This window comes from Barbus barbus, assembly GCF_936440315.1.
Source record: "Barbus barbus genome assembly, chromosome: 8".
NCBI lineage: Eukaryota > Metazoa > Chordata > Actinopteri > Cypriniformes > Cyprinidae > Barbus > Barbus barbus.
This window is the reverse complement of record NC_136736.1, coordinates 28,604,858-28,676,946: the sequence shown is the minus strand read 5'-3', so window position 1 is coordinate 28,676,946 and position 72,089 is coordinate 28,604,858. Positions and strand designations below refer to the sequence as shown.

At 37.3% G+C, this 72,089-nt stretch overlaps 4 protein-coding genes across 4 annotated transcripts; 3 read left to right on the top strand and 1 right to left on the bottom strand.

Annotated features, from left to right (window-relative positions):
• The first annotated feature begins 29,377 nt into the window (after positions 1–29,377).
• LOC306873864 (eukaryotic translation initiation factor 3 subunit F-like) lies at positions 29,378–33,593 on the top strand. Its single transcript, XM_079423378.1, has 8 exons — positions 29,378–29,507; positions 29,693–29,763; positions 30,043–30,122; positions 31,501–31,638; positions 31,733–31,824; positions 31,983–32,119; positions 32,925–33,038; positions 33,482–33,593. Exons 1-8 carry the CDS (start codon positions 29,396–29,398, stop codon positions 33,557–33,559), a joined length of 822 nt encoding a protein of 273 aa, XP_079279504.1. The 5' UTR covers positions 29,378–29,395; the 3' UTR covers positions 33,560–33,593.
• A 215-nt stretch (positions 33,594–33,808) lies between these two features.
• Positions 33,809–38,957, top strand: LOC306873862 (palmitoyltransferase ZDHHC3). Its single transcript, XM_079423376.1, has 9 exons — positions 33,809–33,964; positions 34,578–34,666; positions 35,367–35,440; positions 35,607–35,719; positions 35,867–35,928; positions 36,258–36,384; positions 36,521–36,593; positions 37,253–37,397; positions 37,992–38,957. Exons 1-9 carry the CDS (start codon positions 33,840–33,842, stop codon positions 38,081–38,083), a joined length of 900 nt encoding a protein of 299 aa, XP_079279502.1. The 5' UTR covers positions 33,809–33,839; the 3' UTR covers positions 38,084–38,957.
• A 360-nt stretch (positions 38,958–39,317) lies between these two features.
• Positions 39,318–46,010, top strand: pip4p1b (phosphatidylinositol-4,5-bisphosphate 4-phosphatase 1b). Its single transcript, XM_079423380.1, has 7 exons — positions 39,318–39,576; positions 41,041–41,231; positions 41,367–41,473; positions 42,192–42,297; positions 42,409–42,461; positions 42,566–42,656; positions 42,743–46,010. Exons 1-7 carry the CDS (start codon positions 39,474–39,476, stop codon positions 42,887–42,889), a joined length of 798 nt encoding a protein of 265 aa, XP_079279506.1. The 5' UTR covers positions 39,318–39,473; the 3' UTR covers positions 42,890–46,010.
• Positions 46,011–47,096: 1,086 nt separating this feature from the next.
• On the bottom strand, positions 47,097–56,831 carry LOC306873854 (FERM domain-containing protein 7; the record flags this gene model as incomplete). Its single annotated transcript, XM_079423364.1, has 12 exons — positions 47,097–48,143; positions 48,218–48,293; positions 49,382–49,450; positions 50,544–50,707; positions 51,239–51,334; positions 51,466–51,613; positions 52,104–52,218; positions 52,335–52,432; positions 52,537–52,615; positions 53,505–53,547; positions 53,873–53,977; positions 56,703–56,831. The coding sequence occupies 12 exons, from the start codon at positions 56,829–56,831 to the stop codon at positions 47,097–47,099; spliced, it is 2,169 nt and encodes a 722-aa protein (XP_079279490.1).
• Positions 56,832–72,089: the final 15,258 nt, after the last annotated feature.

Genomic DNA, 72,089 nt, shown 5'->3' with positions numbered 1-72,089 from the left:
CTTGATGGATCAAAGTGGATTATTTACTTGCTGTGCTTCACTTTTTAGAAACTTAACCCTAGTAATGGGTTGGCATGTGCAAATATGACAACATAGATGTGTAGGTGAAAAAAAGAAAAAGTAATGAAAAAAAAAAACAGTAATGTAAATGTGCTTTCTACTGTATATTGTTGTCATCTGTAAAGCTGTCACATTTGCAATCACCATGCCAGATGAATGTAATTTCAAGAAAATCAATATTCTTCTATGTAAGAAAAATACCTGACACACATGATGTGTATATATATATATCACACAGAGTAATTAATCTGCCTTTAAAAATGTCACTTGTAGAATTACAGCCAACACATTAGAGGTGTATGATGTCATATCAACATGAAAACATCCTCTTATTCCCCCATGTTCTCCAATTTCCTGAAAGAAAATCGAATGCAAAGCTGCTTTAAAAAGCAATGACTCACACAAATTATCGGTTTGCTGATGCCTGTCCACTGTAGAACTAAATTACTCCTTTTAACCTAAATTGTCTGCAGGAAATGAGAATGCCACGTTTAATTAGTACTATGGGCTTCTGTGTGGATCCTGCTTGAATTTGGGATGAGAATTGAGAATTATTTGTAAAATATAACCACATTCAACATTCGACCAGTTCTTCAGCATATAAAAACAAACAATAATACATTAATGATGGAAGTCTAAAAGGCATAAATGTTGAAAAGCACTGTGTATATTCTTATGAAAATCATGTAACAGCCATTAATATGATATGTACCAGAAGGGACTGTTTATATTAAGAGTCACTCATAGGAATTACATCTGTAATGCATAACCAGAAATTCATCTGCTGAGAAAAATAGTTCCATAGGACACAACTTTTTGCACTAAAGTGCTTTAACATCATTAAACTCGCATTTCCGTTTTTTCACCCCTTTGAAATTACATTAAAGTGCATTTGTTTATTGCAACAAGCAATTTATCCACTACACAGAATGCAAAATCGCAGCTAGAACGTATCTGAGCAAGATTTTTGACCTAGAAGAGCTCAGGGTGGGCAGGGTTGACAGCATGACACCAGCATGACTGTATCATTTATTTAAAAATTATTGTCTGTGGCAACAGCCTGCAGATACTGAAACTTGTTTTGAACGCAGAACGTTTCTTAACAAGGGAAAGACGAGTGAGTCAGAATGCCAAATAGTCAAGTGGTGCCTAATTATTTAGTTGATTTTTTCTTTTCTTTTCCACATGCAGCACAAACACACAAAATCACCAGTCCAGTTTTTCTTCAGGGATCTCAGTTCACACATCAACTCTCACTCTGTGTGAGGGTGTTACAAAAACAGCCACTAGTGTTGATCAGTGTTGATTTATAGTTTTTAATTATTATATTTACATGAGCATGAATGCTTTTACCTGGCACATTTTGAGAAAAAACTTTCACTCTGCAAACCATTTTCAATGTAACATACAGTACTTATGAACGTATATTTGTGGATCTGTTTTTGTGAAATTTTATACTTGTTTGTATTAACAGATGTGTTTACATTTAAAAACATTAAGTACCAAAACTTTGGTTGATATGACCAAATTGTGCTGTGATACATTAAAATATTTTTTTAATGTATAATTCACATTTTATTTATATATATTTGCGATATAGAGGATGAAAGACGAAGATAATGGCTCAAAGGGTCTTTGTAAATAAACTTATTTGAATTGAATCTCACAATAAAATTGAAGCTTGATGTTTAATATGGCTGATTGTCCTTATCTCAGGATTTTGTTTTCACATGGTGCTTTACACGACAGTTCATGGCATTCTAAAATACACAGACATCAAGCAATCCCTCTCTAAGCTCCTCTTCCAGCGATTTGCATGAAACAATGGCCTTGTGAAAACGAAATGATTTGATTCAGTGAAACGATAAATCCTAGCTGTCACTCTGAGGCGCATGGGTAAGTTGACACACACCTACCCACTGACACATGCACTTTTTCTTGCTGTCTCTATCCTTATTTGCTTTTGCACTTGTATTTCATCTGGTTATTGTACCTTGACTGATCAAAAAAAAAACAAAGCAAAAATGTATTTTCAAATAAACTATGGGTCATCCATCATATCTGTTTATGTCACACACAATATGAGGATGACAGGCCTTTTTCTTTCACACTCATGGTCTTTTCACAGACACTGACTAAAGCTGTTTTCTTGATTGCTTGGTCCAAACCCAAATTCAATCGTACTCCTTCCTTTTTGGATCCGAATACGCAGTATGATTATGTCCTCAGCGTGAGCATCTCAGTATGCTAGCTGCAGATGTTTACTACTGTAACTAGACAATGACTGGAGGAGCAGGGGATATTCTGTTTTAAATTAAGTATTTGTCCCTACTGATTTATCACTTGAACTTTACACACACCGAGCATCACTTGTTTCTGTCCATTGCATTTCAATGTTTTGCAAGGATTCAAACAATATGTGAGCCGCTCTCCAAATGCAGTTTAGTCAGAGACTAGCAGCTATGCCTGGAAATAAATGAAAAGGATAGTTCACCCAAAAATGAAAATATGCTGTTAATTTACTCAACTTCAGGCCACCCAAGATATAGGCGACTTTTTTCTTCATTCGAACAGTAAAGAATTTTTTTAGCTGAATAAATGGCTCTTGGGGATTCATAAAATCCAAGTCAGAGGTCACCGTCAATTTGATAGTCAAAAAAAGCATATCAGAGAACACAAAATTAATACCTGTGGCTCCTGGCAATATTTTGAGGTCTTATGAAGTGAAAAGATCAGCCTGTGCAAGAAGCTGAACATTATTTAAAATATGATTAATTGTAATCCATAGCCTCAGGCAGAGTGAACAGTCAAGTCAAGTCAAGTCAAATCTCCTTTATTTATATAGCGCTTTTAACAATACAGATTGTGTCAACTCCAGTTACTACAGCAGTACACTGAACTGAGGAAACAGCTCTGGCTCGGACCGAGGTAAAAGTTTTATGGTTTCTCATTGTTTATGTAAAAAGGTAAGTTGATTAAGACTACTTTATATACTTTATAAAAGTAAAACATCCTTGTTTTACATCATTATTGGGTATGTTAATAATATACATTAACACACCCAATATACGTTATGTAATTGCGTGATTACATGAACTGGTGAATCTTTTTTTTTTAACCAGTTTATTGAAACGGACTATCTAAAAGAATCAGTTTGTTGAAAAGAATCAGACTTCCCGGTTTGCCTGAAGCTATGGATTACAGGTAATATATAGTTAAATATGGTATTTGTATTTCATGAATCACCAAAGACCACGAGTTTAGCTAAATATCTTCTTTACTGTTCTACAGAGGAAAAAAGTCCCCTACATCTTGGAGGGCCTGAGAGTGAGTAAATGAACAGCACATTTTTATTTTTGAGTGAACGATACCTTTAAGGATGATAACTGTAATGTTTACCATAAACTTACTATAAAGATTAATATTTGTTCTAATTTTATTTTATTTATATTTTAGAAATATAATATCTTATATTTAATTTTATTTGATAACTTTATTAATAATTCTTCTATTTCTATTTTAACTATTACGATGCAGATAAAAACAAAACATGAAGAGTATTGGTGCAATCAAATTTCAGAATATTTTTATTTCCCCCATCTGATGAATGATTGACAGCCAATCAGAATTCACCCAAGCATTTAAAGGCAATCGACAAACCTGTAGCGCACACTAACAGACTGTAATTGTCCGTTGGTAGACATTAACATAGTCAGTCATCTTCACTGTTATCGGATAAAACCGAAGTACAGTGCTCTCCAGCAGGGGGAATTCACTTAATAAAACACAGAGAACACATTGTTTATTTACATATACTACTAACATTGTAACAATACAAAGCTGGTTAGAACTCTGCAAACTTATCCTTAAAGTTCCAGGCTGCTTTGTCACATCAACTTTGGAATTGCAAATAATGACAAGTCTCATTTTTGAATGAACTGTTCTATTATTATTGTTATGGAACTCTAGAGGAACAGCTGAATGCTGAAGGATGTATATGTTATTTCTGCTGTTGTATGGGAGAGATCAGTGTGAACTTTCTTTACACTTTCTAATTTTGTCTTTCACAGAAGGGCTTGGAATGACAAATTGTAAAAGCTGATGCTTTACGAGTAGGCTACCCAATTTTTGAAGCCCTTGTAACAGGGAGAAATAGTTTTGTTCCCTTTCTGCTGGAAGGAGTTCTAATATAGAGTGATCAGTCTCACAGCATGTGCGGCTCAGGTGATTGGCTCAAAAAATTGTCCCCAGAATGGACAGTGTCTCTGAGAGGCAATGAATCAAAGATAACAGCATCCAAGTCGTGACCTCTACGAACCAAGCTTTCTCTCTCTCTTTATCTCATGTCATTTCACACACAGAAACATCTCTCAAGATCTCCACAGAGTTGCTATTCAAATTTCATCAAATCAATATTGCTAAAGAACAGAGGTGGAAAGCAACGAATTACATTTACTTGCGTTACTGTAATTGAGTAGCTTTTTTGTGTTCATTTAGAGTGCGTTCTTTCACTGCGTGATTCAGTCTGTTAAAATTATCACAAAATTGAAGATATAGGTGCAGAAATGTATATTTATATAATTTTTTAGAAAGACCGCAAAACACTTGGTGTGCGATCTTACCACAACCACCGTTCAGCATCTGAACGGTGTTTACAAATCCATGTTATGGTAAGTGTGCACGCTAGTCTCTGTGCACTTTCTGAAAGCCACTTTCTTCTTGATGCTCCAGTCTCGCCTTCCGAGCTTTTCGGTACCTCCGTCGAGACGGTGGTCGAGAAGTTTAGGGAGGCGAAGGCACGCTCAGCGGCCTTCAGAACCTTTATTCCTAGAAGGTCCAGGTCTAAGCCCGAACAACGCAGGGGTCCTGGCCCATCTCCATCTGGGGATCAGAGATGGGCGCAGAAGGCTAGTGTCGCGACTCGTGCCCCTCCCCCGCCTGCGGGTAGGGCTAGAGGGAGGCGCAGGTCAAGGAGAGGCAAGCAAGACCTGAGGGAGGTGATCCAGACGAGGCATTCTCAACGCTCTCGTCCGGACCAGAGTAACTCTTAAACATCTACTCCCTTCCCTCAGGGGGCCTGTACATCTGCCCTCATCTTCTCCTCTCTAATTCCCCTGCAACCACCGTCAATTCCACCTGACCGAGTTTAGGTGGGAGCCTAGGAACCTGAGTTTTAAGAACATTGCAGTCTCTGTGCTGGACTTATGATGTTTTGGTTAAGTTCTATGTTTCATAGAAACTACCTTACTTATGGTCCGGACTCGACTCTTCGGACTTCGCCTCCGGGACTGATCTCATGCGCAGGAACCATGGATGGGTGAGTACGATACAGTTTTAAGAATCACTGGTATAGTTAAGCCATTCTTTGCAGTTTCTGGGACCTGTTGTGTGTGTGTTTCACCTCTTGCCTTCGACACAGTGCAGTGATGACCTCACTCATCGATACTAGATCCAGGCTAGGGTGAGAGCCCTGTTTCCGGCCTCATACCCCTGGATCGTGTGGCCCAGTCATAGTTTCTGTGGAAAGAGCCTCCTTGGTCATCAGGTCTCCAGCACTACAATGCCTAGGACCTGCGGGTCTTTTTGCATCAGTTCTTGGCCTAGGGACGCCTCCTTTGAATAGAAAGGTGCATGGCTATCTGAGGATATCTATGTGCTATCTCAGGGACTGCTGCCCTTCCGGGGGTTTTTATGTATCTCCTTGAGCCAAAAAATATGTGCTGGGGTGTAAGTAGAATCTGAGAGTCCAAGTTCCCTCTCAGGCTGGGAGTTGAGTTCTCCGCTCTCCAGAGTCTGTTATGGTAGCGCTAGTATTGCTCCCCTCACTATTGAGGGTCACCTATGAGCATGCCGCTCCCTTCGGAACGTCTGACTTCCCTCTCATGCTGAGAGTTAAGTTCTCCGCTCTCCAGAACTCTGCCTTGGTAGAGCTTCCATTGCTCCCCTCACTGTAGAGGGTCACCTATGAGCAAGCTACTCCCTCTCGAGCTCTCCTTGTTGTTGGTTGAGCTGGCATTGCTCCCCTCACCTTAGAGGGTCACTTATGAGCATGCCGCTCCCTTCTGAGCGTCTGAGTTCCCTCTCATATTGAGAGTTAAGTTCCCCGCCTCTCCGGAGCTCTGCCTTGGTAGAAATAGCATTGCTCTCCTCACTGTAGAGGGTTACCTATGAGCATGCTGCTCCCTCCAGAGCATCTGAACGGTGTTTACAAATACATGTTATGGTAAGTGCGCACGCTAGTCTCTGTGCACCTTCTGAAAGCCACGTTGTGGTAAGATCGCACACCAAGTGTTTTGCGGTCTTTCTAAAATCCTGTACTGTATGGATTACGCGCTGCGGCTTCGTACCCATTCTTTGAGTCGGTCAGGCCCCGGTCTCATCTTGGGCCCCACTCTAAGGGGAACGTCTCAGGTTACATATGTAACCATGGTTCCCTGAGAGTAGGGAACGAGACACTGCGTCCTCTAGGTTCGGTGCCACGCTTCGGATGCAAGCTTCAGACGAAGAAGTGAATGACGTATTTTCCCCTTTATACTGTGGTCGCGCCGGTAGTGACGTCATAGGCTGTCGCTGGCCAACATGTGGTGTTTTTGTATGTATGCTTCAGACACGGGTCACGCTGACAGCGTTCCCCATAGCGACCCCTAGAGGACACAGTGTCTCGTTCCCTACTCTCAGGGAACCATGGATCCACATTGTAAAACATTTCAAGCGGTTTCAACTATTATTTAGTAACGAGTTCCACAGAAATTTTACGTTCAGTGAATTTCTGACTTCAAAGTGTTGCCTGAATTGTTATTTTTTAGTTGGCTCAACCTTTACTGAGGTTTTATTGTGCACGTGCACGTGTTTTTATTAGTTTAGTCAACATTAGCATAGGTAATTGTTGATTGAATTTGAAAATAACCATTCATTCAATGTTTTTCAAATATATTTGTGTAGACTTAATATAATATGTCCTCTCAACTAAGGCCAAACAATAAAATTAGCTCAACTTAAATATTTTTGCCCTTCCAACATTTTTTTAATTTGATTTTTTACAGTGCAGCTATAGCTGGATCAGTTGTGTTTAATTAGGGTTATATCTATACTGTTGGAGAGCTGTGGCCCTCCAAGAACTGTGTTTGACACCCTTGGCCTATCCCATTGTTGCGTCCCTTCCACTGTTAAAAAGTAATTTTTATTCTGAGTACATTTTAAATGAGCTACTTTTTACTTTTACTTGAGTAGATTTTTAGTCTGGTACTTTTACTTGTACTTAAGTAAAGTTTCATTAAGGTAATGGTACTTTTACTTGAGTAAAATATTTTCGTACTCTTTCCACCTCTGCTAAAGAATAGCCATTATTACATGGCTTGAATATGATGTGCAAGATGAAACTAAAGTTGAACCAGAATTTGCTATGAATTCAGTGGTAAACTTGTTTGTACATTTGGACTTGCTTAAAATATAGAATGAATGCAGATGTTGGAAATAATTTGGAAATCCATAAATTAAAACCGGGCTTGTCCTCAGTTGATAAACACAGACTGAGGTGACTGACTGTGTATGTACACAAGCACTGAAAATAATCTAGCAGACATTCAGCAGAATTTAATCAGACATAACAGCTAACCTTTGAGTTAGAATTAATTAGTTATTGATTGTCAGTGAAATGATAAAAGACTCTGCTGTTTGATTTTTGTTAGTCTTAATGAATGTTTTCAGCATCTGTGTTGTTCTGTTATAATTGCTATTACATTGTGAGACTTGAATTTATAATGACCTATATTGCCAATTTATCAGTTTAATTTAGTTAGTTCTTCCAGTTTAAATACGTGATTTAACAGAATTTCTCTGCTGCCTCTCTGAAAATTGAAAAGTTAACGGTTTTTATGAACAGACAGATTTAATAAAGACTGATGGATGTATTTAATCACGACTAAAGAATGATGAAATCAACAATGACGGATGAATGAATTTAATTACTAAAGATTAATTTAGTATCTCTCCTCAATTCATAGCTCATATTACAATAGTGGTAATATGAGCTTAGTTCAATTTCAAGATGTTTAAGAACCTCAGACAAACCAGAAGCAAGAAAAAACAGCAGAAGATTTTCCTGGATCAACATCCTTGTTGTGGCTTGAACAATGATCTTATCAACAGATTATTTCCTTCTGATTTATATGGCTGAGGTTAAGAATTGGGTTTGGATTTGTTCAATGGAAATATTGTTTCAGGACCAACAGAAGATGTTAGAAGATCCGGACTCATTTGTTTCTTTCCAGTAAGACGCCTTTTAAGGAAGCACACATTCTTTCATCTCTAAACAGCTGAATCACAAACTTAAAATGATTGTACAGTGGACACATGGTCTCCTTCACCATGAAATATGACGATTTCTCTCAGTTCTGTGGCGAGAACAAGAATCTGCCTGCGCAACCTCCAAAACAAAAGCATTTTTCCAAAACAGAGGTTTTATTTATATGCACAAAGGACATGGTGTACTTCATTGTTTACAGCTGAAGATTCATCACCAGTAACAGATAAATCAGGGAGTCTGCTGGCCCCACCAGACATTGATAGGCTGGAGGTCAGACAATCCACAAGCTATTACACACAGTTTTGTGTAATATATCCAGGCAAGGGAGGTGATCTACAACCACTGCAGAAGGCTGCAGAGGTTCGTAAATCAGCCTGCTGATAAAAATGACTACATAAACCGAAGCCATGGATTCGCCTATAGTGTTAAATGTTATTTACTCAAGTTGGACATTTTCCTGGATCAACATCCTTGTTGGTTGTGAAACAGCATTCCCATCAACCAACAGGATTTTATAGTCAGGTTTACGGTAAAGTCTAATTATAAGTGTAGGTTATAGTTAGGGTTAAGATACATATTGTACACTTTACTGCCTACATCACAATCTTCATTCAGATACTCTCTCTGAGTAAATTTTTTGAAGAAGTAATCACTTAATGACTATTAAAAAGTACATTCTATATGAGCGCATTATGAACATAATCCAGACATACTACATTTGTCATTGTCATGTGAACTACCAGCTTCAATCTCTCCACTGCCATTCACAAATGATCTCCCATAGACTGTAAAGTATAAATAAATAAGACAAGTAAGTAGTGTCCATTAGAGACACTTTAGTGTCATCCAGTTACTTTTTGGCTATTGTTTTACGAACACTATGAATTCAGACATACGGTACTACTGTTTTCATATACTGTCTTTAGCCAACTATTTAGTAGGGAAGTAGCCTATGTGATTTCAGATGCAGCCTTTGAGTCATTAACGTAACCGATTCGTTCAAACACACTGATTCATTCACAAGTTCATGTCCTTTTTTCATTGAATCATTTAATTAAATTGTACAACAACACAGATTAATTTTGGAACAAAAAGAGGGCCTGTCCCAAAACGCACAGTTGTGGTCTTGGCCCCTTGAGAGCATGTTCATGTGTGCAAGACCAGCAAAATCAGCAAAATGCTCATGTGCCCCAGTATCACACAAATTTGAGGAAAACTTTCCAGTTTAAGTTAAATTAGGTTGATATTACATATAATTCGGTAGTAAAACAGTTTATTGGTGCAATAATGTGAGCATGTTTCTTTTGTAAAATGTTTGCAAATACTTACCAGCACTTAATTAGAAGCATCACAATGATTAAACTGTCATCTTACATGTTACATAGGAACTGCTGGACAGACATTTCAATTATTAATTTTTTTATTTAACAAAATTTGCAAATAAAGCTCTGTGAAAATTTTCGATTTTAAAATACTATGTTATAAGTGTCTCCCACCAGGTTGTCAAAAGTTCTACACACACTTGCGGTCGTCACGCTCATTTGAACACTTGGACCAAGTATAGGACTAATTAGACAAGTGGTCAAGTGCAAAGATCGCAAGTGTGGGTATTGGGACAGTCCCAGAAACACCACTATTTATGAGTGTGGAGAGCTGGTTCATTCTGCTTCGACTTTCTAGAACTGTTTTAGTTGCTGAAGCTAATATAAACAAAATGAGTGTCTAAAATGTAAGTTAATCACTGTTAACTTCTTATTTATTACATTGTTGTTTAAAAGCAATATCACACTTGTAAGTTAGGAGCTGTTCACACAGAACAAGTTTTCCACTGTGCTGTTTTTTTGTAAATATTCCACTACCCAGCATCTTGTGTTTTTAAACACACGCACACATGCACATGCACATGCACATGCACATGCACGCGCACACACGCACACACACACACACACAAACACTTTCATTGTTTTTTGTTTTTTATTATTATTGTTTTTTTTTTATATTGTTTTTTCCCTGTATAAATAGGCAGTTTTAGATACAAATAAGTTGCAAAGTTGAGTCAAAAGTCTGGCTATACAAGACCATTCCAGGACTAAAAGGGATATTGGTCCAGGAATTTATCCTATATGTCTCAGTTGTCTTGTATATTATTTGAAAATGATATGCACAAAAATGGATAAGTCAATTAATCTGATACAGTAAAGCCATCACCAAGTACAGGACACCATCCCCCAGCATTGAGGTGATTCAACAACTTGATGAAGATCTGAATGAGTTTTATTGTAGATTTGAAACCCCCCCACACCCGTCCTGACCATCTCTCTACACAACCGTTAACACCTCCAGTAACCCCCCCCCCACTCCTGTACTTCAGATCAGTGAAGAAGATGTACGCCAGGTCTTCAGGAGGAACCAGAGAAGGAAGGGACCAGGCCCAGACGGTGTGACACCAGCCTGCTTGAAAACCTATGCTGACCAGCTGGCCCCCATCTTCACACAGATCTTCAACAGATCACTGGAGCTGTGTGAAATCCCTTCCTGCTTCAAACGCTCCACCACCATCCCTGTTCCAAAGAAACCCAAGATAACAGGACTGAATGACTACAGACCTGTGGCTCTAACATCTGTCGTCATGAAGTCATTTGAAAAACTGGTTCTGGCTAATCTGAAGGACATCACTGGACCCTTACTGGACCCCCTGCAGTTTGTTTACCGAGCAAACAGGTCCGTGGATGATGCGGTCAACATGGGACTGCATTATATCCTGCAACACCTGGACAAATCAGGGACTTATATGAGGATCCTGTTTGTGGACTTTAGTTCGGCCTTCAACACTATCATCCCTACACTCCAGACCAAACTAACCCAGCTCTCTGTCCCTAGCTCTATCTGTCAGTGAATCATCAGCTTTCTGACAGATAGGCAGCAACTAGTGAGACTGGGGAAATTCATGTCAAACAGCCGCTCCACCAACACTGGTGCCCCTCAGGGCTGTGTTCTCTCCCCACTGCTCTTCTCTCTGTACACCAACAACTGCACCTCTAAAGACCCCTCTGTCAAGATCCTGAAATTTGCAGATGACACCACACTCATCGGCCTCATCCAGGATGGTGACAAGTCTGCCTACAGACAGGAGGTTAAAGAGCTGGCTGTCTGGTGCAGTCTAAACAACCTGGAGCTCAACACGCTAAAAACATTGGAGATGATAGTGGACTTCAGGAGAAACCCCCCTGCACTCTCCCCACTCACCATCATAGACAGTACAGTGACTGCAGTGGAGACATTCAAGTTCCTGGGATCCATCATCTCTCAGGACCTGAATTGGGACACTCACATCAACTCCATTGTAAAAAAAAAGCCCAACAAAGGTTGTACTTCCTTCGCCAGCTCAGGAAGTTTAACCTGCCACAGGAACTGCTGAAACAGTTCTACTCAGCCGTCATTGAGTCTGTCCTGTGCACATCAATAACTGCCTGGTTTGCCTCAGCTACAAAATCAAGGATCAGAAGACTACAGAGAACGGTTCGGACTGCTGAACGGATTATCGGTGCCCCCCTGCCCACCCTCCAAGAACTGTATACATCCAGAGTGAGGAAAAGGGTTCACAAAATCACTCTGGAAGCCCCCCCCCCCCATTATGCAATAACAATGTGCAATAACCTTATATTTATTTGCTACCACCTCCATCCTTGTACATCCGTGTATCTCCTTCTATTCTATCCCATTCTATCATCTATAGTACAACTGTATATACAATCATTTGTTTCAATAACTTTTTTCTTTTGCAATTTTTTGTTTATTTATTTTTACATATGTGTATTTTTTTATTCTCATCTCATTTTTATTGTCTGTGTGTCGTTGTTGTCTCTGTGAACTGGAAGCTTATGACACTAAAACAAATTCCTTGTATGCGCAGTGCAAGCATACTTGGTATTAAAAGCTCTTTCTGATTCTGATTCTGATTCTAAAGTTATTTTACAGTGGCTTTTTCATCATTGAGAATTTTTGACAATGCCACAGCATAATCTAAATTAATCTAAAGGCCTTAAACACTCTCAAATAAGGTATTTAAATGTTATGTTAAACATGCTTTTAAAGAGTGGATTTATTATCATCTGAAGATATTCTTGAACTCAGCATGTCACATTAATCACATGAAAATGCTAATGCTGAAATTTTCGATCCAGAGGGTATTAGATATTACTTTGCTTAGTTGGGCTACATTAGATCACATTTTGATGAGCACATCCTTCTGAAATTAGAGGATGTTGCAGGATGCTGTCAGCATAACTCAAGCTCAGAATCTCTGGCTATTTGCTATCAAAATATAATTCACAATTTGAAATGACTTAAGAAGAACATTACATGACACACAATCAAGAATCAGATTTTCTATCTGTCTGCACTGTAAAAGAAATCCATCTGTTCTTAGCACTAATGTGATTAATTTAAAGTGGAGCCATGCCAACTTCCTGCTACTAATATAATGCCCTGCGGTGTTGTTGTTACATTTACCATAAAGAGAGAGAGAGAGACAGAGAGAGAGAGAGAGAGAGAGAGAGAAGCAGCGAGAGAGGAAACCTTATCACAAAAACAAAAGACTTAAGGATCAATAAAGTTATGGTCAGTTTTTATGGACAAAATTCTAATATATCATTGAAAAGAAAGTGTTTACTAAAGCTGTTTTTTTATTGTTATTATTATTATTATTATTATTATTTTGACTGCCACCAGGTCACTTTGAGCCGCCTCACCCGAAGAATCACACTTCCCTGAAAATGTAAATGAAAACCTCATTGATTCCATCAGAGGGGGTGAAAATGACTTCCGCCGCCAGAAATATGGCAATTTTTTGATTGATTTTTCATGAGCGATGAACCCTGGAAATGTTATAGACGACTGTGCACTGTAATGTTTGCCAAGCAGCCCCAGGCAAGCCAAACTCTGCTGCAGCCATCAATGCTACTCTCCTCTCTGCAAAATAATTATCTGTGATAACAGGAAAAATGGTGACAGTTAGCCACCATGGACCTTACCGGATCGGAACAAATGCATGTCATATATATATATTTTTTTCTTTTATAATTAGGATCAGGGGAGAAAAGAAAAAAGAACTAGACATTTACATTTTCCAAAGAGAATGAGCTGCACATCCTGATGTGAATCTCCAGTTCCACCATATCCCAAACGTGCTACTGGATTGAGATCTGGTGACTGTGAAGACCATTAGATTATAGTGAACTCACTGTCATGTTCAAGAAACCAGTTTGAGATGATTTGAACTTTGTGACATGGCACGATATCCTGCTAGAAGTAGCCATCACAAGATAGGTAGACTGTGGTTCTGAAGGGATAGATGTGGTCAGCAACAATAGGTTGTGTTGTTGTAGGTTGCGGCATTTAGGTAGCCTTGACTCGATGCTCAGTTTCTTACTAAAGGGCCCAAGATGCAGGATGGATCCATGCTTTCATGTTGTTTATGCCAAATTCTGACCCTACCATCCAAATTTCGCTGCAGAAATCATATATACATACATACATATACACAGGGTTGATTACTTATAAACTGTAGTCCGTTACCGATTCCAAATTAAATGGCAAAAATTGTAGTTAGTCATGTAATCCATTAACATTACACATTTTAAGAGGTTCAGATGACAAACAAGTCTTGGAATGCCTAATACATGCTTAAGCAATCCACTGAGTGATAATTCAAACAAAAATGAATGTGTAAAATTAAGTAGATGATGCAATGTTGAAACATGTCTTAAACCTCTGTGTGTGTGTGTGACTGTTCACAAAACTAGAAGACTTTCTGAGTGTAAGCAGTAGGTTATTTTAGAAAGGAACATTTAAAAGATGAAAAAAGATGAATTAGAGAGAATTAATTAAATTGCGAATAAAAATATGTATATTTTGTGAATATAATATTTAAAGAGGTCATATGATGTTGCTAAAAATAACATTATTTTGTGTATTTGGTGTAATGCAATGTGTTTATGTGGTTTAAGGTAAAAAAAAAAAACACATTATTTTCCACATACTGTACATTATTGTTGCTGCTCTATGCTCCGCCTTTCTGAAACGCGTAGATTTTTACAAAGCTCATCGTTCAGAGAAATGAGGTGTGCTCTGATTGGCCAGCTATCCAGTGCGTTGTGATTGGCCGAATACCTCAAGCGTGTGAGGGAAATGTTACTCCCCTTAACGTATTGTGATGCCATGTCCCGGTGCGACGAGAAAAAAAAAAACAATAAAACCCATTATAAATGAGGCATTTGTTGCATCCAGTGGGGACATAATTACTGATTATAATGACTTATACTGTCTTTTTACGCATCGCGTTGCATAAACATTACCATGTCTGCATTTGTGATTGGAGAAACTACAAACAACAAGCGCTACTCTACACAGCTCAAAACTCGCGTTTGAATCATCAGTGGCAAATTCTTTAAATATGAAAACATACTTACAGGCTGTGAGTCAGAAACACCAGACTGTCCTTGCAAAGTTGGAATTGCCCCACTTTATAGAAACAATTGGCAATGTAGGCTACTCTCCCAGGTTCAGGAAATAGTCTTCCATAAAATGCGCTGCACACACTCTAATATTTGGGTTGAACTGTTCTGAAACAGTGTTGTAAATACAACTTAACCACTGATTTCTTGTTGTGTCCTCTTTTGGAAACCCAAACAATGTAGTTTCGCTTTCACAACGAAACACAGCATCTCCAGGACATTTTCCATATCAAAATTACTACAGCGACAATAAAAATCATGCCCTCTTTCTTTGCGTATACATTTGCGCAGTGTTATGCAAATCTTCCCACACAGTGACGTAGACATGTGGGGGCGTGTTTAAATAAGGTGTTTTAGGAGAGCGTGGTTTTTAACTTTTATAAAGAATATCTCTTTAGGTTTGAGACTTTAGTCTTTGCAACTTTAGGGATCTTATCTATGCACGAATAACTTGTAACACTCCAAAGAGAAAGGAAAACTTGAAATCGCATCATGTGACCCCTTTAATCATGTAATCAATAAAAAATAACTGTAATCTGATTATTTTAAAATGTAATCTATTAACAAGTACTTAATTTATAGAATCTGATAACATATTCCAGATTACATGTCATCAGTTACAACCCATCTCTCTCTCTCTCTCTCTCTCTCTCTCTCTCTCTCTCTGTGTGTGTGTCTATATGCTTATTTGTTTGTTTGTAATTTCCAGCAAAAAATAATTGTCAAGAAATAAAACATATTCATACCATGCTGTAAGATTTTGATCATACCAAATTTGATCACAATTTCTGTGATATTCAGTGACATTCTTGTACTAAGACAGTGCTCAGATTCCTCCTGTGTAAATATTTGGCGTTTTTGTCTTCTTTTTCATCTGCCAAAGGAAAATTGCAAGTCCGATTGCTTAGAAAAACAATAGCACACCTCTCCTCAAAAAGCTGAATGATTAGATGCATCATTCTTTTCCTCTAAAAATAGTGTGAGAATTATGAACCAAAGTTTAATACTTAGGGTTAGGGGCTTGTTCAAATTCCTAATCAACCTCAGTCTGAGCAACAATAATAGCGCTGAATGTCTTAGCAAAGACAATGATAAATTGTGGATAATGAGTATAAAAGAAAAGGTCACTAAAAGAGAAAAAATAATGTTATACTGTGAAGCTGTCAGACAAGCAATCTGCCCAGCCATTATTGCATGAATATAGTAGGGCACAGATCATTAGATAACAACGATACATCATTCTAATTAGGAGTGGATGGGGGGGGGTTGTGAAATATAATACATGCATAAATGGAAATAAACACGTCCCAACGGAAGGACTTGATAAGAATGCATCAAAAGAGTGCACAGACCATTAGCTGCCAGTATCGTCAAACCTGCGTCCATCATGTCTTTATTTTTTATCCTGTTTTGTCACTAGATCTTTTTTTTTTTTTTTGTAATTCTCAAATGTCCTGACGTTTCCTGAGGATGGAAGTGTGTTTTATGCCACTTTCGCAATGATGAAAATTGCCCCACAGAGGCCGATCTTGATCAGGTGGCAACAAAGGCTCATTCCCCAATCAAAAGCCACCCTAGAGATTAATTAATTCTGTATTTTAGGCTTCAAGTCAATTAGCTTTTCATCTAACTTTACACTCCCAGCAGAACACAGTTTCCTCCATTTGATTGTGTATATGTTATGATGATCACAGCAGGCCCTTTCTCTTAAAGGAGATAAATTATACAAACCCACCGCCACGCTAACTCAGTGTGTCGATTTAAAAAGCATTCCCTCACCCACACTTACACACTCTATATATTTAAGGACACACTGATGACTGATGTGGTCTTCAGTCAAGCCACGATAGAATTCAATAACTCTTCCTGATAGGAATCATCTGCCGAGAAGTTGTGGGTTGTTGGCCAGGTCTCATATGTGACCAGCTCCATCGTTTTAAATCGTTTTGACCCAGAAACACATTTTGAAATTCATTTCCAAAATGAAAAAAGCAATTATTTTGTTGTGAACATATTTTGTTCTCTTATTGTGAAATATTATTACAAATTATATTTTTAAAATAACATTAAAATGTAATTTATTCCTGTAATGGCAAAGCTGAATTTTCAGCAGGGTTATTATAGTTAAAATTAAAACTAAAACCATAAAAAAAAAATTTTTGTTTCCTGAAATTAAATGAAATAACTTTTTCTTTTTTATTTTGACTTAAGAGACTTCTTTAAATAAAAATGAAGAAGTCTTCCCGCCCATTAAACTTTTGAACGTACTGTATATAAAATGTATATTTCATAAACAGCACATGCAAGGCAAGTTTAATATTGAGCAATTGATGGTTTATGCAATGTATTATGCATTGTAATGCACTTTGAGCCCGAAGTTAATATGCAATGAGGTGCAAGAGGTTTGTTAATGTGTGTGTTCAGCAGGTGTTGGGTTGACAGTAGAGAGGGGGTTGTGTGTGCAGACATGGTTTGTCAGTGCTGGGTCAGTGAACGAGCACGACTGCAGCAGCCTGAAGGCAAACCACCCTTAGTCACCCTGCCAGACACACACACAATCACTCTTACGCAAACATGCTTGTGCACACACAGATATGGATTTACACACATGTATGTGTACACACACAGCGCTCTCGGCTGGCTGACATTCTATTTGTATAAAAAATACATAATCATCTAGTTTTGTCCTGCTGACGGAGAGTTAAGAGGTAAGGAGATACATCAGGACTCATGCTCAGTGCATCTGTGCATGCTCTCTGCTTCAACACAACAGATACTAGTACGCTAGAATAGAATAGAATAGAATAGAATAGAATAGAATAGAATAGAATAGAATAGAATTTATTTTCTGAAACAGGTGCTAAACCTGCGCATGCAATTAAACCATGCTATGTGGTGGAGTTTTTTTAATATCATTATGTGGGAAATTAAATTCATCTTCATTTAATTTACAAGTTAAGTTAGTATACTGTTTGTTCTATTTCTCTGTTTTTATGAACTTTATTTCTTTCTTTTTGCCCGGTCGCAGTGTTTTTGGCACTGCGGAAGCTTCTGTCACGAAAACAAATTCCTCGTATGTGTAAACATACCTGGCAATAAAGCTCATTCTGTCTCCAAAATCCCAAAGCACCCAACAAATGGTTGAAAATTACAATATAACAATATGTTTTTTCATAGTTTTGCTTTGGTTTTGTGTCCATTTCACACTTCAAAGACATGTAAATTGTGTCTAGTAATGTTTTGCTCTCTCTATGACAACAAAGTCAACAAAACTACAACTAATGGCTGAACATTTAAGCCAAAGGTCTGTATACTGTGTCCAACATGAAAAAGTAATGGAGCAGCTTAAATTCATTATTGAATAAATATATATTGTAATCTTTTTTTGTAATCTTTTTAAATTTTGGTTTATATACGTGTATGTGTTTATGTATAGTAATATTAATATGAATATTGCTTATTCTAATATTAATATGAATTATTAATCAATATTAATTGTTAAAAAAAAATAGTTGTTTTTTAAAAATAAGTATCCTATATGCTCCTCAATGCTGCATTTATTTAAACAAGAATAAACCGGTAAACAGCAATAATGTGAAATTATATTATTATTATATTAATATTATTATATTAAAAAACTATTTTCTTTTTAAATATATATTTAAAATTAATATATTCCTATACTGAATTTCCAGTAGCCATTACTCCAATCTTCAGCGTCACATGATGCTTCAGAAATCATTCTAATACGCTGAATTGGTGCTCAAGAATCATTTATCACAGTATTGAAAACATTTGTGCTGCTTAATATTAATAAAACCGAAATACATTTTACTTTCTTTAATGAATAAAGACAGTTCAAAAGAGCAGTATTTATTTTATACAATGTAAAAGTCTTACTGTCACTTTTCTATCAGTTCATTATGTCCTTGCTGAATAAAAATATTAATTTATTTCCAAAAAATAAAAAAAAATCTTACTAGCCCTAAACTAATTCTAAACCATAGGCATAAAAAATTTCAATAACATAATGGATTCCTGTGGACTGTGCTAAGATGTGGAAAACAATATACAGAACCATAAAAACAATAGAATGTAGAGCCACTTTTCTTAATGTTGAATTATTTACCTTCAAACTACTGCAGGATTGAGCTTTGATGGTTGTTTGTGAAATGCAATCCCTGATACAATACATAAAACAAAATTACCCATTGCATTTTGCATTGTGTAAATTAAAAATTCAGTCAACTCTTTCTGCACAATACAATCACCTTTGGTGGCCACCAACCCATTTGGCACTGCTTTTTGGCATCCACCATAATGGTAAGACTCATACTTTAGCTCGTAACTCCCCCGTTGTCTGCTGGGAATAGCATGTTGCTAATTTACCTAATTCACTGCAGCAGGCAGTAATTGTTTACGTGTATCCTTATGAAGGTCATCACCAGCAGGCAGGATGTTGAGTCATAAAGCCATCCCTATAGGATTCAACAACATGACATTCGTAAGCATCTCAGGCACTCCAATGTCTTCCAGTCATTATGAGGAAACACCTCTACGTTTCCTCTACATCTGGCATTAACTAACAGCTGTAATCAGAACTAGTCCTATGATTTCACACTGATTGTGAAAGTTTAGTCAATCTTTCATCAACATACATACCGAATAAAAGTTTGGGATCGGTGAGATTTTTCTCCTGCTCACCAAGGCTGCATTTATTTGATCAAAAATGTAGTAAAAACAACAATATTGTGAAATATTATTACAATTTAAATTTGAATGTATTTTAAAAAGTAGTTTATTCCTGTGACGGCAAAGCTGAATTTTCAGCATCATCACTCCAGTCTTAAGTGTCACATGATTCTTGATCCCAGAAATCATTTTAATATGCTGATTTGATGCTCAAGAAACACTCTTATCGTTATTCATTTCTGAAAACAGTTGTGTTGCCTATATGTTGATGATGCTCTTTCTTCAAGAGTCTTTGATGAATAAAAAGTCAAAAGAACATAATTTATTTAAAATATGAATTTGTTTGTTGCAATGTAAAATTCTTTACTGTCACTTTTGATCAATTTAATGCAATTTCTTGCTGAAGAAAGCAATTCATTTAATAATAAAATTTGTTAAAATAAAAAACAAAAACCCTACTGATCCCAACCTTTTGAATGATAGTTCAAAATGGTAAAAAAAAAAAAAAAAAAAAAAAAAACCTTCCTTGACTCACAAATCCCTCTTATTTATCCCACTTATCACAATTCAGTCAAGTTCCACACCGTTTTTTTTTTTTTTTCATAGAATAAGCTGTTTACACAAAATGTGTCAAATTACAGATACAAAATATATATTGCTCTGTGCATGCTCAAAATTCAGTGTAAAGGTGCAATGCTACACAAAAGACCCTCATAGTTGTAATTGCTGACAGTCTGTGTAAAGACACCTAAATGCCACTCCGGAAGCGCTTCTGTGCCACCTTTGCATTGTACATTTGGCAATAGTTTGTGAACAGTATTTCATGCATATAAGGGTTCAGAATTTCCCTTTTGCCAGAGTTTTAAAACATAAAATATAATAATGTATCTGTGTGACTTCAGCTTTCATTGCATTTTTTATTTGTTACCACAGCACTTTATACTAACCCGCCTTGTGTGTACACCTGCTCTAGTCTATTCAACAGAGAGTGACCGCAGTGGACTGAAGTGTGCCTCTGTCCTCTGGACAGATGGAATAAATGCCTCCAGAGGCACTATCGTACAATCCGCATTGCTGGGTAGGGCAGCAAAGCGAAGCTTTTCTCGGAAGCTTATACAACAGATTCCCCTGGGTAATAGTACAGGATGGCAGATGGCCACTACCAATGCAGCTTGCAAGAAAACAGACTGAAGTGAAACCTTGGGAGGTTGTGTTGCTTCTCCTTGTGCACCAAAACAGCATTAAATCTGATTTTGTTTGCAGATGAACAGATTGGAGATTCCAAGATGCATCCCTTTAAAACAGTTCACTTTTATTGGAATGAAAAATGAAACTATTGGGGGATGAGCTCAAGAAATGACACAGTTTAACTTGCCCTGGAGCATAAGCATTTATCACTAAGCAACAGCTTCAACTCAAATATTGAATTTTTAACATGAATCATCACTTAAACATGTGTTTAATCTCAACCTGGCTGGAAACTCAATGAACACTCATAAATTAAGCAGTTATGTGGATCCACACAAATGAAACCTTGTGCTCGGTGATGTCTGTGACTGATGTACACGTCTTAAGGATCATTGTCCTTTTCCCACATTCATAAAGACCAAAGGATTTTTAGGGGCAATGACACAACACTCATGTTCCTATACATTTCTAAATTTAACAATAAAAAAACTTTTCAAATACATTTCAGACTTGAATATGACTACTTCTTTCAGACTATATGATGAACATGTTTTCAATTTCTGAAATTATTTCATTTTAAATTTTCATTTGGCATGACATTCACTTGCATGGATTTATTTATTCAGTTAAATGCATTTCATCCTTCAGATAAATTATCTCTTATATGATGAATATGCTTGACATTTCTGAATCAAATCAAACAGTTGTGTGGCTTGACGTAACTACATACTGAAAACAGGTTCAATAAAAGTGAGAAAATCATTAAAAAAAGTGGTGTTTGCCATAATATTTTTTCTTGCAATGTCATTTTATTTTTGAAAAAATTAAATGTTTCGTTATTAATAAAATATTGTTAATTTAAAAATGTGTGTATGCCATCCAAGCGACTGCCATAAGATAAATGGGAATGCTAATGTATAACTTTCACCAGAAGTTAAGGACTAACTTGAGTATAACCAACATGCCATTTTTTGACAAGAAAACTATAAAACAGGAAACGATATTACAGATGAATGCAGTGGTGTAGTCTACGTGATACGCAGGTATACGGCGTATACCCACTAGCAAAGGTCAAGGATTTCCTTATACCCACTTAAAAAAGCGTGAAGGTACGTAACAACATCTTTGTGACAAAACTTTCACTCGTTCATTCATAAATTCACCTCATCTGTGTTGTGATCGAAGCACTGACTTTACAAGAATTAAACTATATTATGTAAAAGAATTTATACAGTGAAGACTATGCAATGCTATTTTATATTTGATTATTCGGTTTCTGTACCTGGACACCTACAAACTTGAAAAAACTTAAACATTGGGTAAATAGCACAAATAAATATATAGAACAAACATATATTAAACTATTTAAAACAGGGCCCACAGGTACAACCTGCACCGGGACCCCGTAAACCCCAGCTATGGCCCTGGGAGCAGTGACAGATCAGTCAACTATCCCAAGCATCTTTCACACATGCAGTCAACAGTATGTTGACTTTCTCAGGCCAACATAACTAGCAAATAACTTCAGTAACATTAGTGTGCAGATCAATGAATGCAGGTGAAGGGGAGCAATAACACAGATACTGCGTATGTGTGTCTGTGTACAGCAGTTAAACTGAATACAATGTTGATATCTCCTTGTTTCAGATGGTAAGATAGATGATCCTGGCCAGCCTTGTGGACTGAAGGTCAGGCTAGGGGATTTAAAAACAGGCATTCTTAAATGTGCATTGAAAATTGCCAGCTGATAAAACCTGTGCAATGTCATTGGCTGTTTTGTGTCACATAAGCATCTTTCAGAATGCTGTCAGTTACATGTAGATGCATACTGTATACATTAGTGAGTGGTGCTTATGGGGTGTCACTTTGGGACAGATGAGGGAGGGAAAATCACAGTATGCGCACTACAAAAAACTAGACAACACCACTGGATGAATGTAATTTGGCACAACATCTCTGTCACGGTGCTGTGTTGTGGGAAGAACGCAGGAGACAGGAGATGCGGTACAAACGGTCTTTGTTGTAATAAATCCACTTCCAAATAAAACCAGACAGAAAACACAACCTAAAATGATGAGTGAACGGACAAAGACTCAGGGAGAACTCAGGACTTATTAACACATAGGATAGGGTAAAACAAAGAACAATGAGTCCAGAACCCTGACATTACCCCCCCTGGAGGCTGGTCCAGGATGGAGACACGGGAGGCCACCAGGGCGACGCAGGGAGCTCTGGCGGCCATGGCGGGTCCTGGGACTCGGCAGGCCCTGGCAGATCCTCCGTGGCCTTAGCTGTCTTGGCCACGAACATATGCCCCCCCCACAATTTTTTTTTGGGGAAAACTATGAAGCCTGGGGGCGCTCTGAAGGAGCGGGCACTTGAGGGCGCTGTCGAGGAGCGGGCACTGGAGCTGGGCTCTAACACATACCCTCATAAGCCACCAGTAATCCCAGGGGCACATGTGTGTCCACCGGCGGGCTTGACAGCGGAGAGGCTGGCAGCCTTGAATGAGCCGCGGAGGGCGGCCAGATTTTCCCGCAGACGGCGGCGGGCTTGATTTCCTCGCGGACGGCAGTCTTGCTTGAGCGCGAACAGCAGCGTGCATGACTTCAGAGCCGTGGGCTTGAATGAGCTGCGGATGGCGGCGGGCTTGAGGAAGTCGTAGACGGCGGCCTGGATTTCCCCACGAACGATCGGCTTGAATGAGCCGCGAACGGCAGCCTTGACTTCACCGCAGATGGCGGCCTTGATTTCCCCGCAGACAGCGGGCTGGATTTCCTTGCAGACGGTGGTGCTTGAATGAGCCGTGGACAGTGGGGCCGTCCGTGACTAATTCAAGGCTGCCTTTTGCGACGAATTCAAGGCTGCCGTCTTCGACGAATTCAAGGCCGTCATTCGCGGCTCATTCAAGCCCGCCATCCGTAGGGAAATCAAGGCTGTAGTCCGTGGCGAAGTCAAGGCTGCCGTTCACGGCCAACGCAAGCCCGCCGCCATCCGTGGCTCACTCAAGGCCGCCGTCCGCAGCTCATTCAACTCCTCGACAGGGCCCTCAAGTGCCTGCTCCTCGATAGCGCCCTCAAGTGCTCGCTCCTAGACAGCGCCCTCAAGTGCCCGCTCCACGACAGCGCCCTCAAGTGCTCGATCCTCGACAGCGCCCTCAAGTGCCCGCTCCTAGACAGCGCCCTCAAATGCCCGCTCCTCGACAGCGCCCTCAAGTGCCCTCAAGTTACCGCTCCTCCAGAGGGCCCTCAAGTGCCTGCTTCTCCTGGTCTCGTTCCAGTGCCCGCTCCTCCAGGGCCCGTTCCATTCCCTTCCCCAGTGCATATGTTATGCCGCGCCTATCGGGGAGGGGGGGGGGGGGGGGGGGGGGGGGAGGGGTTAATGTCAGGGTTCTGGACTCATTGGTCCTGGTCCTGAGTTCTCCCTGAGGCTTTGTCCATTCACTCATCCATTTACGTTGTGTTTCCTGTTTGTAGATTGATTTATTAAAACGAAGAAAAGTTACTTACCTCAAGTCTCCTCCGTCCTTCCCGCTACACAACACTGTGACAATCTCAGCTAGCAGGGAACATTCTCAGATATTTGGCTAACATTCTAGCAAGGTTCTCTCAAAGTTAGAAATAAGCATTCTTCCAGTAATGTTCATAGAATGATTGTTCGAAGTTATATGTTCTTTAATAACATTCTATATTATTTAAAAATCAATTTTTTTACTTTTTTCTGAAACATTTTAGTTGGACATTGGTTAAATTTTTTAAACATTAATACTTAAAATACTTTCAAAGGTAACTTTCCCATAATGTTTGCAAAATGGTAATATGGAACATCCACATAACCAATAATTTTTTTGCTGGATGTTTTGCATGTTAAGAGAACAGTCTTGAATAATGTTTTCATAACTTAACGGGAACTTTAGAAAAACATTCTTAATTTTTTTTTTATCTGCCCTACAACAACATATTCAGATCATCTGAGGTTTCTGCTACCCTAATATGTTAATAGCAGACCAGTAATGATAACCCCCCCCCCCCCCCCCCCCCCCCCCCAAAAAAAAAACATCTAGTGTACAACAACAACAAAATCTACCTGCTCAAATATTCACATCTGTCATGACTCAGGTAAAGCTAAAGATAAGCATTCAGCTAATGAAGCAATGGAGCATGTTGAGAACATTGGCTTAAAACAAGATAACAGTAAAGCGGTCTGATATGGATTTTGACCAGCTGGACTTCTTATTATTCTGTCATTTGTTTGGATGCTGGTCTCTGCAAAACACATCTTTGCATAATTTACTATGATATTTTCCCTAGACACTTATCAGTAGGTGGTCTGCGATGGCCTTATTATTATACTAATTACAGTTGCAAGCCTTCCCTGCTTAGTAAATTAGACTGTGCGACCACATTCACTCACACATCAGTGTTGTCCTTGAGAGCAGGGGAAATTTTTAAGTGGCTATGCATCCTTCAATAGTTCTCTTGTGGAGAAAATGTGTGTTTGTTGTGGCCTGAGAAGGAGACAGCAATTTGTTCCACAGAATCAATGTGCCAATAAGAGCTAAGGCACTGATCTAAAGCATGAATGAGACATTCAGTGCCATTAAAAATACATTAGGGGCAATCTGTGAACCAGCAGGGATTTGCTGGACTGTCTCTAGGCTGCCAATAAGAGCCAGCATAGTAGAGGTAGCAGAGCACTCAGTGTATGAAACTGAAAATCGATAATTGGCTCTGATATGAGTGACAATGACCATTCTTATCAGTTTTTTTGGCTTGGTGATCGGCAGATTGCCCTTTTCAGACTTACAGCGGTGATAGTGATAACAGTGCAATGTGTTTTCTAAAGTGATGTTTATTGCATACATCAAAAATGTTCCAAAGTGCTTCCTGCAGCGTAACCATGACAACATGGGGCGTACTTCCTGTAAGCTTTGCTGATCGCGATGAGTTTGAAATTGTTTGGTTGGTGGGTGTCATAAAGTTATAATCACCAACACAAAAGCAGCAGTCCATATTTTGCATTGAAACTCATATGAAAAATGATTTAGGATTTCCTTTGAAACTATTTTTATTTAGAAACATGAGGGAGAGTGTGAGAATTTTAGTTTGAGGGAACTATCGCTTTAAGTTACCAAATGCACATCTGCAATATCTTTAGCTTTTGAAAGTTTGATCAGTTTTACTCTCAAAATCACAGTATGGAAGTGGATGTCTGTTTGGGGTCAATGGCCCTTTATTGCCTATACAGTTTGTCCATCTGTGACATTTGATACACACTTAACTTTCAACACACGTTTGCCTCTATTATGGCTCTCAGACATTAAGAGGATGACTCAGCTAAATGAGAACAAGAGGCGACAGTATGCAGTGAAGCACATTAACAGACAGCAACGCAGTTTTGTGTGAAAAGATGTGTGAAGTGTGTATGCGCTATATGGAGTTTCTTGTTTTTCATTTATATTGCACTGGGAACATATTGTCAAAAGTAATTCTCTTCTTGTGTAAAACTTTACTAATTAGGAAAAACTACTGTAATGTGAAAATAAATAATTGGAAAAAGATTAAATATGTTTAACAAAGTATTGATCTATATACTGCATGCATTAAGAGAAACATTCTAAAATACATTGAATATTTTTAACAAAATTAGTAAAAAGATTTGTGCTGTGAACTGTTAAATTAATAACAATATAGCCTAATGTTTCCAAGATAATAATAAATTGTGTAAGACGTATGCAGCAAAGACTTCACACTAGCAGAGAGAAGATGATGGAGTTTCTGTGTTTCTGCTACTTAAAAAAGTTTTAATATCTTTTTGGAAATGAGCTGAGCTGTGATGTGTGAAATCTGGAGACAGATAATTGGATCAGCAGTCATCAGACTGACATAACGCTGTGTGATTTATCAGATCCCTCAAGAATACATATCTTTCGAGACGTGATATGACCCAAAGTAAAGAAACTGTAGAATAACTGGCAGCTGGAAAAGCAAAATGACACACTGCTAAATGCAGGATAGAGGCTGTGGCACATTTAAGGTGTTTCTGTCCAGTTGAGAGAAACAAATGAGATAAGGTCTGTAGTTTAAAACAGTGACAATAAATAAAAAGATCAATAATTATGAGGCCTTTCAAACCTTGGAAATAAAAAGATTAACCCTTATGGAACATAAATATGGTATATCCCGTGTGCTTTGTAAACAGTAGCTCTAATTGCAAAGTTAATATTATGTATAGAGTGCGTTGGTTTTAAGGAGCATCAACGGACATTGTAAAACCACTGGAATAATTTGTTCTGAGGTTTATGCATTTTTGATGGGCACAGAAGAAGTTTAATTTCAGTTCTATTATTTAAGATAGCATTAATGAAATACTGGGAACTGAATCATTTTACTAATAAACCCATAGACACTCATAGCTATAAATAAAAAAATTATGCAAGCTAAAAATAATTGCCAAAATTCTCCAGATTCAGGTCAATCGAGTATTAAAAATGTTTTCAAACCACCAAACCAAATCACTTCTTATTTGAATTTAGGGCTAAAATTTAAAAAGGGAATAAATATTTAAATGATATGCAATATGATGATGCCCCTAGGTGACGTCAGCCAATAGTGAGCTAAACTAACCATCAAATGAACCAATGTGACTGGCAGGTATTAACCAATGGCACTGCAAGCTAGATTTGAAGTTTGTATATTATGCACTTTTCTGTATGAGTGATTTGACACTTCTTTGGGGAATGAACATATTTTGTTGAGAACTAAAAAGGGAGTTTTGATTGCTCAGACTGTCGTGTATTTCTGCTGCCTTGTGGCATAATTTCAGTACATTGCCTTTTGACTGCCCAGAGGTGGCAAAATTTGCATAGCTTCATAAATTTGGACCCTGCTCATCCTCTGAGTTAGGAAGAGCCCGAAGGGTAATGTCTCGACCGGAGTGAAGAGCACCTCAAGCATATAGCCAAAACTCAAGACATGAAGCACTGAGTGACAGTGCTTATAAATCGCCCACTCGCTTGACCAATGCTAGAGCTGTAAAGAAGGGCCATCTTAAGTGACAGGGGCCACAATTCGGCTGACTGAAGTGGCTCAAAGTTGATGCCAGATCCTGTCTCTCACTTGAGAGAGGAGGTCCTTCCTCAGTGCAATTGGCCAAGGAGCTGCCAGCTGGATCAACTCGGGGAACCATGTCTGATTTCTCCAGATTTCTCAGCGTGAGCACTGCCCGGGCAAGCTGTGCACTCACCATGCCCATCTGAGTCAGGCAGGGGTTCCCTGTATGAGCCACACTTGTGGCGCAACATTTGAAACAACATCGCACAGAAATTTGCTCAGGAAATGCCCTTCTTAAAGGTCGCCAGATGGCCGCATGGGAAGCGCTGAGAGAGGTGATCTTCTGTTGCCGGGGCTCTTCTACAGAGAGTAGGCTTCGACCTTCTTGCTGCTGCTGCTTCTTCAGAGTCCAGCGAGGAGATGATCTTCACACTGAAGGAGAAAATTCTGATGAAATGGTGCTCAAAGCCGACAATATATAGCAGTCTGTCCCACTTTGGTGGGCTGAAGCGGCATTTGTTCGTGCAGCTTCACGATCATGAACAAATCAGGCTTCAGTATTCAGAGTAAACAGGAGTTTCCCCATAGCATGCTACACAATGGGAGAAATCATTCAAAAGGGAACTTCCATTTAAAAAAGGTATCGCTCAAAATAAATATGCATGTGGATATTGAAAAAAGAAAAAACCCTAATTAATGCAGCCTCCTCATCTACATGATCCTGTATAAAAGGACATGCCATATTTGTCCCTTTGATGGTGTATGATGAAAATATGCACAACGGATGAATGCACCTGCACTGGGGGGGGGGGGGGGGGGGGTCATCTAATGATGATAGAAAGATCATTACAGACATATCATTAAGCCCCTTTGAAACGATACATTTTGAAAACATACTTTTAAAGGAAAACTGGGCAGAAAATTAATGAACTTTCGCCACCTGCTGGGCATGTTGTGCAGTCAAACATCAATCACCACCTCACTAATAATGACTAATAATGTAAATACCTTTTAGGCTTTGGAACGGGCTGTGGAGAATTTTAAAGAGAGATTCACCTTTATCAAACTAATTTATTCTAAACATAATGCAGTCAATATACATAAATAAATTGGCATCTGACATGTTTTTATTGTAATAATTCACCTGTCACTTTTAGTCTTCCTTTTGCCTTGAAGTTTCAGTGAAAACCTGAATTCAATGTACCATTGTCTTTGATCGTTGCCTCTTTTGCACTGACAGCAGCACTTGACTTGAATTGAGCAATTTATGCTAAACCAGAGGATCCATGTTAAGCAGCATTGTGTTCCAATGAGTATCTTGTGCATTCAAGGACCTTTAAAGGACTTCACATGATAATGATTATGTGTTTGATGTGTGACTTAGAAATAGTATAATTATTTTTTTGTATTATTATTTAAAAACTTTCATGTTTTTTTTCTAGAAATAAAATTGCCAATCTGGCCAGTGTGGTCTCAGACTGTATTTGTCAGCCGTCTACATCCGCTAGGGGGCAGCAGCACGAATCCCACGGAGATTCTCTTCTTCTCTGTTTATCATCATCCTTCACTTCCTCTACGAAATCATGGCGGTCCACGGCCCGTTCGTGAAAATCCACCCGGTGGTTCTGGCATCGATTGTGGACTCATACGAGCGCAGAAATGAGGGAGCGAGTCGCGTGATAGGAACATTATTAGGTGGGTCTTTTATTTTCTCTGAGTGAAGTCCGAGACAGTCTCGTTTCTTGAAGACAACAGAAGCCTCGTTTTGTCTTACGAAGCATGTGTTGTAGTCGAGCAGCATGGCTGAAGAGGACGAGAAAGCGCATCCGCACTAAATTTAAAGAGCATCACTTAACTGTTTTAATTTGTGTGTCACACAGGAACAACAGACAAGCATTCAGTTGAAGTCACCAACTGCTTCTCTGTTCCTCACAATGAGTCTGAAGATGAGGTGAGACCAGCATCAGCTCATTTACCCGTTAAAGTACTATGATATATTGGTGGTATACCATGTTATCTGTGGTATGTGCCGTTTACCTGAATGATTACCTTATACTTACTAAACATGTGCTATCACTAAACATGTAACGTTACTATCAAATTATTGCATGTACTTTGGAGTTCCACCGTGTAAATATCACAGTACATTAACTTAAAAAACGTCCTTTAAAGACAAAGTGAACAAAACACAAAAGTGACCTCATCCTTGTTTACAATGTTTATATCATAGGTGGCTGTTGACATGGAGTTCGCCAAGAACATGTATGAGCTTCATAAGAAGGTTTCGCCAAGCGAAGTCATTATTGGATGGTATGTGGCCACTCGTGCTGAGGAATTCAATCAATTTAGTTTGTTTTAGGGTGAATTCACACCTGCCTTGTTTGGTTCGACTGAATCGAACTCAAGTTCGTTTCCCCGATTGGTGCGGATCTTTTGGGCAGGTGTGAATACAGCAATCGCACTCTGGTGCGGACCAAACAACTACCGAGACCCAGGTGAAGAGGTGGTCTGGGTCCGCTTCCAAATAAACTCTGGTACGGTTGAATGGATGAACCAATGAATGGATGAACTTAAGCACACCTGTGGTTTTGTTTACAGTTTCTGGTTCACTTGCAAAAAGGGCAGTATGAAAGCGAACTGCACAAAAAAAATCAACATTGTATTTGGACCAAAGCAAGTGAACTAGCGGACTTTCCTGGTGTGAATACACCCTTAGATTGAATTCACAGCATAGATAATATAGTGAATTAAAACCATAAAATACATTATTGTTACTCAAAATAAACCTTAACTGAAATAAAAATTATTTCAGACAGTTTTCAAGTGAATGTTTTCATTTCATAGAACTTGATGTACTAACATAACTCAAACTGAAATATGAATAAAAAGAATATAAACGTAAAGAATTAATAGAATTGACAAAAATAAACTGAATCTAAAATAAAAACAAATTCAAAATATTTATCAAAACTGCAATAATGTCTCAATGATACTAAAATAACACTTTAACAGTAGAAAGGCTTTAAGTATTTTGCCGGTCATTATGGTGATACAGTAATTTTAAATACCCAAAATTTTAAATGTACTCACCCTCAGCAGGCCATCCAAGATGTAGATGAGTTTTTCTTTTTTTAGATTATATTATGTTAGTTGCTCACCAAAGGATCCTCTGCAGTGAATGGGTGCCGTAAGAATGAAAGTCTTCACAAACATCACAATAAACCTCTCCAGCCCATCAATTAACATCTTGTGAAGTGAAAAGCTGTGTGTTTGTAATAAATCCATCATGAAGGCATTTTATCTTAAAATAGTTGCTTCCAATTAATATAAAGTAATTTCTTTGTATTACTGTTTTTGCTTATGTAAAGACAAATATGCATGGATCAAGGGAAACAAATATTTTGATTTTGTTTCTTACAAAGAAGAAACTTTCCACTTCGCAAGATTTTAATTGATGGACTAGAGTCGTGTGAATTATTTGGATGTTAATATCGGTGTTTAGACTCTCATTCTGACGGCACCCATTCACTGCAGAAAGTGATTTAATGCTAATTTTCACCAAATCTGTTCCAATGAAGAAACAAACTTATCTACATCTTGGATGGTCTGAAAGTGAATACATTAAAATTTTTGGCAGACAAATTTTTTTAAAATGCAAACATAACGAGCACAATCTGTTGTTTTGCAGGTATGCCACAGGATATGACATCACAGAGCACTCCGTTCTGATCCACGAGTACTACAGCCGAGAGGCGCCGAACCCCATTCACCTGACTGTGGACACGGCACTGCAGAGCAACAAAATGAACATCCGTGCCTATGTCAGGTAAAGTCATCTAGACAAAGGTCGATTATTTCTTGCTGCTGATCTGCTCTCCTCTGCCGCACTAGAAGTGTTTATTTGTTGTTTGTGTTGTTAGTTCCCAGATGGGCGTTCCGGGCAAGACGGTTGGTGTCATGTTCACCCCATTGACAATCAAGAACGTTTACTACGACACAGAGCGCATTGGAGGTCAGACTTTTTTCTAAACATTATTCATTGGAAATTGAATGGCATTACTGGTTTACAAAATATTTTGGATTGGAATGTTATTACAGTTGCATATTTTAAGAATAGCATATTTTATTTTGAGCACATTCTTATAATGAATTGATCACCTCTTTCTGTAGTTGAACTTCTACACAGGACTCGTGAATCTCCCAGTCGTACCAATGGACTGACCACAGACCTGGCCCAGGTAGCCAGTGCAGCAGGACGCGTGCAAGAAATGCTGTCCACAGTGCTCACATATATAGAAGATGTACTGGTGAGTGTCTCTTTGGGACATAATGTTAATTCATTTTGGTGACCTATTTGGTTTCAGAGGTAATTTATCCAAAGAGGGATTTTTTTTCATACTTTATTAACTGCTTTGCTGCACAGAAGACTTTCCGTCTTTTATTTTTTTTAAGTTATAAATTATATTATAAAAAACAAGTGTATGAATAATATGTGTGGGTTTGTTTGTTTGTGTGTATGTATTTTATATATATATATATATATATATATATATATATATATATATATATATATATATATATATATATATATATATATATATAAAAATAGCTTTAATTTGACCTAATTTCTAAATGATTCCTAAACTACTCGTGCGAAGCAGTTCAAAGAATCAGTCTCTCTAAACCCCTCCTTTCCGTGAGCCCTCGCTGCTGTGATTGGTCAGATGGCACAGCTCTTTGTGTGTACAGCGCGAATGACAGCCATGGGCGGACATTATGCAAATGTGTTACTTCGTGACGTACAGCCGTAACAGACTAAGATTCTAATTCCTAACGACTCGTTTAGTTGATTGCGAGCCGACTCTTTCTTTTGATCGACAATAACTTTATATATCGTGCACTTTCGGCTTCACAACTTACAGAAAATGTCATGTTCACATACTGCTACATGACACACTGCATGAAAGGTAATATTCGAAAAGGCATAATAATATAGGGGCACTTTAAAAATTAAGTTATTATATAGAAAATACAAGAATAATCAACACTTGTCTTGTAGGGTGATCTCACAAGATCCATTTTTGTTTAATGACTGAAATATTTTTTTCCTAGTCTGGTAAAGTGACTGCAGATAACAGTGTTGGTCGTTTCCTGATGGATCTTGTGAGCAAAGTGCCCAAGATCACAGCAGAAGACTTTGAGAGCATGCTGAACTCCAACATTAATGTAAGTGACATTCCGTGCAATTTGATATACTACGTTTTACATGCTTTCAGGGTTCCAGAGTTTTACATCAAAGTTTTGTTTTCTATTTCTGAAAACATGAAAGTTTTTAGAATGAAAGTGAGGTAGCTGAATGTTTTTTTTTTTCTTCTGTTCAATATTTCAGTGGCTAGTTATTGCTCATATGTTGAATAAAACATGTTAGCCATTGTGAGTGAATTGACTTCTTTTCAATGAATTGGTGAAACTAGTGTTATGTACTAAAATTATCTTTAATGGTACCGTAGCCAGTGTTCCTGAATCAAAAATTATTTATAAAAAATTTTATCCAAGAAATCACAAAAAACTAAAATGCTAAGACCGTAGGAACCCTGTAATGTGTCTCAGATTGAATTCTAGCTGTGTTCTGGTGTTTCTGAAGTGCTCATACTCTTGTTTCTTTGCAGGATCTGTTGATGGTGACCTACCTGGCAAATCTCACTCAAGCTCAGATCGCGCTTAATGAGAAGATAGTTGTTCTGTGAAAAGAAATTAAATAAATGTTTGTCATTCCAACAATCTGTGTGATTTATTTGATTTTAAACCGTGTGCTTGGATATCTGAGAGCTTGTGAGAACATTCCTTTAAACAAACAAACAAAAAAAGAGGTGCTCGAAAGTTTCTGCTAGATTTTTAATTATATCATGTTTTACACGAAGTATTATCGGACACCAGACAAGCAGGTGGTCAGGAGGAGGACTGGACCGACGAGATGCGTAAAGCTCGTCCTTTTATGACGTCATCAGGAAGACCGCAGATGGAAAGATGGCTGCGTTTCGCTGTCGGCGAGATCCGTGCGGCTTTATTTGTCTCATTTTAACTTATTTCAGCGTCTTTTACGCCGACTATGTTGTGATTCAGTATGTCCTGATCCCCGCGTATTCTGGAAGGTGAGTGCCGTATGAACGAAGCTTTAAGCAGCCAGCGTTTGGTTCACGTAACCGCACCACTGTTCCTTTTTCGAATCCTCCATAAGCAACAGCCGTTCAAAAGCAGACAGCGTTCCGAATGTTATCAGCGTTCTGATTTGTTTTCCCGCGAGCTGTGTTTACGGTGCGTTTAAACTGTTTGCAACTAGTACCAGCATCCCTCTGCGGTAGAACAGCGTTCATTCAGCGTGTGTTTACTACACTTTCAGTCTGTTACACTGGTCTAAGGTTTCAGTGCATCTCACATGATTTTTTTTTTTTTTTGACGTGTAAGTTACTGTGTTATTGTTTGAAGTACTGAAGGTCTCCAGTCAGTAAATGTGTTTATATCATTCCATTCTCCATGAAAGTAACATGTTTCTTTGGACATTAGCTTTTAAAATAGCAACCTCTTATATATTGAACAGGCACTAGTTTTTATGAAAAGAAAAAAATATATATATATCTTTTATAACCAGTATGGTAACTCTTGGGGTTTATTTGTCATTTTCCTTAATTTAAGTCCTGTTAAGTAGCTGAAGAATACATATGCGATATGCAAAATATAATGTTTATCTATTTTCTCTGTGTTTAGTGTATGGTGCACTCTCCATGGATCTGTGTTTAATATTATTTTATTACTGTTGCTGGCGTGCCATTCAAAAGCAGTGTTCTCTGATCCTGGTGAGTGCTCTTATTTAATGGCTCAATGTCGTTTTCTCTGGGTTTCATATTGTAGACTGTGTTTTAACCCTATGAAGTCTACTGTATCATATTTGATATATGACTTTTCAAATCCTATAAATTATCAGCATGATTAAAACTTAACAAAAACACCTTCTGTCCTCTGCTTGATAGTTTATACTTTTTGGAAGTAAATGGCTTTTTAGTAATTGTCCACCTTCACATGTCTTGCTGCAAAATACTTAATTTTATAAAGTTAAAGAATACTTTTATATTGTATGAAATCATGTTAAAATGCAAGTATTAAATATCATACAATAGGCTTTTGAGGAATGTTGCATTGCTTTGCATTATATGTTTTGCCCCCTACAATAAAAACTACAGAGCTTTGATCATAAAATAAATCATACTAAGATTATTGGGAGATATAGCCTAAAGTGACAACTCATATGCATTTTATGTAAGTTGGACTGTTATGTTATGTATGAGCTTTATACTCTCACTATATGGACCATAATTTCCTGGAATTAAATGATACAAACATAACACATATATGCAAACTTTTATATTTTATGTTAGAATTTGTCTTGCTTAATGAACTGATCCAAAAAATGTGATTTCTCTGACTATCATTTCACATGTCATGCTTAACAGGGTCAAAAATGCTATCAATGTAAATTTGCACCATTTATTAATACAGGTATGGTTCCTCTACCTGAGACAGCCATTGACTTCTCAGACTTGAGGTCCCAGTCCAACCGTCTGAGTGACAGAGTGAGTGTTGCTGGTCCGTGTACTCCTGTAACAGTGCTTATATTGTAGTTATGTTGATTTAATAGTGGTTCACATAGTGTGTATATTCTATTTACTGGCTTTGGATCTTATTTCACAGTGCATTTGCTCTCTGACATGCCTTTAATCTTTGTGTTGCTCTCATCAGGGCTGTGAGGGCTGGACAGTGTGCAGTCGCTGTGAGACGTATCGGCCTCCTCGAGCCCATCACTGCAGAGTTTGTCAGCGCTGCATTAGGAGAATGGACCATCACTGCCCATGGTGAAGCTCTCATCATTTTCCATTAGCCAATGTTGTCAAATTGAATATATTTTCATGTAACTGGGTGTATTTAAAGTAAAATAAGAGTTTGCAATATAATTTTTGTTTCTGATAAATGTGTTTGCATATGCGTTTGCTCTGTTACAGGATCAATAACTGTGTTGGAGAACTCAATCAGAAATACTTCATTCAGTTCCTCTTCTACACAGGTATGTTTTAAAAGGATAGTTCATCCAACAAAGCCACTCCAAACTTGTATACCTTTTTGTTCTTCTTTTGTGGAACACAAGAGGTGATATTTTGAAGAATATTAGTTACCAAATAGTTTCAGGGTTCCCTTTTACTTCTATTGTATTTTTCTCCTTACTATGGAAGTCAATAGGACACAAAACTGTTTGGAACAACATGAAATGATGATAGAATTTTCATGTTTGGGTTCACTTTCCCTTAAAGAATACATGAAAAGAAATTCAGTGTTGGATTTCATGGTTTCCATTCCTGTCCTCTAAGGCTATATTGTTTGTGTATGAAATTGTAGGCATGGCCAGCTTATATTCCATGGCGCTGGTGGTGTCAGCATGGGTGTGGAGAATAAGGAGCGAAAGAGAGGGAGAGGGAGATGGAGATAAAGAAGGGGAAGAAGCTCCCAGCAAACATCTCATCGTGTAAGTCACCAATACCTGTGAAGGTCCTGTATATTTTCGTATAAATTATATAACGATTATCAATATTGTTTAAGATTAATTTTCTTTTTGTAGCTTTTCACTTCTCTCACACTGTTCTTGGTCACTTGTTCTACAGGGCACATTATATCATTTTACTTGTGGAGTCGATACTTTTTGGAGTTTTTGTCTTGGTGATATTTTATGACCAGGTATGCTTCAACATTATATAGTTCGTAATTTTGGACCATATGTTAATATTATAATAAACAGCAATACCATAATTGTAATATTTCATATTGAATTGCTACTGCTTGTCATTTTGCATTTATCTGAATCATTTAATTAATTTCAACATCTTTTGCCACCTTTACATTGCAGATGATGTGTTGTGCGTGGATCCTCATTCACAGCTGATAGAATGAATACCTTGATTAATGAAAAGTGTCTTTTTTTAAATTAAAGTCTAAACTTAATCATGCATAAAACTTTTAACACTATTTTTTTTTAGCTCTCTAAACTAGTGGTCGACCGATATATCACCAAGGCCAATATATCGGCCGATATTTGTCATTTTTCAAATATCGGCATCGGCCGATAAGTTTTTCTGTTTTGCCGATGTGTTCGAGGAGGGACTTTTATTTTGTCGGTGCGGCTGACTTTTTAATGCAAAGTGTCTATTTTTAAACTAAAGTCTAAACTTAATCATGCATAAAACTTTAACACTATTCTTTTTTGCCTCTGTAGTCTAAACACTAGTATTTTCTTCAGAAAATGCTAATCTTATTTATGTAATTAATTGTTGAAATGTTAACGTTTTTTGCATGCTTTGATCTGTCATCTCCTGTCTCTCTGTTGTTTTTGTCCCAAGCTGGTGTCCATTATAACAGATGAGACACCCATTGAACAGATGAGGAACAGACTAATGAAAGATAAACCCAACAACACTCACCCATCACAAATTACACACACAAGAAAGCCCAAAATTGCATTGCTGAGGGAGGTTTTTGGACGTGGTGAGTTTAATGCTGTTTATTTACGGTGTCTATTTTGATCCTGCAAGACTGTTGTTAGAATTGCATCACTAGCACAGTTACAAATCCAAAGCATTGAGAAATAATGTTTTACATTATTTAAAACAAAACAAAAATGTGTATTTTTTAAGTGTTTTCAAAGTCTCTTATATTCACCAAGGCTGCATTTATTTGAGGAAGTCAGTAATTTTGTGAAATATTACTATCATTTAAAATAACTGTTTTATATTTTAAGGTGTAATTTATTCCTGTGATGCAAAGCTGAATTTTCAGCATCATTTTCAGAATTCTTTGTCACATGATTCATCAGAAATCATTCTAATATGCTGATTTGCTGCTCAAGAAACAATTTTCATTCATATCAATGTTGAACACATTTCTGCTAATTAATATTATTGTGGAAAATACTTTTTTTCATGATTCTTTGGTGAATAGAAAGCTCAAAATAACAATTTAATTGAAATAGAAATCTTTTGTAACATTATAAATGTTTTTACTGTCACTTTTGATCAATTTAGTGCATTCTTAATGTAAAGAGTAATTGTTTTTCCGTTTGTATTACTCTCATATTTACAGGTTCAATAATATGTTGGTTGTTCCCACTCCATTCCTCCCCTCCTTCTGTTGGCGGCATCAGTTATTCAGCACTTCCTGATTACGATGTTTAACACTAACCAGTTTTCCATCGGTTCCTTTGAACATTTCATCAGTATCGCATCATGTGTAGGACACTGTGAATATTATGTTACTGAGGTGCAAATTTCAGCTATGATGAAGGAAGAGTGCTGCTGTGTGAGTGTGACTTCTGCTTGCTGATTCTCACACACACACAGATACAATTACAAGGTACTTCCTCTACAAACCTGGATCTTTTTCCTTTCTCTGTTCATCTAAATAATTTCTCTTCATATAACCCAGGACATTTATTGGTTTTTAAATTTTTTATATAATATTAATTATAAGGATTAGTCCATTTTCTCTCATTAGTATCTTGTTTGAAGTTACTAAAGCAGTATCTTAACCTGTAACCAGTATATATTTTGTTACATAACCACTGATTGGCTTTAAGGGACATGAGGACACACTCGAAAGGTCAGCTGTGTTGACTTTATTTCAGGTAAATGCAATAGGATGCACCATCATTCATTTCCTTATTATTGTGTGTGTGTTTGGATACATGGACTGTACTCCAGTTTACATAAGGATTGTAAATAAAGATGTATTTTATAACTTTAATTTCTGACAAAAGTGTTGCTGCATTTTCAGGGTACTGACTAATTTTGTTGAAGTGCTTGGTTTCGTTTTGTTTGAAATGTTAATGTTTTTTACTGTTTTATGGACAGCTTGAGGGATGTGTGTACATAACAGATGAACATGTATATTGATAATGTTTACATTGATATTTATTGTAATTTATCTGTGGATTTTTGTCTTAATGCTGCTCTGACTTATGTGAAGTAAAAGACGTCTTTTCATATTCTGGCTTTTTTGCTTAAAAATTAGAAATTTGAGTGGAAATAAACCAGTAGTGGTAAATATAGTCTACATTTCTTTCTAAGATTCTATCTATCTTATCTGTCTGTCTGTCTCTCTGTCTGTCAACACATGCACACATCATATATATATATATATATATATATATATATATATATATGATTGTGTGTCATTTGTATTTGTTATAATAATTAAATAACGTGACTAATAGGATTTAATTTTGCCCAAAATGTATAACATTCTCTAAAACAGGCAGCTTTTATTAATGCGTGTATAAGGAGTAGTGAACATTAATATTTCACTGGATGCACAGCACACTTAAATGAGTAAGAGCTAATTAAAAGGGGATCATATTAATTTTTCAATCCTTCTAAACTCGTCGCTTATTGGCCCAATCCAATCACGTGTTTGTGTTGTTATTTTTGTTATCGACTTCCTGGTAGCAAAAAAAAATCATGTGACGCTTCCTGGAGCTTTACTTTCACGCATCACTTTTGCTCTCCGCAACAACATTTACAGCAGCAAAGTCTAAATCCACCGCGGGATTTTGCGCTCGTTTACGGCATGGCTGACGGTGAGCGATCGCCTTTGCTGTCGGACAGTCGCGATGGAATGAACGGGCTCTCACCGGGAGATGAGACCTACCGACCTCCGAGCAAACCACAGAGTGAGTCAAAACTGACCCGGATTGACAGAGAGCTTTTGGAGCTGTCTACCTCCACAGCACTTTTGGGCATCCTAGACGAATTCGAACGTTTCGTTTCAGTTCGATTGGAGCGTTCGAACTCGCCTGAGATGCCCACGCTCACATTCTGACTAGCTAGGCTTTTATTATTTATTACTTTTGTTTTGATTTATTTAGAGCACAGTGTGTGTATATTTTGACCATGTGATTTAACGTAATCTGCAGATCCTGAGCACCCTACAAATCGATTAGTGGCAGATTAGACAGTGCACCTGAATCACATGACTCTTAAGTAATCATGATTTTTGTCCTCACACTTATCAGTTTAAGTACTATTGACTCTGGATCAGACTGAGCAATAATACAAGTTAAAATTATTGACCATTTGTAAAAATGTTGAGTAGCTAACTATCTACACTCAATATTGCTGTGGGTAACAAATCCATTTTCTTCGCTTTGCTAAAACTGCATACAAATGGCAATTAAATTAATTAATTAAATATTAATAGCATGGTTAGACATGAAGGGATAATGTTAGGTTAGGGTTTTTATTGATGTTGAATATTTTTTATATATTTATTTACTTATTATTTTGATGTGTTTGTTTGCATAATATTTTTGTAATGTTTATTTTGATAATATTTTTTTTGTATTGTCAATTGTAGAAATATCTTTCTTAGTACTGTACTTATGTATAATTATAATTTATATACACTGAATTTATAATTTAAGTAAAAAGTTTGGAGGCCATATTTGTTAGATGTTAGTGTAAATCTATTAGCGTGTGTAGTCATTGTTGTGTAAAAAAAAAACAATTGTGTAAATAAAAGGTTTTAAAGCATTGTTTTTACCCGTTTGCATGGAATGCTGATTCTTCCATGAAATAAAAAGTAAATAAGGCGAATTTTTTTTTGTGTGTATATATATATATATATATATATATATATGTATATGTGTATGTGTGTTTTCTTACAACATTTTATCTTTCATCTTACAAATCTGACTCTTTTTCTCACAATTGTGAGTTCGGAATTGTAAAAAAAAAGACTGGCGGAAACGTGCTTTCGTACTTTGCATTTTGATATTGGTTAAAAAAGTGCCTCTGTTTCAGAGCAAATATATATATAAAAAAAAAATTATCAATTAATTAATTTTAATTTCGTTTCACTGTTACAGGCAACCTACAAATATTTATTTAAATAATATTATTAGTAATGAGTTCTATGTGATGCAAAAAAAAAAAAGTTAGTCTTAACCTTAAATACATTTTTTGGATATTGCATGCCATCGACGCATAATAATATTGGAAAGGAAACCTTCTCCAGTTCTTTATATTTCATTTGCATGTCAGTTATTAAATGTAGTACAATCATCCTTTTTTTCCCTCTCTTTCTCTCTCTGCCGTCGCCTCCTTACATCATCTTTCCTGCTCTCTCTTCATCCCAGATTTCCCAGCATTCCCGTCAGCTCCTCCCGTGTTGATGCTGGGAGAGGCTCCTCCACCGTACTCCCCGCTGGGCTCTCCGGAGAGTGGCAGTGCTCCTGTCATCAGCTGTAGAGTGTGCCAGTCGCTTATTAGCGTGGAGGGCAAAACCCACCAGCATGTGGTCAAATGCGGTGTCTGTAATGAGGCTACAGTGAGTTAACAAGCACGTTCATCTAGGATTCCAGTCAGCAGACATGCCTATTATTATGTGAAATATTTGTTTGCAAATTGTACTAGATTTAAAATTTAAAGTTCAGACTGTGACATCACTTCCTGTTTTATCTAGCCCATAAAGAATGCTCCAGCAGGAAAGAAGTATGTGAGGTGTCCGTGTAATTGTCTTCTCATCTGCAAAGTCACCTCACAGAGGATTGCCTGCCCTCGACCTTACTGGTGAGAGACAATACCATCCTTCATGAGCCTTACAACAAAGCATTAGGTTAGGAACACACCATGGAACATGCTATCAGATATATACTATGAAGCTATTACCACACAACTGTTCAAAAGTGTGTGGTCAGTATATAAAAACTCTTTCAAATAAATGCTGTACTTTTAAACTTTTTCTTCATCAAAGAATCCTGAAAAATGCATCTAGGTTATAGAAATGCATTGATGATAATAAGACTTGAGCACCAAATCAGAATATTACCAGTTATGTAAACCGGTTATAAACGGTTATTTTGAATAGTAATAATGGATGCAGTTCAGCTTTGCCATCACAGAAATGAATGAAAATGTCCAAATAGATTATGTTGCTGATTTTGCTGTATTTGTGATCAAATAAATACATTTGATTGACATTGAAACACAAGATTTCTTTCAAAAATGTAAAAAAACAAAAATGTTTATCACCACAGAAGTTTTGAACAGTAGCGTATATTCAAAATGTTTTTTTTTTTTTAATTAGTGGACTTTAGTAGATAAGTCGGGAAATAATTTTAAAGATATTAAAAGATTTTAATGATATTAAAGATTTATGAAACAATGTAATTAGATATGATTGGATGGCGAGAGGTTGTTGTGCAATGATGTTGATAGTGTTTAATTATGAGTTTCCAGAAATTATTTTATTTAATGTTTTTGTGTTTTTTTTTTTTATGGGGATCAGTAAGCGAATTATCAATTTAGGTCCAGTTCATCCTGGTGCCGGTAGTCCGAATCCTCAGCCTAGTGGAGCCAGAGTTTCCTGTGGCCACTGCGGAAACACTTTTCTAGTAAGAAATTTTCATATTCATGCACCTATTTTAAAGCTCTTTATCATTTAATTTGCCCTAATAATAACCTTAATATAACCGCGACTCAATGTCTATCTGTTGTTGATTTAGTGGACAGAATTTACAGATCGGACACTGGCTCGTTGTCCACACTGCAGAAAAGTGTATGTTAAATATTATCCATTGACCTTCCTCTATTTAGTACCAACCGTTACATTCACTGCAAATATAATAATAGCATGTAATCCCATTCTTTTCATCCATATAGCTCATCGATTGGCCAGAGGTACCCTAGAAAGCGGAGTTTGATATGTTTCCTGGTGTGCTTGATCTTCATGATAACGACTGCAGGATTGATTGTAAGAATAAAAGCATTTTATAGTTCATTATTTCAAAATGCATCATCGTTTTAGAATACCAGGAATCTTCTTTTCTCTCTTTGTAGGCTGGCACGTGGTGGAGGGCACACACATATAAGGGAATTTATGCCTCCTGGGTATTTTTCATTCTCCTGGTGCTGATCACTTTGGTCAGAGCTCTACACTGGGCCTGCATGAAAATTAGTGAACCGCTGCACAACTACTCATCATAGGAGTGATGAATGTGGAGGAGGAGGAGGTAGAAATGAAGTGTAAGAGCCAAGAACAAGGAGAAAACAGAGCAAAAAGATATTAATAAAGTGATGCTCTGTCAGGAAAATATCTAAGTCATATTTCACCCCAAAGCCAATGCAAAAAAGTTCAATTTCACAAAAAAATTATAGTTATTCTGAATAATAATATCATTTTGATTTGGAGGCGAAATGTGAATACTTTTCACCCAAATATTTGTTTTTTCCCCTTTTTTTATTTTAAAGTGCTGTGCTTTTGAACCCAGCTCTTCTCTGAACTGATTTCAAATCCAATTTGCCCACATTCCTAATGGGAATCTGCTTACTAAACGCTGCAGAATTAGAAAAAGCATAGAAAAACAAATACCTCAGCCTTGTCAGTAGGATAATAACTTCTAGTTTAGTTGCACAATCAGTAACTGCTGAAACAGGGTATTTTTGCTCCATGAACTGACTCTGACATTACTGTGACGTCACACAAATATATTGAAACTTTACAGTTAGAATGAGAGATTGTGTTCGTGCCTCATGTGACAATGTGCTCTGTTGTTATAACTTATAAAGCATTTTTTTCATATATGAAGGAACTGCAACTTTTAGCTTTATTGAAAATTTTACCCTGACATGGCACATCAAATAAAGCGTATGAGCAAGAAAAAGGAAATGAAAACACACTGAAATATTTGGAAGGCTTAGAAAAGCAAAACTTTTTTTAGACAGTGCATTTAGTGCATGTCACCTATTATTGGAATGTACCATAGATTGAATCATAGGCAAAGATGAATTGATTATTCTTTCAGTGTAGTTTATTGCTTTTCTGTAGATGTTATTCAGTGGACCTGTAGGGGTTTCTTCTCTTCTGTGGCCCAGGTTTAGACTCAGCCTTTACCTTCCTTCTTCCTTCTACAGCATTCAGCATGTCTGTGTCTCTGCACCCTCAAATTCAGGCACCCAATTATGCTTTGCTTACTAACTATGCTCAAATATCCAACACAATGCAATATTACAGATAATTTTGAGAGTTCTAATGATCCTTGTTACTTTTGTTGATGCACTTTTAAAATCAGGCATTGCTGCTCATAATTTGTACCTGTCTGTGGTTATATAGGTATATAGCTGCATTAAAATCATCTCCCTTTTATGTTATGAAGACCTTCAACATTGCCTAGTAAAGTAGTATGGGAAGATAATTTTTCTTTTCTCTCTTTGGCACAATCTGCACATAAAAGCTGTCAAATGCTAGTGACTGTAAATACTCAAAGAAAATTGCTGTGATTAACTTAATATCTACATTGTCTGAAGAAATTATGCAAAAATTGGACAACACTTTGTCAACTTCATACCTTATCTAGCTGTAAAAAAACACAATAGTACTTTAGAGTTGTAATAGGCCTATATTATGTACCCTACTAGAACCCTTTGGGGGTAAATAATGTACAAAGTTGTACCAACTGTTGCCATTTTTTGCACATTATTTTAGAAAGTAATCAGATGTAAATGTGCCGGCTGACCAATCGTATATAGGCTCGTTTCCAGCTGAAATGAACTTCTTGCACTGCACTCTTAATGAAGATACAGTTACTAATAGATATAGTACCTGTACCTATTCTGTGAAATGCAGAAGTGACCAGTATGTTTTTATTTTTTCAGAGTTTGATTTATGGAGTGTGCAGTTTTACTGTGCATTTACTCTTAATTTTTTGTTGAAAAAGTTAGATATATATATATTGTTGCACTACATTTTAGCGATTTCGCTAACAGATTCCTTGTCATTGTTGATTTTGTTGTTGATCATTTTTGTATTTTCCTTTGTGACTAAAATGTTTTAACAATCTATTGAGTATTTGTGTGTGTGTGTGTGTTGGGGGTTCTGACTATTTGCCTAATTATGACAAATGTAATGAAATACTATAGTGAGGATAAAAAAAAAAACTCATCTGTTTGGTAAGTTTCCAAGTCAAATGCTAATGTTAAAGGGATAGTTCACCAAAAAATGAAAATTCTGACATTGACAGAATTTGTATTTTTGGGTGAACAATCCTTTTAATAAGACAAACACAGAAGCTCTTTTTGGCTAAATTAACTTGTTTTATCCAAAGCAACCTTGAATTCAAGGTATGTCTATACATTTTATCAGTTCATGTGCTTCTGTTTGAGCTACAGGAATGTTACTGGGGGAAAAAAAGTAATTGTGAAATCTGTGATGTGATTTTTGCGCAAGTGATTATCTTAGTAGCCAGAGAGAAGTTGCTTATTAAGGAAAATATTAAGTATAAAATATAAATAAATATAAAATATGCAGACATTCAACTGAACATTGTAGTGGTGAGCATGACGTTTTAATAAATTACACATCTTTTATAGACAAAATTTAACATCCTTGCAAAAATGTTTTTAGTACGTCACTACGGTAGCACAAATGTCAAAGGAACAATTGCTAATGTTTTCCAGCCACAGACATCTGAAAATCTTTTAAAAGTTTTAATTTTCAGCTGAGTTGTTATAATTAGTTACATTATGGTCTTGGAAAAAGTAATAACTTGTATTACTTTTCCTGAAAATGAAGTTTTACTTAGATCACCACAGAATTATTATTCACTCAGTACAGTATAGTTTTCCAAAGAATTACATTTTAGTCATCATTTACACACCCCCATGTTTTCAAATTCTGTGGAACACAGATTGAAAGAATATCCAATCATGCCTGATTCTTGTGTTGAGTCTTTTCACTCAGGTCTTTTCATTTGGTATATCCAGTTCACAAATGATGCATTCACACATCTGATTGATCCAGTTCTGGAGCTCATCGTTTTCTTTTTGTATTCCACAGAAGAAAGAAAGAAAGTCATACAGGTTTGCAACAACATAGGGTTGAGTAAATGATAACAGAATTTTCATTTTGAGGTAATCTATCCCTTTACATAATTTCAAAGCAGCTTACGACAAAATATAACTAGATCAAAGATGCAAATCGAGATGAAATATTTTTTTCTTATTTACAGTAATATTACCTCATGTTACCTGACTAATAATGTGCCCCCTCTGTTTTTGTTACTATCCCACATTATCAGAAAAAATAAATAAAAATTATACAAAACCTGTCACTGTGGTAGCACCCTTTCAAAAGGTTCTAATATGTATAATTAGGTTAGAGGTGTGCAATCCTGCTCCTGGAGGGCCACTCCTTTCCTGCCTGGAAGCTTCTAGTCCTATTAGCATCTGTGGTTCAACAAAGAAACTTTAATATCCATGGAAACTTTCCATTGTACAAATGGTTCTTTACAGTTGAAAAATATTCTTTAGATGATTAAAATGTTTTTCACACTTAGAAAAAATGGTTCTTTTAAGAACAGTTTACTGAAAGGTTCTTTGGGGAACCAAAAATTAGTTGTTCTGTGGCATCACTGCAAAACCCCCTTTTGGAACATTTATATTTAAGAGTGCAGGAGCAGGATTGTACGGAGCCCTTTATGAGACATGGTGGTGGGAAAAATTTGGTACAGCTCGTATGTTCACAATGGAGCGGTTCATAGAATTTTATTTTGAACTTGGACTCAAGTATAAAGAAATACAGTAAGTGGTTAGTTCAAGGCACGGTTTTGGGACATTCTAAAATGCTTAATGTGGCTTAATGTATTAAAACAGTGACATTGGAGGACCAAATTTGATAATAATAAATACTAATAAAATTATTAGGCTAATATTAATAACCTTATTAATAATATTACTATTAATAAAGCAGAATAGCCCAGAATATGAATGCAACGATTTGGTATTTTTAAATCACCGTTTCCATTCATTAGCCTACCTTAAGAGTATTATGGGGGAGAAAAAACTTTAGCGTTCTAGAGAACGCTAAAGTTTTGCGAGGCAACGCAAAGATATTTGCGAGAGAACGCAAAACATTTGAAAAATATTTTTTTCCTCCCACCCCAAATTTTTTCCACTCACCCCGAATTTTTGCCACCACCATGTCCCATAAAGGGCCCCGTAGGATTGGACACCCCTGATTTAGGTACCTTTAAGGAACCTAATATGAATCCTTTAGGATTAAATGAGGTACAAAGGTGTACATTTAGAAAGTGTACACTTTTTGTACCATTTCTTCTAAGAGTGCAAGGTCTGCAGACCCCAAATGTTTATATTATTTGTTGAGCCCCATCAGTCTAGTTCAAGATTCTGCCCATGGCTACAACTTAAACACCTTAACAGTGGTGAGAGTTGTGTTCTCCTCATCATTTGGGCAGTCCAAGTCCTCTTCCTCTCCATCTTCTTCATCAAGTTGGAGGCTCCCAGAAGAAAAGCGCATGCGTGCCAGCGGACCAGAACGCACCACTTTACCCAGTGCAGGAAAGTAGGGGTAGAAAGTGTCTGAATCTGAATCACTATAACTACCTGTGCCGAGTACGCATAAAGAAGTGGGTCTTTCCGGGAGTGGGGTGGGACTTAGAGGAAGATAGGTTGGCCTGGTAGGAACCTGTTGTCGAGAAAGGTGTGGATAATATCCCAGAGGGCGATACTCGGATGCATAGGCAGCGGCGTTGGAGGCAAGTGTAGGTCGCTGGAATTTGAAGTCTGGTTGGCTTGAGGCTCGACGCGGCAAACCGGTCTGAAAGGTGGAGTCGTCGCTGTAATGGCCCGCTTCCACTCCACTCAAGTCCAGTTTCCTATTCAACCCAACCCTTAGTCCTAGTCCTTCTCTGGGGTACAATCTCGATTGTCCCCGGCCGGCGGGACGGAGCCTTTCCTGCTGCTTTTGGAGTTGTGGCGATAAGCAAGAGGACGGCAAGGACGAATGAACAAGTTGTCTGGGCAAGTATTGCAGAGGCACATGATTGTGATGAGTTTGAGGGAGGCGGTCTAGGGATGAGGACGTGTGGTCTTGCAGTAGATACGGGTGAGTGGCGAGTGGGAAGGTTGGCAGCACTGGGTGGAACTGTAGATGGGGCGTGTTAGGATAGAGGAGCACAAGATGCTGGGCGCTAGGAGACAATCGTCTCTTTGCCTTCTGTCTCTGAGCTCCTCTACCACGATGTTCCGCTCCTGATGTGGAAAGGGAACGGAGCTTGGGCGAGGCAGAGTTGCTTGAGAAGGCAGGATTTCGTGACAAGGGCCTGGATCGTTCCAGCTCATTAGCGAACATGACTTCTACAGCAGAGAGGCTGCGCTTTGCTACGCCTGTCTGTTCGCTGTGTTGCCCAGCAACGGTAGGGTCGGGAGATAGATGCTCGTACAGCTATGGGAGGAAGAAACAAATGTGAAAAACAAGATCCAAAAACACATCCGAAATGTAAGTAACTAGTACAATACCTGCTTGGAGACATCAGTCAGTATGTCAGGAGAGGATCTACACTGTCGAGTGTCATATTTAGACTTGCAGTAACTTCTGAAAAAAAGTGCAAAAACAGGCTGTATAGATGCAGTGAAAAACAAACCCCTACAGCACTGTTCAATTCCCTAAAGGCTCTGTTCTTGCAACTAAAATGTTAAAACACATTGCAGTTTAATGTTCAAAGACAACTTTAAACCATTTGTAGGTTGATATGCCCTACACTCTCATAAAAAAGCCACAAAAGCTGTCACTGGAATGGCATCCTTTCAAAGGGTACACCATTGTACCTTATTTACCCATAAAAGGTGCATTTTAGTACCTTAAAGGTACATATTTGTACATAAAGTGTACACATTAGTATGTAAATGTTACATATTAGTGCCTTTTGAAAGGGTGCAAAGTTGTAAAAACTGTGGTGCATTTGTTATTGTTCTGTTGGTTTCTGTCCCAAATGGTGCACTTGATGTGCTCTTGTGTACTTGAAATGGTCATCACTTGTCCGTTCATGACACTGTAGGGTGTCCTATTTGACGTTTTATGTTTCAGATGTGTGCTCATGAGGGCCTTTGTTTGAGGGGCTCAACACAGTAATGTTGACTCAACCATTGGTGTTAGGTCAGGACTACCTAATTGTCTAAGCCAGCAGCAGACAATTGTATCATTTTTGCTATTCTGATTATTCCCAATAGTGGCTTAGAAACTACGTGATGTTTTATTAACAAACTTCGGGAGGAGCACGCGCAGATAATTAACACGGCCAATTCACCATCAGCAATCACTCAGTCTATCCTATCAGCCGAGAGAGAACTTCTATAAATAGACCAAGCCATCTTACCTTCATTCTCTCTACAGTTTTTAGCATCCCTCCTCCACCCCAACTCCTCACCATCAGCCCGCTCCTACCCCAGCGTGGGGAGGAGCTCGGGGGGAGCGCTCTGGGTCCGGGCTAAATGCCGAGCTCGGACCCCTCTCCCCGGACAGGGGGAGTGCCCCGGGTTCGGGAGTAATTTACAGAGCTCGGAGCCCTCTCCCCGGACAGCACGCCAAATACGCATAAACCTTGACTCTGTTCATTATACGCAAGGGCGAACTCGTGAAATGATAACATTTCATAACATACAATACCCAGCATAACATCTTACCTTTCAAAAGGCAAATATTTCTTGTCTCCAGAGCCTACACACTCAAGAAGTTGCTTCTGTGTCCTGCCACTACAATACCACAATCGTAAGAATAAAAAGAGTCAACTGTTACTGATCAAAAAATATATCATCAAGCCTTGTTCACACTGACAGTGATTTTATAGAACATTTGAATTTTCTGCCATTGGATGCCCTAACGTTATTTTTGGGCTGCATAACTGGCCAGAGCTTTTGAAAATTTGATTACAGATGGGTTGGTATTGGGTTTAATTTTTTGAAAGAAGTCTTTTATGCTCACAAAGGCTGTATTCATTTGATCAAATACAGTAAAAGAAGCAATATTGTGAATCATTATCACAATTTGAAATAACTAAAACAATGCAACATTTTTTGATGAATAGAAAGTTCAAAAGAACAGGATTTATTTTAAATATATATTTTTTAAACAATGTAAATGTCCTTACATTGATTTTGTTTGACCAATTTAAAGCATCCTTGTTGAACAAAAGTATGAAACTTTTAAACTGTAGTGTATATTACTGTAAAAACAAGAAGCTATTCTATTTTGACAATTAATCCGTTTTTGTAAATATTCTCATTTGTATATAAAATCCAGCTGTGCATGATGCACCATATGCTGAACAAGATCAATGATTGCCAATACATGAATCAAACTCACTCAGAATGCTGACTGTTTCTGACACAGTTTCCACATATTTTTATTATACTGCTGTATGTGGGGAGAGATATATTATACAGAAGACTGAAATCACTCACAGTGACATTAACTTCTGCATCTTGCCTACACTCAACTATAGTATCTGATCATATTGCCACATCGCTGCTTTTCTCAACTTTGTCATATCGCTAGACAGACCCACTTTGTGTTGCCAGTGATTACCGTCACTCATTTTACCAATCATCAGTTCATCATTCAATAAAGTCGCTGTCAGACTGAAAGCACTTTCATACATATAAACCAATGAATAAATTATCTTGTTGTGTGTTTAGCAAAGAAGATTAGAACTACACTGTTTAATATCTTCATTATAATCTCTCAGAGGGTTTATGGAAGATGATTAGGAAGGATCATAGCATAAAGTATTAGACAACTGGGCTTCTCATTGCATTCCACAAAATCTAAAGTCTCTCTGTCACGTACCTGTATCTAAAACTGGATCCTTTACTGGACAGAATGGACTTTTGATGTGACTTGGGCTCTTCGGCGAGTCTGAAGAAAGCATGATACTCCACACACATCTTCCAGAATGCCTTACACACATCTCTGCTGGCCATGGAAAACTCAACGGTGTCTCTCCTTGAAGGCTAACTCCGTAAGAGTTGAGTGAATGACAGATGAGGATATTACTAAACATTCCATGTAAAATTCATTCATTATTCATTAAAGCATTTTCAGCCTCAAATTAAATGCTTTCATCCTTATGCTAGCTTATTAGAAATACATTCCTATATTTATGGAAATCATCAATATAAAATATCTGGAATTTTACCACTTCATTGTGGACTCCAGTGTGGATTATTTAGGATGATAAACAAAAGTTGTGTATCTCCCTTCTTGCATTTTATATTGTTTATCTTTCCTCTATTTTCTATCATACTGTTGTCTCTCATGATAAATTGCTTGTGCTGTTCCTCATTTGTAAGTCTGCCAGCTTTGCATAAAAGTGTGTGCTAAGTGACTAAATGTAAATCTAAAAGTCAGCACAGGCATTGCAGTTATGATGTATAATGAGAAAGATTATTTCAAGTGTTGCTGAGGAACTATTGTATTCTTTTCCCCACAGATTCCAATGTAAAAACAGCTGTTGCTATGGAGGGATCGTTTGTGTCTCTCACCCCAGTCTCAGTGTGGAGTTTGATGAGGAAATGTTTCCTCTTGAAGCTCAGCTTTCGGATCTTAGCCCAGCTGAAGGTATTGATCTTTGTGTTTCCCTGATAATGGTATAAACATGTAAGAGAGAGTTTAAATTTCTAAGCTGCATTTAAGGCTGCTGTGTATATTTGTTTTTATGCATTTTTCTAATTATACGGCTAAAGAGTAAGCATATATTTTTGTACAGTACCTGAAAGACTAGTACTCCCATATGTGTGACAGCAAGGTTGATCCTCATGCCTTCTCCATCATGGGCAGGGTGAGGACGGATCCCATACATGTCCATTTTCCGGGCAACCTCCAGCAAATGCACATCTGATTCAGCAGGAGTGTGACCTCTGACCCCATAAAAATAAAATTGAACTCACAGACCAGCCACTATAATTACATGGAAACACAGATTTTGACCATTGGATTTATTTTAATTTTATATTTTTACTATTACCTATTACCTTTTTATCAATTTATGAACCCCCGCAAGGGGGTGAAGTTCAGATTGGAAAACCCTGATGTAATGTTTAATGCACTTTTATTTTTATATCAATATGGTACAAGATTGTCCTATTTAAATGAATGTGATAAAGTCAGAAATTAGATCAAAAGTAATAAAAAAACAAAAAACAATCAAAAATAGTCTGATTATATTTCCTAAAATGTGCATTGTAATAGATCACGTTACTAACTACACTTTTTGTCATGTAATTTGTAATCAGTAACGGATCTACCAAGCACTGTGTACATTAGGACATTACATTTTACATTATATATGCATATCAGTAGGAATATTATCTTTATGGTATACTTGCATGGCATGTATCTGTATTTTACCTGTGCTTTTTGTGAAAGCGAATGATTTTGTGATCCAAGTATTCTTGGTTTGGCACATATTGCTTATTTTCAAGATGATGAGCATCTAACTCGTCGTCATAATCCCCGATTTCTGCTACAAATGGGGACAGAGAGGGAAAAGTACAATATGCATGAGATAATCAAAAGGTAAGATTTGAAAGTGTTGTATTTTGATGTTATGTAAACATTCAACGAGGTAAGAGGAGTTACCTTGCAGTATATGAGAGACCAGCAGGGCGGCGCTGTTATCGTGACAGGTAAGGCTACCGTTTGACAGATCCTGTTTGATCTGAAGGGCAAACAGATACCTGTATAAAAGAGGCAGTAGTCAGACTGAACGCATATCACCTATCACCATCTATTTATCTGCCTATATATATATATATCAGATTATCACGTGTGTGTGGTTTACCTTGTTAAGCCTCTCTGCAATTGTCCTGGGTCAGGAGGGAAAAACTTCACTATAAAATGGAACGCCACATCACTGATATCTATGGGTGAGGAGCACACTATCTTATTAGACCCATGAAACTGGCATTAAGCCTACTTTATTAATAAGCTTAACATTCACTAAATGCAACAGATCAAGTGGATAGCCGTGGTCTAATGGTTAAGCACCTGTGATGGTAAATAAAAGGTTTAATCCAGGAAATAACTGAATCAATAATTGGTGAATACTGACTTCTGAGATTACATATTCTACAGTAAGCATCTAGGGTATAGGGAAAGTGGGGTAAGGTGTGCCAGGGGATATGTTCTCAAGATACAGTATTTTTATGTATTTCTAAAAGTATGTTCATTTGCAAAAAATGCTGCTGACTTGCAAAAAAGCATGTCAGCAGCATTTCTAGCTGTTTATGTAGTTTTCTACAAGGCCAGTATAATGAGTGTCATGTCAAAGAGTTTGGGTGCAAGTTGGATCAATAAATTATTGAATCACTTTTTATGGAAACCCTATTTTAATCCTTCCATTTTAAACCTTTCTCCTTAAAACTTAAGCAAAACTGATGCATCACTCCCAAATCACCATTATAAGTTATGATAAAAAGCATTTGCCTAAACAAATAATAATAAAAAATTGTAAGGGACAATTTTAGTTTAATTCTCAAATTCTCTCTAGCATACTGGCTGTTTATTAGTACTTATAAAGCACATATTAATGACTTATTCTGCATGACAATATTTTAAATCACGTATTCCTACCTATAACCTAACTTAAATTCCTTACAAACTATTAATAAGCAGCAAATTAAGAGTTTATTAGACAAAAATCGTAATTAATAATTAATAGTGAGAAGGTCTCCAAACTAAAGTGTGACCTAAAGAATTAACCAAGTGTAACTTGTCACAACAAAACAAATATGACACAACAAAACTCACTTTTGATTTGCTTAGCCACTGGTTTCAGGAGTTCAAGCCAAACCTGTATAGAAGAAACAGTATCTGATTTCATTTTCTACTGTATGGGTGCAGCAAACAAATCTGTTCTGACAAATATAGCAACTAAGATTTAACTAAGAAATGAAAATTATGTCATTTATTGTTCAACTGTTCCAAACCATATTTTCTTCAGATCAAATTTGAAGTCATTATTCATAATCTTGCCATGCAATGAGCTATTAAACCAAGAACAGTCAGGTTTGGAGCAACATGAGGATGAGTAAATGGTGACAAAATGTTCATTTTTGGGCTGTTTATGATCAAACTCTGCTATTGACGTCATTGACAGGTCAAAGGTTTTGACTCACATAGCTGCCAGTATGGTGACGGAACTCCAGGCCAAAGTACTCTTTCTCCAGCAGCTTTACATGACCACACACCTTATTGAAGAAATCAGAGCCCAGAATCTTTCTCTGTGGAAAGATGAATAATAAATCACAGCACAGAGACAGAACCGCTTTATAAATCTTACATGTCATTTCAAAATTGATACTTCTCTCAGTGCTGCTTTTATCAATGTTAATTTTGAGTGATGTGACTGCAGTGTCACTGTGAAATTACTTAGATTTGCTTCTTTCTTCCATCTCTATTACTTGATGCGGGTGGTAATGAGATGGTGATGCGATTTGAGCAGAATGTGTCTCTTTGAGCAACTTTCTCTGGTAATTTAATCTGCAGAAACTGAACTCCTCAAACAGAATTTTGGGAAAGTCAGATGCTCACTGAGTCAGCCTCAAAATACAGGGTTGCTATCTGATGAGTGTGTTTGTGGGCACATATGTGTGTGAGGATGTGATCTTGAACCCTGTATTTACTGTGACAGCGGGGCATAGAACCTCCCCATTATCTTGTCAAAGACAAGGAACATGAGAAGAAGATAGAGGGATAAAGTCTGGAACAAGTATGAGATAGAGAGGTTGAAACACATACCACAGTACAAAGATAGATCTGTGACTCTCATAGCAGGGTAAATTTATGCCAAAATAGACTTTGTAAATACTTGTGATAGCATTATGGTTGCTTTCTTGCACTGTTTATTCAGAACAAATAGGATCTTTAACAGTGAATCATCATTGACCATGCACTTTAATTCAGTGCTAGCTTTACATTGAGTCCAGGGAATACAATCTACATCAAAATACTCAACCTTTTTTTTACTTTTTTACAGAAAATGTGAGTGGTGCTTGTCTGTGCAAAAGCTGACACCATGATGCCAGGTAGCAGCATTATTTTAGTATTACTTATATAACATTATAGTATTTATTAATTGTTTGAATTAGCTTTTATTGTTATATTTTCAGTTTTCATTTTGTTTAATTTATGTTTTAGTCATTTTGTTATGTGTTTTTGGCATTTTTATTAGTTTAAATAGATTAAATATGACTTTTTTGTTTGTCTTTTTTTTTTGTAATTTTAATATTTTGACTGTACCGTATTATTGCAAGGCAACATTTCTCATTTTCATTTCTAAGTTTTTTTGTTGTTGTTGTTGTTGTTGTTGTTTTAAGTGTAAGTTTTATCTTCTAAAATTCAGATTTGTTTCTGTCTAGGCAATTAAAACAAGTGAAAACTAGTCACTATATATTTTTCTCTTTTAATGAAACTGAATTACATTAATTAGCTAATCCCTGCTGATGAGTAAAAAAAGCTAAAAACAGCCTGTGCTGGTTGGCTGGTCTTAATTGGTTTAAGCTGGTCAAGCTGGTGTTCATTTGGTTTTACTTAATTGGTCAGCTGATTGAGCCAAGCCCCCTCTGAAACCTGCCTGATCTGGCTGGAAGACCATCTAAAACCAGCCAACCAGGAAACCAAACTGGTTTCCCCTGGTTCTTTTAGCAGGTATTGCTTATGTAGGCTAATAATACTGCTCTTCTCCACAAACCACACAATCTGAGGTGTCGTTAATTTTGATATATATTACTTAGGTGTAGGAATAAAAAAAAAATCCTTAAATATAATAATAGCAAACACCACTAAATATGCTGAAATTACATTTTGTTGACCAAGTATCGATCAAAAAAAGATAATCTCTCTACAACCTCTTTCTCTCTGATTTCTTGTATTTTTCACTGCCTCTAATAATTGCCTGTTTTGCCTGAGGATGTAGGGGAATGCTGGCATGCTCTCTGGAATGAGGCCAGGGCAAGCTTCTGTTCAGTGCTGGCCACGATATTTACCCCTATTCAGACACACATATGCCTCACGGCTACTAACTCACTCTTTGTCTTTTTTTCTGTCTATCTCTCCACCCCCCTGATTTTATATCTCACCTGCTTTTTCTGACTGGCAGGACAAGGCTGTGCTGTGTAAAAGCAGTGAAAACCCCCAGGCATGTACACACAGATACACACAGCATCCCCCATGAAGCAGAAGCAGCAAGCGGATAATGGGACATGAAATGATGCTCCTTTACAAGAAAAACACAGCTGGACCAAAAGTAAGACAACCCCCCACCCCCAAACAACACACACACACACACACACACACACACACACGCACACTAGACTAGGTCTAGTGTGTATATTAAAAATATATATTTTTCTTTTTTTCTTTCTTTTTTTTTTAATGAACTACTTTTTGATTTAACTTTGATTTAATGTAAATAACTACAATGTAAAAATAAGTGATTAAACGTCACAATTATGTTATCTTGTTATCAGCTACACCATACATTTTAAAGAAACTCTTATTCTTAAGTGGTTATTTAATACAGACAGGAAAAGAAACATTACAAAATGTAATTATGGAGTAGGGTAGACGTGCTGTCACACTTTTTACTTCACTGAATATTTCACAGGGTAGGGTTATTTTTGAACATCAGCACCAAAAAAAAAAAAAAAAAAACAGTTCACTGAACATATTCTTCCCATTTGTGGCCACATGCCTTAATAGAGGGCCATATTGGCACACTATATGGGCTAATTGTAAAATATGTTTGAAAAATCTATCATACACAAGTGAAAAAGGCAACATATTTAGGCAACAAGTAAATATGTATGTGACAACTTGCCTCAACCTGGCATTTATGAAAACCACTGCTATAAAACAAGCATTTGTGAACCTTGTAGTTACCCATAGCCCCCTGTGACAACTTGCCCCGGACTGTATATTTATATATATATATATATGATTTCTCACCTCCACCTCGAAAACTCTCTCGCTGTCGTCTAAGAAGATGACGCGTAATCGCAGTTTCTCGTTCTTGCTCTTCTTCCCCACAGCTGTCTTATTGACAGGTGTCTTCAGCAGCTCGAACTTGTCCCCCATCTTCTGTGCGTCTGTTTAGGATTTAAGCGCCACACTTTTCTTTTAAATAATGTGTGATATTATCCGTTTGATGCTGTAGTGAGGGAGTGAGGTCTCGTGACGAGTGTTCACGCATCCTGATCTTAAACTGAGCAGCATCCGCAGCAACTACTGGATCTGATCTCAACCCAGAGCACGCAACAAACACAAGTCTCGAACTCTACAACGCGCAGAATCAACGGGTTTATGTTGTTCACAAAATTGCTTTCGTAAAATATTTAGTTTTGTCAATGTAGGCTATTCATCGTTGCAGACGCTGAATAAAGTCTTAGAAAAGCCGACGAAAAATGCACCACATCATACGATTATATATTATATTGCGATAATATATTTTGTATATGGAGAACAAAAATGTATATACTGTCAGGAAAAAAAATGCAAAAATTGGGGTAGGCTATATACATATAAATACACACACACACACACATATATATATATATATATATATATATATATATATATATATATATATATATATATATATATATATATATATATATATATATATATATGTATGTGTGTGTGTGTGTGTGTGTGTGTGTGTATAGCCTACCTGCAGAATCCTCACATACGAGAGATGGTCCTCACTGCAGAACACAAGATCCAGATCCAACTCCTCCCACCTTACATACACCTAAACCTACCCATCTCCACCCCCTGATCCCTAAACCCACCCATCTCCACCCCTAAACCTACCAGTCTCCACCCCCTGATCCCTAAACCCAGCCATCTCCACCCATAAACCTACCAGTCTCCACCCCCTGATCCCTAAACCCATCTCCACCCCTAAACCTACCAGTCTCCACCCCCTGATCCCTAAACCCAGCCATCTCCACCCATAAACCTACCAGTCTCCACCCCCTGATCCCTAAACCCATCTCCTCCCCTAAACCTACCAGTCTCCACCCCCTGATCCCTAAACCACCCCATCTCCACCCCTAAACCTACCAGACTCCACCCCCTGATCCCTAAACCTACCAGTCTCCACCCCCTGATCCCTAAACCACCCCATCTCCACCCCTAAACCTACCAGTCTCCACCCCCTGATCCCTAAACCTACCAGTCTCCACCCCCTGATCCCTAAACCACCCCATCTCCACCCCTAAACCTACCAGTCTCCACCCCCTGATCCCTAAACCACCCCATCTCCACCCCTAAACCTACCAGTCTCCACCCCCTGATCCCTAAACCCCCTCCAATCTCTCATGGTTTTTATGCATAATAGACTACATTATTAGTTTACTTTGACCATCGCCCATTATAGACCAACTAACATAATCTATAAAGGTGAGATTCGAGATATTTCGTGATAGTTAATGCGTTTGGAAATGTTTCGAATAAAAAGGAAAAAATAAATAAAACATAAGTGCTATTGTGGCTGCTGTGTGTCAAATGACGGCCCTGGGGGCTACTGACATGCGATAGCCTAGTAACATCTTTATGTTTACAGGCGTGACATAATGAGCAGTGCCATGCTCGAATTTCCCGCGAAAATACCCGTGCTTTAAGGAATATTCAGTGAAGTAAAATGTGACAACTAACATTGTATAAAGGCTATAATATTTGTAGCATGTAAGCATGACGGTAAAATCTATTAACTCCGATTACTGTACAACAGTGAGTATAGATCTCTAATGGTGAAGGTAGATAGTAACCTGGAAATTCTAGTTCAGAGAAAATACTTCAGCTGCAACTCCTAATATATGTCAGGAGGTGGCAGTATTTACTAGTGAATTCCAAAGCAACGACTCGGGTAAAAACAAACAGGCCTACTGTAACTGTGTATGTCTGTAAATAGAGTACAGAACTGTGCGATGAGAGATTAAACAATTAATTATAACATGTCAGCCTCTCAAAAAACGTCACACATCAGAAGTGTTTCTCCTGTCCTCACCTATTGTGCTCTGTATTCCTGGGCAGGTGAATGTAATCTCTTGTTTTGATACGGCGGAGCGGAACCTGTAAGGGGAGCTGAAGCCGGAGCTCTGCTGACCAGCTGCTACTGTTCCATCACAAATCATCATCATCACCACCGGCCCTGTTTGATTTTCCGAGCACCTGTCGGTCTTTGTGTTTTCCACCTGTATTCTGAGGCTCATGTACAGCGTCTCCACGACCACTTTAATGTGTGCTACAAATTCAACATCTGGAGAAATGCTGATTTCTGCTATGACTTTTTACACACATTTTTTTTTCTACTTACACCGACATTTTGTCACGGAACTGATGCCTAAAACAATCAGTTAATAATAATAAAAAAGTGTATTTAAAGTTGTTGCATAAGTTAAAGCTTTACAAATGAACCCCTAAAGCTGAACACCTAAACCAAACAGTAGGTCACAAGGAACCTTTTCAGAACTTTCTGGGGGGCTTCTCTCAATGTCATGAAAAAGTTAACTTGGTCTATTATAATGCTTTCAAAATATTAGCACAAAAACATTTTCATACATTAATTTTTGGAACTTTTCTTCTGAAATATTTTAGTTGGACATTATTCTTATTTTAAATGTTTTTATGTTATGTATTAGTTTTAGATGTCTTAGAGAACTTTCAAAAGTAATATTCCCATAATGTTTGCAAAATTATAAAATAGAACATTCCCATACTGTTGTCTCTAATGTTCACAGAAAATCATAAAAAAAAAATGGCTGTTTGAAACGTTCAGACAACGATCAGAAATAACATATTCTTAACTCAATGGGAACCTTAGCTAAACAAATTTTTGTTTGCAGGGACCTGGGAGGTTGACTCAGACGACAACTATGAATGCTTTTTAAATTTAGCCGTTTTGGATGTTAGTTTCAAACACCTATTTCACATGCCCTGTCTCTGGGGCAAGCTGTCACAAACATTTTGTAGATTGTTTTTTCCTGGACAGAAATGGTGGAAATTTTAAATGTCTGTTTGTAGTCAAGATTTTAAAGGGGTAGCCTATTTACACTTGATGACTTGACATTATTTTGATCAGATTCCTGACTGAGTGTAAATGCCCTCCAAGACGTGCAAGATGTGAATAATATCTGTAATAGAAGTTCATGACATAGGTTTTAAAAAATAACCCTATACTAAAAATATTCACCAAATGTGAGTGCTTCACCTATTGCTATCTATTGATGTGTGTAAATGGCAAATTGTCTCATCCATTTGTTTCTCCCACCTTAAACTTTTTATTTCTTGTTATTACTCATTTTCCACTTGAAGGATATAAAAGCACAAATGCCCAGAAAGAGTTACTACAAAATGTCAAGGGTGTCATTTGGAAAATGTCATACACCGCCTGGCATGAGAAGGGTGATATATTTTAAAGCTCTTCTGTTAATTTAGTAAGCAGTCAGTGGTCCTTTGGTTCATCTCACCCTGGGGGTCTGAGAAAAAATAGACACTGGAAAAGGTCTAAACCGTTCCAGCCACTTTGCCCTTGATGATTCATTCACCTACACACTCAAATCCATGTATCTAGCCAAACATCTGCCTTAAACTGTCTTCCCATTAGCTAATCCCCTATGGTTGCACCCCCCCCCTGCTTCTGGTGGTTCAGTTTGTGTGGTTTATCATTCTGCTTCTCAAATTTCCAATACTTTACATCTAAGGGTACTGGACAATAATATTTTTTATGTTAAAGTCAACAGTTACCCTTTGCTTGTAGGAAATGTTGTACAGTAGATGCATAAAAACATCTTTTTCCATTTACAGTAATTCAAAAGTAGCTGTATTTTAATGATATAAATTTTTTCTTGCAATAAACATTCACTACCATTCGAATCAGTATGTTAGAATGATTTCTGAAGAATTTCTGCCGAAAATTCGGCTTTACCGTAATGGGAATAAATTAAATTTTAAAATACAGTTAAAGACTTACTTATTTAAATTATTTAAATTGTAATAATATTTAATAGTATGTTTACTGTATTTTGATTAAATGAATGCAGCCTTGGTGAACATGAGAGACTTTTTTCAAAAACGTATTTAGACCTTTTATTCACACACCACTTTATAATGTGATGAGAGAAGCAGGATATTCACATCAAAAATGTAAGGTGAGACTTCAAAATGAAAGATAATGAAGAATGTATTAGAAAAGTATGTGGCGAGTAAGTGAGTTAAAGGGATAGTTAAAATTCTGCCATTATTCACCCTCATGTCGTTCCAAACCCGTAAGACCTTGATGAAATTCGAGAGCTTTCTCACCCTTCATAGACAGCAATCAACTACCATGTTCAAGGCCCAGAAAGGTGTAAAGACATTGTTAAAATAGTCCATGTGACATCAGTGGTTCAACCGTAATGTTATGAAGCTATAAGAATACATTTTGTGTGCAAAGAAAACAAAAATAACAACTTCAACAATTTCATCTCTTTCCTGTCAGTCTTAGACACACATTCACGAGTGAAGTACCACACGTTATTGTTTACTTTTGCACGAAAAGTATTCCGTAGCTTCATAACATTACATGGACTATTTTAACAATGTATTTACTACCTTTCTGAGCCTTGAATGGTAGTTGCATTGCTGAAATATCTTCAATTGCATTCCAAAGAAGAACGAAAGACTTATGGGTTTGGAATGACATGAGGGTGAGTATTTAATGACAGAATTTTCATTTTTGGGGGAACTGTCCCTTCATGATTCATTTATGAGTGAATCATGTTACATATCTCTTAATGTCCTACCCTGAAGAAAGAAACCTCATCTATGTATGAATAAGTTCACAAGAAAATTTCCAGCTAATGTATATGCAGCCCTCAGGTATGGCATGTCTAACAACAACAAAAAGGATATGAAAGTGTCTTTGAGCTCTTAATAACTTGTTCACTTGTCTTACGAGACATCCCCAATCCTTTTCCAACCCACTCACCCCTCTGGGGTCCATGTCTCATGAGAAGTCTTCCTGTGTCTTCACTCTCCAGCTGATGTCATGACCAAGGACAATGTCACAGCTTATTAAAATCGTCCACACTGCAGGATCAGACTCCGTCTTTGCTTCATAAAGGAAGTAGGTGGAGAGGGAGAGATAGGGAGAGCAATCCCTTTATCCACACTGAAATTAAATTTAAACCCCTGTTGTTTTACACCATGGAACAAACGTTAATGTGGATTCATTCTCTTTTGATTTTTAAATCTCCTTTTCTTTAAATGAGATTACATGTCACAGCTTAAACGACTAGACAGAGGAATTTATATGGAGAAACATAATGGTCACTTTGTATGTTAATTGGGATGTTTAATGGTTTGTTTCCTCAAACCTCAGCCATGTAACAGCAGCAATTGGTGACTTTTAAGAAAGTTTTTAAATAGATATGCTGTCTCAAGCAGAAGTTCAAGAAAATGCATTGTCATCAACATAAAACACATGTACTTCTGCAGTATCAAGACAGCAGAAGAAAAGGGTTCTTGGTCAAAACTCTGGAAATAACTTACTCAACATTGCAGACAACATAGTACACTATACTGTTCAAATGCTTGGGGTCAGTAAGATTTAGTTTTTAAAAAGAAATGCATATTTTTATTCAGCAAAGATGCAATAAACTGATCAATAATGGCAGTAAAGTGAAGTGACATACTGCCAAGTATGGTGACCCATACTCGGAATTCGTGCTCTGCATTTAACCCATCCAACGTGCACACACACAGCAGTGAACACGCACACACCGTGAACACACACCCGGAGCAGTGGGCAGCCATTTATGCTGCGGCGCCCGGGGAGCAGTTGGGGGTTCGGTGCCTTGCTCAAGGGCACCTCAGTCGTGGAATTGAGGGTGGAGAGAGCGCTGGCCATTCACTCCCCCCACCTACAATCCCTGCCGGCCCGAGACTCGAACCCACAACCTTTGGATTACGAGTCCGATTCTCTAACCATTAGGCCACAACTTCCCATTTATAACGACATTTATAATTGCAAATAAATGCTGTTCTCTTAAATTTTCTATTGATCAAAGAGTCCCGAAAACAAAATGTATCACAGTTTCCACAAAAATGTTAACCATCATAACTGTTTTTAACATTGCTGATAATAAGAAATGTTATTGAGCAAAGCAGCGTATTAGAATTCTGACAAATCATGTGACACTGAAGACTGGAGTAATGGCTGCTACAAATTCAGCTTTGCATCACGTGGAAAAAAATACATTTTAAAATTTATAAAACAGTTCCATTTGTGGTTATTCGTAATGTATGATGTTGTCCATTATATGGAGGACACTATAATCTGCCCGAGGATGTGGATTGTATTTACATAAGATCTGTCTCAGTCAGTCTCGCACTTATCTGAAGTGCAGGTCTGTGTTGTTTCATTTCAGGGTTGATGCCAACAAGAAACAGAGAGTCGAGTACCTGCTGAAAGCTAAACTTGTGACAGGATACTCCTGAGATGATTAATAGCTTTGCTTACGATTTCATTAATCTATTAATACCACTGATAAGTTTCCTGCTGCAGAGAGAGAAGGTCAGTGTCAGAATAAATCTGGACACTCATTAACCCCTCAAGCCAAACCTCTGATCTTCAGAAAGGTCTGCAAAGAGAGGCAAGAGAAATGGCATCTTGGCTAGAAAAAATGCTTTTAAAGAAATAGTCTGATCTTCTTAATGAATGGTTGATCCAGTTCACAAAAGCCAGTGTGAATAGTTTGATCAGACGGATACAGTTTGCAGTTTGAACTTTATAAATTCTCAACACTTCTTTTTTTATTTTATTTTATTTTATTTTTTGGCTATGTACAGTAATGCACACCACCATCCCAAAAATTGGGGGCATTTTTCTTATGCTCACCAAGTCTGCATTTATTTGATCAAAAATACAATAACCACTAAAAATTATTATAATTTAAAATAACTTTTTTTATTTTATATATTTTAAAAGGTCATTTATTCCTGTGATGCCAAGCTTAATTTTCAGCATCATTACTCCAGTCTTCAGTGACGCATGATGCTTCAGAAATCATTCTAATATGCTGATTTTATCGTTGAGAAACAATTGTGCTGCTATATATATTTATACATTTACATTATCCATTTCTTTACTGTCAGTTTTGGTCAATTTATGCATGTTACCAAATAAAAGTATCCTACTGACCCTAAAATTTTGAATGGTGGTGTATTTTAAAAAACTAAAAGTATTAGCACAGGTCAATGACAGCACCATCACAATTGATTGATTGTGCTACTGTTGGATCAAGCAAAAAATAACTGCTTTCATAAGGTACCATAAATCCAGGTATATACTTGATAGACACTCTAGATTAAAACAAGACAAGCCGAGGTTTTTTAGATCTGTCCTATGATTGAACTTTTGGGGAATTTGAGGTTGAATACAGATGAAAGAGGCTGAAACTGTTGGTGTTTTCTCCATTATCACATGGATCAACTTTTTTCCTTCAAGTTGACTTTTTAATTTCTTCACCTTATCTGGGTGGATTTCAACATTTTTGGTCTTGTGCCTGCACAATGCTGAAAATAGATGCTTGTATGCATCACACATTTATTTAGCTCAAAATCATATCCTGTTCTCTGTTTAGTAAGATATTTTCTTCATACTGCGTTAGAGTTTCATTTGGACTTAGTTTGATGCAGGAGTAACTAATATTTATAGTACCAATTAAAACCTCTAGCACTTTTTGCTCCTTTTTCATTAAGGCGATAGCACTGATGGCATTGGTCTGTCGAAGATTGTAACTAACAAGGTTTTTAGTGTTTAATCAATGCTTAAATTTGTGAGATTTTACATCAGCAGGTTTCCTTCACACATACTAATGCTATCCTTAGACTGAATGACACTTGAAAGCAAATTCAGTTAGCATTTTACACAGTTTTAATAGTAGAAGATACTATTCCCATTTTTGCTAAAATGAAAATGAAAAAATGCTCAACATTGCAGTGCACAAGGACTTAATATTGAGATTTGAAATTTAAGCAGGCCTTAACAACACAATAAATCAGAAAATGATCATGATCATGCTTATGGAGTACATGTAGTAAGAACATGCTACAACTTGGTCAAATAACTCTAGCTATACATACTCTGGATACCGCAATGAATGTTTGTTTCTGATGAGACTGTATGGGGTTGTATCAGTTTCTCCAGCTCCAGATCTCAGTGTTTTTCTCATTTTTTACCAAGGCAGTGATATCTTCAACTTGGTGGAAAAAAACCTGGCCAGGCATTTTTTCCCTCTGCCTTTATGGAGAGTGAACGGAAAGTTGTAAAACCTGGTGCCAGCTCTTACCTGGCCTTCCAAACCCGGAGATGAACTTGAAGCAGAAGGATGAGTCAAAAGTGATACATTGATGATTTAGAGCCTTGCAGTGGCTAGTGTTCAGGGAGCCCAGAGGAAACTCCTCTCCTCCGCCAGGAAAACTGATGGAACGAGAGGAATCAGTGAAGGAATGGTATGTTCTGTCAGATGAAGTCTAACAATAACTGAGAGAATCTCTCTGCACCAGGGAGATATAAAAGAGAGTGGAGGGGTGGAAATATTATGGTGGAAAGTAAACAAGGGCCAACATGTGCAGAAGAAGAAAGACTACTTGTCAGAGACAATGTAAGACAAGAGGAAAGGTAATTTTTAAAACAATTTTTAAAAATAGGTTATCCAAAAATAAAAAAAATGTTGAAAATGTCTTCTTCTTACACCACTTCACCAATGGATCCTCTGCAATGAATGGGAATCCACACCTCTCCAGTCCATCTATTAGGAAAGGAAGGAAAGGACGTGACGTGTGGCCAAGTATATTATCCCATACTTGGAATTTGTGCTCTGCATTTAACCCATCCAAGTGCACACACACACACAGCAGTGAGAAGTGAACAAACACACACACACACACTGGGCAGCCCCACTTTTTTTGTAAGAAACAAATCCAGCCAATGCTGCGGTGCCCAGGAAGCAGCTGGGGGTTCAGTGCCTTGCTCAAGGGTCTCACCTCAGTCAGGGTATTGAGGGTGGAGAATGCGCTGGACATTCACTCCCCCCACCCTGCCAGACCTGAGACTCAAACCAGCAAACTTCGGGTTACAAATCCGACTCTCTAACCAATAGGCCACGACTTCTGCCAAAATTAACATCTTGTGCAGAAAAAGCTGCGTGTTTGTAAGAAACAAATCCAGCATACATCAATTATATCATTGAAACAAACTCATTTACATCTAGGATGGCCTAAGGATGAGCAAATTTTATTTTTGAATGTTATATTTGTTTATTGTTTAACTGATTGATTTGATTGCATCTTTTTGTTTGTTTGTTTGTTTTTTTCTTTCTCTCTCTCGCTCTCTATGTATATATATATATATATATATATATATATATATACTGTATGTATATATATATATATATATATATATACATATATATTATTTATATATATATACAGGTGCATCTCAATAAATTAGAATGTCGTGAAAAAGTTAATTTTTTCTTGTAAGTTATTTCAAAAAGTGAAACTTTCATATATTTTAGATTGATTGCATGTAAAGTAAAACATTTCAAGTTTTTTAGTTTTCATTTTGATGATTAGAGCTTACAGCGCATGAAAGTCAAAAATCAGTATCTCAAAATATTAGAATATTTACATTTGAGTTTCAATAAATTACCCCATCCCTACAGTATAAATTTAGGGTATCTTTTGTTCTTTTAAACCACAATAATGGGGAAGACTGCTGACTTGGCAATGATCCAGAAGACGAACATTGACGCCCTCCACAAAGAGGGTAAGTCACAGACGGTCTTTACTGAAAGGTGTGGCTGTTTACAGAGTGCTGTATCAAAGCATATTAAATGCAAAGTTGACTGGAAGGAAGAATTTGGGTAGGAAAAGGTGCACAAGCAACAGGGATGACCGCAAGCTTGAGAATACTGTCAAGCAAAGCTGATTCAAACACTTGGGAGAGTTTCACAAGGAGTGGACTGAAGCTGGAGTCAGTGCATCAAGAGTCACCACGCTCAGACGTCTTCAGGAAAAGGGCTACCAAGCCGCTTCTGAACCAGAGACAACGTCAGAAGCGTCTTACCTGGGCTGTGGAGAAAAAGAACTGGACTGTTGCTCAGTGGTCCAAAGTCCTCTTTTCAGATGAAAGTAAATTTTGCATTTAATTTGGAAATCAAGGTCCCAGAGTCTGGAGGAAGAGTGGAGAGGCACAGAATCCATGTTGCTTGAAGTCCAGTGTGAAGTTTCCACAGTCAGTGATGATTTGGGCTGCCATGTCATCTGCTGGTGTTGGTCCACTGTGTTTTCTGAAGTCCACAGTCAATGCATCCATCTACCAGGAAATTTTAGAGCACTTCATGCTTCCTTCTGCTGACAAGCTTTATGGAGATGCTGATTTCATTTTCCAGCAGGACTTGGCACCTGCCCACACTGCCAAAGGTACCAAAAGCTGGTTCAGTGGCCATGGTGTTACTGTGCTTGATTGGCCAGCAAACTCGCCTGACCTGAACCTCATAGAGAATCTATGGGGTATTGTCAAGAGGAAGATGAGAGACACCAGACCCAACAATGCAGATGAACTGAAGGCCCCTATCAAAGCAACCTGGGCTTCCATACCACCTCAGCAGTGCCACAAACTGATCACCTCCATGCCACGCCGAATTGAGGCAGTAATTAAAGCAAAAGGAGCCCCTACCAAGTATTGAGTACATATACAGTAAATGAACATACTTTCCAGAAGGCCAACAATTTTTTATTGGTCTTACGAAGTATTCTAATTTGCTGAGATAGTGAATTGTTGGGTTTTTGTTAAATGTGAGCCTAAATCATCACAATTAAAAGAACCAAAGACTTAAACTACTTCAGTCTGTGTGCATTGATTTTATTTAATACACGATTTTCACAATTTGAATTGAATTACTGAAATAAATTAACTTTTCCCACGACATTCTAATTTATTGAGATGCACATGTATATATTATTATTATATAATATTATTATATTTATAATTTAATCATTATTATTAAAACAGTATATATATATATATATATATATATATATATATATATACACACACACACACACACTACACTTTATTAGGTTCACCTGTTCAATTGCTTGGTAACACAAATTGCCAATCAGCCAATCACATGGCAGCAACTCAATGCATTTAGGCATCTAGATGTGGTGAAGACGACTTGCTGAAGTTCAAACCGAGCATCAGAATGGGGATTTAAGTTACTTTGAACGTGGAATGGTTGATCTACTGGGATTTTCACGCACAACCATCTCTAGGGTTTACAGAGAATGGTCTGAAAAAAAAAAGAAGAAAATATCCAGTGAGCGGCAGTTGTGTGGACGAAAATGCCTTGTTGATGTCAGAGATCAGAGGAGAATGGGTAGACTGGTTAGAGACGATAGAAAGGCAACAGTAACTCAAACAACCACTCGTTACAACCAAGGTATGCAGAATACCATCTCTGAACGCATAACATATCAAACCCTGAAGCAGATGGGCTACAGCAGCAGAAGACCACACCGGGTGCCGCTCCTGTCAGCTAAGAACAGGAAACGGAGGCTACAATTCGCACAGGCTCACCAAAATTGGACAATAGAAGATTGGAAAAACGTTGCCTGGTCTGATGAGTCTCGATTTCTGCTGTGACATTCAGATGGTAGGGTCAGAATTTGGCATAAAGAACATGAAAGCATGGATCCATCCTGCCTTGTCTCAACTGTTCAGGCTGGTGGTGGTGGTATAATGGTGTGGGGGATATTTTCTTGGCACACTTCGGGCCCCTTAGTACCAATTTAGCATTGTTTAAACGCCACAGACTACCTGAGTATTGTTGCTGGCCATGTCCATCTCTTTATGACAACAGTGTACCCATCTTCTGATGGTTACTTCCAGCAGGATAATGCACCATGTCACAAAGCTCAAATCATCTCAGACTGGTTTCTTGAACATTACAATGAGTTCACTTTACTCAAATGGTCTCCACAGTCACTAGATCTCAATCCAATAGAGCACCTTTGGGATGTGGTGGAACGGGAGATTCGCATCATGGATGTGCAGCCGACAAATCTGCAGCAACTGCGTGATGCTATCATGTCAATATGGACCAAAATCTTTGAGGAATGTTTCCAACACCTTGTTGAATCTATGCCACGAAGAATTAAGGCAGTTCTGAAGGCAAAAGGGGGTCCAACCCGGTACAAACAAGGTGTACCTAATAAAGTGGCCAGTGAGTGTGTTTTAATAATAATAATTATTTTATTGTTTTTGTACACCCTTAGAATCTGTGCATGACTGGGAGATAACTACTGACGTTTTGCATTACAACCCCAGTCTCTTTTTATAAAATATTTAACCGTTTAAAAAAATATTATTATTCATAAAATAATATTTGTATAATTAATTCAAACATTTTATATTAAGTGTATTTCATACTTACATGTGATAAAAATACAATGTAATTTATAAACTATTTAATTTCTTAATACATTTATAAAATATTTAATTATTTTTATACCATAATATATAATATTTGCACATACTGTATAGTAAAAAAAATCAAGTTGCTGTCTTTCAAGTTACTTAATATTTAAGCAAATTTTCTCTTCCTAACAGTATACCTGGGGGAAAGTCTTTTAATTTTTTTTCACGTTTTCAACCAAAGGGAATATTATTTACCGTTGTAGTGATTTCAAATACAAATGCACAATCATATAATTCAACACAGCTCCGAAAATGATCTGTCCTACATTCATTTATTCATTTATTTAACTTAATTTATAATTTAACATTAATAATTGAATTTATTAATTCTTTAACTTATTGTTAAAGCTTGTAAACACCTGGCAATACATTCCAGAGCAAACACAGTGCTACTCTCATTTAATCTGATGAGCACAAATATTATTACGAAAAGAATCTGCTGTTTATGTGAGCATTATTGTCATACTGATATGTTTTGACTCAGCGAAAGTCCAGAGAGCTTTGTTAAATAATTAGTACTAAACTCTGCCTAACTAATGTCTGAATTCAACTCAGGCCTACAATAACAGCAGTAAAATTGAGCTAGAGGAGACTTCACCTTTCATCAGTGTCACGTCAGGCTGCTGTCACCTCAGACTCATTTAACCAAGAGGAAAATTCATGTAAGTGTTTTTTTAGCATCTGCCAGATAAGCAACGCATCTGTTCTCATTTGCGCACAGTGACAAAGAGCTGCCGAAAATAAAGGGAGCGTGTGTCTAAGACTGAGCTGTTTTTTTCAAACATGTGCCAGTCATTTCTTTTTGGACGTGACGGCTTGTGATACGCTTAACTCTGGCAAATCATTCTTTGAACAGATGCACATCCGGTTTGAAATGGCAGATAATTAACATGTGTATGTGTACTATATAATAGATTTATCAAGCTTCTTCGTCCACAAGGTTATCATAGTCCATCCTGCGGGGTTCATTCCAGAGCATCTGGATTTGTCACTGCAGACATTTGGTCACTTGTCTGATCTTTTCATATATATATATATTCTTATATAGATATATATATATTCTTATATAGATGGTCCGTACTCTTGCTTTATTCTCTCATTACTTGATCCCTACAAGTGATCTGATGCATAGCCAAAACTCTGACCGACTGACCTTGCCTTTTTTCAATTTTGTGTATATGTGTGTGTAATCAAATCCCTCAAACAATGATAATGTATCCATGTATTGAGAGATGGTATCAATGTATGTAATATTTCCTATTTTAATGAGTTTAAGTTGCATTTTAAATGTTGTAATTTTAAATGTTGAATTTATTTTGTTAGTTGTGTTTAAGTCCATTTTGATGGTTACACCTCCAAATCTTTCAAATACATGCAAATATAATATATTTGTTTTTTACAGAGATATTTAGCTTTGATCCTGTGAGCAAGATGATTTATTGTCAGTGATATACGAACAAAGGTAAGATGAAAATTTGCTAATCATATAGCCTCAGGACATCCAAGATATGAGTTTGTTTATTCATCAGAACAGATTTGGAGGAATTTGGATGTTAACTGATGGATTGGAGTTATTGTGATGTTTTTATCAGATGTTTGGACTCTCAATCTGACGGCACCCATTCACTGCAGAATCCACTGGTAAGCAAGTGATATAATGCTAATTCTGTCAAGACCACTATTGTCAATGATAGACACTTAGCATACAGTTTGGTTTGGCGGTATGGTTCTGTTCTGGGCAAAAACTCATCTGTTCAGCAAGAGCAGCAATAATAACCCCCCAAGGATTAACAGAACAGAACCAAGCAGATATCATTAATGTACTTAATTACGATTTAGTGTAACACATTACTCAAGATTAGGGAGTCTGATTCAACAGGAATGTCAGAAGCCAAGTCCTGACTGTGGCGAAAGGAGGAGTTGGGGATGGAGGAGGGTAATTTGCTCCCGAGCAAACAGGTTGCTGAATAATACCGAATAGCACTTATGTAGGGATGCCGTGATAGGTGTCGTATTCATTCGTGAGAGTCAGCTGATGTAAGCTTGACTCGCGAGACCTGCCAGAACTAACACTACGCTTAATATTTCTCCAAATCTGTTCCCATTTTTTTGGGTGAACTATTCCTTTAAATGAACGTTAATCATGTAAATTAGAATGAATTTCAAATGCATTATGGTTAACTTTACCTCTAGAATATAAAAAGGTACAGGTCTATTACATGAATTAAACATATTGTTAATCACTATGGATAAAAAATATATTTTACTATATAAAATAAAAAAACATTTGTCTATATTAAATATGGTACATAGATAAGATGAAAAATAACGAAAAAAAGTTTATGGAAGCTAACCTAACATAATATTACAAACCCCCTTTAATATAGAAAAACTAGCAAACTAAATGTGAAAACCATACAAATGATTGAAGATATCTTAGTGCCGATGTCAAACGAAAAAATCACTTTGTGATATCACATGCATTTTAATGTCAAATGAACAACAAGAAAACTGTTTATTTCATTGTAATGTCATGAAACCCAAAATAAAAAGTTTTAGACAGCGGTAATGTAGCACATTATTTAAAATTCATCATAACACTTTTTTTGTTTGTATTAATACCCTTATTTTAATACCCATCACTTTTCAAATTGTTCCTTCGCCTCTAAATGACTGAGTGTTCAGTGTGGTTCTACAGCTCTCGCACCATTAATTTACTGTCCATTAACCATTTAAAGAGAAGCATGTCAGTCTAAGACTAGTTATACACTCTCTCCTTTAAATTGGATTTGAATGGATTAACT

Bases quoted from the DNA above. Each gene is read 5' to 3' on its own strand.
- LOC306873864 (XM_079423378.1), top strand. From the start codon at position 29,396: ATGGCGGTCCACGGCCCGTTCGTGAAAATCCACCCGGTGGTTCTGGCA. The intron at 30,123-31,500 runs GTATGTGGCCAC...GTTGTTTTGCAG, and splicing joins AGCGAAGTCATTATTGGATG to GTATGCCACAGGATATGACA. The intron at 33,039-33,481 runs GTAAGTGACATT...GTTTCTTTGCAG, and splicing joins TGCTGAACTCCAACATTAAT to GATCTGTTGATGGTGACCTA.
- pip4p1b (XM_079423380.1), top strand. From the start codon at position 39,474: ATGGCTGACGGTGAGCGATCGCCTTTGCTGTCGGACAGTCGCGATGGA. The intron at 42,298-42,408 runs GTAAGAAATTTT...TTGTTGATTTAG, and splicing joins ACTGCGGAAACACTTTTCTA to TGGACAGAATTTACAGATCG. The intron at 42,462-42,565 runs GTATGTTAAATA...TCATCCATATAG, and splicing joins TGTCCACACTGCAGAAAAGT to CTCATCGATTGGCCAGAGGT.
- LOC306873862 (XM_079423376.1), top strand. From the start codon at position 33,840: ATGGCTGCGTTTCGCTGTCGGCGAGATCCGTGCGGCTTTATTTGTCTC. The intron at 34,667-35,366 runs GTGAGTGCTCTT...TTATTAATACAG, and splicing joins AGCAGTGTTCTCTGATCCTG to GTATGGTTCCTCTACCTGAG. The intron at 35,720-35,866 runs GTGAAGCTCTCA...GCTCTGTTACAG, and splicing joins ATGGACCATCACTGCCCATG to GATCAATAACTGTGTTGGAG.